Raw genomic sequence first — 72,089 nt, forward strand, 5'->3', positions numbered from 1 at the left:
AACCAACTATTCTCCTGCCCTCAGATAGGAATTCCAAGCGGTTCTCCCCTACTTGGAATCAGCCCCTCCCTAACGACTTCAAGACTTTTACTATACATTCAAAATCCATAGCGTCTAGACACTAAGCTTTCCAGCTTGATCACCATCCATATCAATGAACACCCCAACCATAAAACCATCTGATTGAAGTTTTCCAATTTAAATAATCGAACCGATCCTACAATTTCTACATTTGGTTTGATCAGACCTTTGAATGCCATCAGAACCGAGGTCAGACTGACTCATTTCCAACCATACCGGTGCGACCCCGCCGAAAAGGGATTCCACGAAGAACCGAACTCCTTCTAGAAAACTGATCAATGTCACTCTAACACCTTATTTGTGGGTCCAAAAATGACCATTGATCTACACATGAAGTAAGATTGATCCACACATAGCACCGTCAACTGATATTACTTGATAATTTCTCAAACAATCTCATCCTCTGAACCCACACCCGTGAAAATGTGCATGCATTACCCCGTGAAGTGGATTAATAGCGATCGATTGATATTCAATCTGAGCAATACATACTCCACTTGTTAATAGTGATCGATTGATACTCAAACAAGCTCTACCCATACTAATGATAGCGATCGATTCGACAAGCCAACCCTACCTTCAATTGATATTCAATGTGAGCAATATATACTCCACTTAAATCTATTCGTTTTCCCAGGAGGGACAGCCGGCTACAACAAGATCTTGTCTAGAAGTTTCTGATGCATGGACTGCATGCACAACCCCGAGCAAAAAACCAACAACAACTCATCATGCACCAGCTTTAGATAAATCTCTCAGTCCTCTTCAGCATAAAAGATCTCAACAATCTTGAACACCAGAAATCCAACGAACTTACACCGCAACTTCCTTCAGCCCATCTCGCGGCAATCGTCAAAATCAATCTGCTTGCTAATCCTTCAAGTAGACGCTCGGTCCTCCCCCACTTAGGGTTTTCTCCCTAAGTGGTTGACGTCTTCCACGTCAAAGCCTAAAAGTGGTTAATCCAGATACTCTCTTAACTCATCTCTCGGTATTCAAAATCGCATATGATAATTTGAATAATAACCAGCAATCACAAGGAATCCCGCACCCTAGATGGAGACCCTAGAAGCTTTCCAAATAACAAAATCCAAACCCTTCGCAAACGAATCTCTTACTTTATGATTTATAGAGTATCCCGGAATCTGCATCCCTGGTCCTTTAAAAACCACCGATGCTAACATAATAACCATAGCAAGATAACTATATGAATGGCTATCTAATTGACATTACACTAAACATGTACATCTATTAAAGATAAAACCAAGGGTCAAAATTCATACTTGTGATTTCTTGCAATTCAACCTTGACCTCCCGTAGGACAATGGGTGTTTGGGTATGCACCCCCTCTACAACCCATGCAGGACAGTCGGGTTTGAGATGACCCGACTGGTGACAGTGGAAATACATCTGATCCTTCTTACAGTCATGAACGACATGCCCTTTCTCTCCATGCTTGTAACATTTGAACTTGTGACAAGCAAACATGTAGGTTCCACCATACTTCCTGCAGATATCAAAACCCCTTGACTTCCAACACCTAAGCAAGTAATCTCGAACTCTTCCTCCATCGATTAAAGAGCCCTCGTTCTCCTTACGAGTCGTGTGCCCATATCAAGATCTCCCCCAGTAGTCACCTCAACAGCCCCTCTCACAGTCTACAAGGCTGCAGTTTGCTCCTCGAACTTGGCAATTAGTATGCCAGTGATCCGATCCATAATGCCAGGTAATTCTTCCTTCAATATTTGTGAAACCTCAATGGAAATCAACTCCCGTATCTACTCATCAGTCAACCCCGACCTATCCTGGCCACTAGCTCCAAATCCTAAACCAGATCCTCTCGTGAACACCAAACTAAAAATGAACCAAAATATATCATAAAGGCTACAATTCAAACCATTTCAACCATGACAAAGAGAATAAACCCTCGGGTTGTGTGACTGCCTTGCTATGCGTACGGGTCTTGTGCGAAAGGTAGTACGGGCCCATACTACTTTCCACACCTACCCGTATTTGTCTCAATGGATCATCAAAAATACCAAAAAACTGTTGGATATAGTGTCTAAGTCCATAACTTTATTTGGTATGTACTTGACCCGACCCGGCATGGTCCATTTGGGTTGAATGGCATTGCAATACTTGGATAGACTAAATGAGAGAATAAGGCACTTATGATTATTAATATATTATAAGTTCTAATATATTAATAATAGTATTATTTAATTAGTATTGATCAAGTATTAATCTAGGATTAATTTGGTGATCAAAGTGAGACTAATTAAATATATAGGGTTGATTATGACAATCATCAATTCTTTTATGGTGGATTAATGATCCATAGTTTATGGGTTATGGATGTAACCAAATGGAGCTCCATGGATGGTCCATGGGAGTTACAAATCCATGGGTCATGGGAAATCAAGAGTCATGACAATTAAGGGCATTCATGTGTAAACCCTAATTGTGACAACACTATAAAAGGAACCCTATAGCTAGCAAAAAGTGGAGCTAGTGGACATAGTGTTACTAGAGAGGGCATAACCAATTTTGAGTGCTAGAAGTATTCTCTCAAGTTATTCCAAGTCTTGTGGTGTTGTGTGAAGCATTTGAGGCACAACATTTGGGGTGCTAGGCTCACAAAGTCTTGAAGGAATCCAAGCAACAACAAGGTATGTATTTCTACTAGTTTTATGTTTTATGTAATCCCCATGCCATGCTAGTTAGGAAATAACCTTGAAAAAGTAATTTGCATGTATATAGAGAAAACATAGATTCAAGGTTATTAGGGTTGCATGTACACTTAGGAAGTGTTAGAATGCTCAAAACCCATCAGTGGTATCAGAGCCTAGGACTGTTTTCTGTATACTTGATGCAAAACTGCTTAAAAATCGAAAATTCTGCATTCTGACGACTAGACTCGCCGAGTCCATGGGGTGGACTCGCCAAGTCCATGAACAAATTCATCCTACTCGGCGAGTAGAATAATGCACTCGGCGAGTAGGAGCGTGCTGGGCAGATTTTTCGAGTTTTGTTGCTGGAAATGGATTAAGATCATTATCCCAATCTGTTTTGGACTTGTAAAATCTGTTTTTCAAAATGATAATGATTATGTTAACCCATTTTACATGGCTTTTATCAATTTTCAAGTATTGTATATAGTTATATGATTTCTTGAAATTGCTTAATATGAATTTGTGTTCTTATGAGTTTTTAGAAGATCATAGGAATTATGTGTAACCACCATGTGTGTTTAATTCATGATCTTAATGGCTATGATGGTGTCCATAACTTGTCCTCAAGTTATGGATAACCAAAAGTCACTTCTTTTAATTATGATTAAAGAACTAAAGAGGTTTCATAAAATGAAGAGTCTTCATTTTTATGAACCATTAAAACTCATAAGTTACAAATTGAAGAGACTTGGAATAGTTTCAAATCTTGCCCTCAAGTTTTGGAATTTGAAAAGTCTTATACTTTAATACTTTAATTCCAAATTAAACCTTAGATTTTTAAAAAGGTTTAAAAATCAACACTTATACTATTATTATAATTTTATTATATAGATATGTATAAGAATATGTCATTCTTACCGTTAGTAGGCCTCATTCACGAAGCCGGTCTATAAGGGGGGTATAAGGTTGTTGCCTATAAAATGGTGACTTAATGGGTGTCCACTCTCACCCACCGCTTCCTTGATCGGTGGAGGGTCGTTAGCCGAACGGGTAGGATACGACTTTAAATACTTGTTAAAAGTATAATGAATTATAAAGTAACTATACATTATAAATTCCCAATCTTAGTTACTTTAGGAAAATGTGAAATTGGTGCTAGCCCATAAAATTACACTTTGTACCTTACCAAGTCGTTAGTGGAGCGTGTGTGGTTAACCGGCACACTAACATGGACTAGTAAGAGTGGCAAAGGGTAACTTGACTTTATTATAGATCGGTGGAGCGTGTGTGGTTAACCGGCACATCGATTAGGTAATATTGTTGAGGGTACCAAGTCAGTTTGTATGGTTATTCACACCTTGTTTGTGATCCTCGGCATCCCAGTCACAAACTTGAGAGGGCACAATCGAGATTCAAACATGCCATTGAAAAGTTCAATGTATCTCAAAAGATCTAGGAGTTTCAAAACCAATAAAACCTAATAATAAAATATTTCGTTCTTATGGTGGAAATTGGTAAATCGTCATTTACCTACCTTCAAATATTTTATAGTATGGATTACGGCATCCCTCTTCCAACTATAAATAGTTTGTTGGATCCTAGCCTTAATATTTCATTTGGGTGAATTATTAAGGATTCCTAATCTAATGAAACTTGTCTTTCTTTCCTTTCAGATGTCTTCCAACAATGCTTCTGGCTCAAACCCAACAGGCTCCTTTTCCCTTATGAACTTGTGTGGTAAGGTCATCTTTGATGGATCCAATTTCAATGAGTGGATCAGAAACATCAGAATGATTACCCGCTACGAGGACAAAGAATATGTCCTCGATAGGGAGCTTAAGGTTGTGAATGAAGCCACTGCTACTCCTGAAGAGTTTGCGGAGTTTGTTGCACATGAAAAGGATGCTACTAAAGTAGCATGCATCATGATGGCCACCATGACTCCTGAACTTCAAAAATCCTATGAAGATTTCTACCCCTATGAGATGCACCTGGATCTGATGGAAAGGTACCATCAGAGCGCGCGTCAGGAGAGGTATGAAATCATCTCCTCCATGATAACCGCAAGGATGAAGGATGGTGAACCCATCACCGGTCACTTGCAGAAGATGCAAAGGTTCGTTGACCGGTTGCTGAAGCTAAATGTTGACTTTCCTGAGGAAATGGCGATTGACATCATTCTCCATTCCTTACCTCCAAGTTATGATCAGTTTCGTATGACTTATCATATGAACAAGGAGGAAGTCACACTTAGCAAACTTCAAGGACTCTTAAGGACAGCTGAAAATGGCCTTAAGGGTAAAGCGGTTGCTACTTCTACTCCTTCAACAGCCCCTGTTCTGGCTATTGGGCAGGGAAAGGGTAAGAAAAGGAAAAACCCTTCGAAGGGTACCAAGGGTAAGACTCTTGATGGTTCCTCTTCAAGTGGGACAAAGAAAGGTCCCATTACTCCTTCTTCAAACCCAAAGGAAGCACAATGCTTCTATTGCCAGGATAAGGGACACTTCAAGCGAAGCTGCCCCAAATATCTGCAAGATCTAAAGGATGGGAAGGTTAAACCCACCCATGCAGGTATTTACACAATATTGTCTAACAACTCATCTAATGCTAATTCTTGGGTGCTTGATACAGGGTGTGGTATTCACATTTGTACTGATTTGCAGGCACTAAGAAGAAGTGAGCAAGTGGAGCACAGGAAGATAAACTTAGTCATGGGCAACAGGAAAGCATCACCTGTTACCAAGATAGGAGTTTATTCTTTATTGCTTAATAATGGGTTAATGTTAGATTTGAATAAGTGTTGTTACTCGCCCGAAATGGCGAGAAATATTATTTCCTTTCATGGCTTGTACAAACAAGGTTTTACATTTTCATTTGATAATAAAAATGGTGCTATTAATGTTTATTACAATGATGTATTTTACTTTAAAGCATTACCTTGTGATGGTGTATATGAAGCCGTGAATGTTGTAGACAATCTAGGAAATAATGTGTTGTATATTGATTCTTCAGATAGCTTGGATAAAGCATCCTTGTGGCATTGTCGTCTTGGACATGTTAACAAGAAGCGCATAGGCCAACTCCAAAAGGTTGGAGTCTTGGAATCATTTGACCTCAAGTCAGATGATAGTTGCGAGTCTTGTTTACTTGGAAAAATGACAAAGTCACCCTTCACAGGTACTTGTGATAGGGGTGAAGGTTTGTTGGACCTTGTACACACGGATGTGTGTGGGCCCTTCAGAGTTGCTACAAGGGATGCTAATCGCTATTATGTGACTTTTACTGATGATTACAGTAGATATGGATATATTTACTTAATCAAGCATAAGTCAGAAACCTTTGAAAAGTTCAAAGAGTTTAAGCAGGAAGTTGAGAATCAATTGGGCAGGAACATCAAGATGCTCCGATCCGATCGAGGAGGAGAGTATCTTAGCATTGAGTTCCTTGACTATCTTAAGGAATGTGGGATTGTCTCACAATTGACACCTCCCAGAACACCACAGTTGAATGGTGTAGCTGAGAGGCGCAATCGAACCTTGTTGGATATGGTTCGTTCCATGATGAGTCGAGCTTCATTACCAATCTCTTTCTGGGGGTATGCCTTAGAGACTGCCGCCCATATCCTTAATCTAGTCCCTACTAAAAAGGTTGCCAAAACACCTCACGAGATGTGGACTGGGAAAGTTCCCAATTTGGACCACATCAAGATTTGGGGTTGTGAAGCTTTCGTGAGGCGTGAGACTCATGATAAGCTTGAACCTCGAAGTGAGAGGTGTTTTTTCATCGGCTACCCACAGAGATCCTTTGGTTACCTCTTCTACAGACCTAGTGATAATGTGGTTTTTGTAGCAAGAAGAAGAGTCTTTCGTGAGAGAGAATTCATAAGCCAAGGGGACAGTGGGAGGCAAATTGACCTTGAAGAGCTTCAAGAGTCAAGTGGTGAAGGAACCTCTAATGCTATCGACCAACCAGAGGAGGAAACTCCTGTTGATCCGATAGATGAGTCTGTACCTCCAAGACGTTCCACTAGGGTGAGGAACACACCTGATTTTTATTATGGTTATCACATCACCACTGAAGGTGATACATTTATTAGTGATAGTACACTAATAGATTTGGATGAACCTAATAATTACAGGGAAGCCATGGCAGGCCCTGAGTCTGCTAAATGGAAGGAGGCTATGGACAGCGAGATTCAGTCCATGTATGACAATCAAGTTTGGAACTTGGTTAACAATGTACCAGGTCGTAAGACAGTTGGGTGCAAATGGATCTTCAAGAAGAAGACCGACATGGATGGGAAGGTACACACTTATAAAGCGCGACTGGTTGCGAAGAGCTTTACTCAAACTCCGGGAGTTGACTATGATGAGACCTTCTCACCAGTAGCTAAAATTAAGTCTATTAGAGTATTGTTAGCCATAGCTGCATTTCATGATTATGAAATATGGCAAATGGATGTCAAAACCGCTTTCCTTAATGGAAAGTTGGCTGAGGATGTTTACATGGCTCAACCAGAGGGTTTTGTCGATACAAGATACCCTAATAGAGTGTGTAAGCTTGATAAATCCATTTATGGATTGAAACAAGCATCTCGCAGATGGAATCTTTGCTTTGATGAGAAAGTCAAAGAGTTTGGCTTTTCTAGGAGTGAGGATGAGTCTTGTGTGTATGTCAGGGCTAGTGGGAGCATAGTTAGCTTCTTGGTGTTGTATGTGGATGACATACTTCTCATAGGAAACGACGTCCCAACCTTGCAGGAGGTTAAGTCCTGGCTTGGGAAGTGTTTCGCTATGAAGGACCTTGGGGAAGCTGCCTATATCCTAGGGATAAGGATATTGAGAGATAGGAGTAAGAGACTAATTGGACTTAGTCAAAGTACTTATGTGGATAAGGTACTGAAGAGGTTCAGTATGCAAGATTCCAAGAAAGGAGAATTACCAATCCAGAGTAATGCCAAGCTGAGTAAGACTCAGAGTCCGAGTACAGAGGCTGAGATAGCTGAAATGAGTCATATACCATATGCTTCCGCTGTGGGCTCGATCATGTATGCTATGACTTGTACTCGCCCTGATGTGGCCTTTGCTTTGAGCATGGTCAGTAGATATCAAGGGAACCCTGGCAAGGCACACTGGACAGCGGTAAAGAACATTCTCAAGTATCTGCGGAGGACTAAGGATTGGGTCCTTACCCTCGGGGGCAGTGATGACTTGAGAGTGGAAGGATATAGCGATGCTAGCTTTCAGACTGATAGGGATAATTTCCGCTCTCAGTCAGGCTGGGTCTTTATCCTAAATGGAGGGGCAATTACTTGGAAAAGTTCCAAGCAGGAGACAGTAGCTGATTCTACTTGTGAATCAGAGTACATAGCAGCAAGTGAAGCAGCTAAGGAGGCGATATGGCTAAAGAACTTCATCGGAGACCTTGGAGTTGTACCAGCTATAAAAGAGCCAATGGAAATTTTCTGTGACAGCGAAAGTGCGGTTGCTTTGGCTAAGGAACCAAGAGATCACGGGAGATCTAGGCACATTAACAGAAAATACCATTTCATAAGACATCGAATAGAAGAAGGACTCCTCGTGGCTAAGAGGGTATCATCAGATGAGAACCCGGCAGATCCCCTCACGAAGGGACTGAGCAGGGTTAAGCATTTACAGCATGCGAGGCGCATTGGGCTGAAGGATGATATTAGTTTCAATAATTAGATTCCTGAAACTTGTAAAATGTAATTGACATTTGATGATAAATAAAAGTTGTTATTTATTTATGAGTAAGGTGTTACTATCTTATGTTGATTGTTTACTATGTTTCAATTTTGCATGTTTTTACTTCCAGAATAATTATGTTATTATTCAAACCATCCACACTCAGTCAAACTTTGGAAGTAAGTATTGATTTAAGACTGTCATGAATTTGGCTTGTATGATTTGTCTAAAAGTGCTTTGGACAATGCAATGGTTGCTACAACATTCATGAGTACTCATAAGGGCTGAGTATTGGATCCAACCCACGCTCACTTGCATCACTTCATGGAATTTATCTCGAGTGATCGTGAGACGGTAATATCATATAAATCTTCAAACCTAGAGATATGAGTTGTTGACTATGAGTTGGTTATTCATTGATTGCACGAAAACGCATTGGTAACTCGATGTCATAAAACGTGCCTTTGTGAGTAATTCAACAAGTAGTTAGTACAAGCATATCAGTCGAAGTTTATCTGTTCCTTCTAGAAATAGAAGCGATATCTGGGCCCCTCGATGATTTGGTTTTGACCTATGTACCGGGCCCGGTCAGAACCTAATTGATGTGTTCAATTTAGTTCTATGTCGAAACAAATCAGAGATCGAGAAACAAATGCTGGACAATAAGTAAGACCATGTTCCATGTGTTTGTCCGGCTGATATCATGAGAACAGAGGATTATATGATCACTTATCTTAAATGGCGTATCATCATCATCTCAGTTCCGAGAGACTTTGAAAGAGCTACGATTGCTAGTCGGATTTTGAAGTCATATTCGCAAATATAGTTATTAGACTTATCCAAGTGGGAGACTGTTGGATATAGTGTCTAAGTCCATAACTTTATTTGGTATGTACTTGACCCGACCCGGCATGGTCCATTTGGGTTGCATGGCATTGCAATACTTGGATAGACTAAATGAGAGAATAAGGCACTTATGATTATTAATATATTATAAGTTCTAATATATTAATAATAGTATTATTTAATTAGTATTGATCAAGTATTAATCTAGGATTAATTTGGTGATCAAAGTGAGACTAATTAAATATATAGGGTTGATTATGACAATCATCAATTCTTTTATGGTGGATTAATGATCCATAGTTTATGGGTTATGGATGTAACCAAATGGAGCTCCATGGATGGTCCATGGGAGTTACAAATCCATGGGTCATGGGAAATCAAGAGTCATGACAATTAAGGGCATTCATGTGTAAACCCTAATTGTGACAACACTATAAAAGGAACCCTATAGCTAGCAAAAAGTGGAGCTAGTGGACATAGTGTTACTAGAGAGGGCATAACTAATTTTGAGTGCTAGAAGTATTCTCTCAAGTTATTCCAAGTCTTGTGGTGTTGTGTGAAGCATTTGAGGCACAACATTTGGGGTGCTAGGCTCACAAAGTCTTGAAGGAATCCAAGCAACAACAAGGTATGTATTTCTACTAGTTTTATGTTTTATGTAATCCCCATGCCATGCTAGTTAGGAAATAACCTTGAAAAAGTAATTTGCATGTATATAGAGAAAACATAGATTCAAGGTTATTAGGGTTGCATGTACACTTAGGAAGTGTTAGAATGCTCAAAACCCATCAAAAACAATCCCAACAACTAGGATACGCATACATCTTATCCTCACTCTTTTGAGAGCGGTTAACATTCCTTAGCTGGCCTACTACACACATTCACCCATAATGATACTCCCAACACCTGCTACATAGAGCACCGAGAGTATTATTCACTCCCTAGGCTATCCTAGGATCCTCACCTTACCTTGCCATCAGCTGCCGAAAGACCCCCGTTGGTGCCAGTTAACTACTTCATGAATACAATCAAATGCAACATAACTTAAATAATATCATATTAAAAGATTCAACCCTACAACGATTGGACTCGGACAAGAGCTGCTCAATAGGACCAAATCCTTCACTTTAAGATTATTTAACCCATGCAATATGTGACTTAACGTATTCAATTAGTAGCTAATTCACACCCGAAAGTGTCCTACAAGCAACAAGCAAGCATCATTCGAGCAGAAAATGTCCATATGAATAAGGTATCATAATTCAGGCAATTCTATCATGCAATTCCTGAAGATCCCTACCCTACAACTAGCATGCGATTTTATATTAAGTAAATAACATTGCGGGTATCTTGGGTATACTCTCTTACTCCGGCTGATCGTACACATCTCACCCTTCCTTTATTACCTTTGAATAAAATTTTGAAAACAATCTTGAGAACTCTTACAAATCCTTAGTTTGAGTTTGGATTTGCACGAATGATCATCCAATTCTCTCAAAACAAGGCTCTGATACAAACTTGTAACATCCTAAACATCAGGGTAATATTTTTATTTTAAAAATCCAACCAAAGACCATAATTGTTTACAAAACATTGTGATCAAAAGTAATAATCACAAATCAGAGTATCCCAAAATGCAAAATCATAAAAATCAGAAGGATGTGCATGATCACGCCTTTTCTTTCCCTCGATCATCTGAAGTACCTGAAACATAAAACTAAAAACTGTAAGCCAAAGCTAAGAGAGTTCTCCCAAAGTACCACATAATCAGAACATATACAATCATGCATGTTAGGTCCAATCAGTCATCGGACTGGAATACCTTCGGCCCCACATCAATTGGGTTGGATTACCTCCGACACAATCAGTCATCAGGATGGAATACCTTTGGGCCCACAGCCATCGGGCTGGATTACCCCAACGCAATAATCAGTCATTGGACTGGAATACCTTCGGGCCCACAACCATCGGTCTGGATTACCCCCGACCTAATCAGTCATCAGACTGGAATGCCACAATACAACGAGTCCAATCAGTAATTGGACTGGTATACCCTCAGGTCCACAACCATAGGGCTAGATTATCCCTAGTCTTTCGGCTCACACACATAGCAGTAAAGCCTCAACCCCAAACTATACTATGTCAAAATATGCAACAGATAAACATATAAACAATTAACAGGAAACAGGCAGATCTACAAATCACTACTACATAGCACATCCTATATACCAGGATACAGATCTAACAGATTGCTACAACATAACGACATCCTATATACCAGGATACAGATCTAACAAATCACTACAACATAGAAACATCCTATATACCAGGATACATAAGCGAATGGGCCGGTATTGGTGCCTTCGAGCCACGAGTACAGTCTGAAAAGATAACTAAACAAGACACTGCTCCAAAACTCAGCTCTACCAGTCACCTATACATCGAATAGTGACCAAACTCAACCATAACTCAAAATATCCAAAATACCCCTAGTTCAAACTTAGTTAAAATCTGGTCAATGTCAAAGGTCAAAAGTCAACCAAGTTGACTCAGGCAGAGTACGCTTAGCATACTCAACATGTACGTTTAGCGTACTCAAGGTCCAAATCAAGCTCCCAAGGGAGTACGCCTAACGTACTCAAAATTACGCCTAATGTACTCGACCAAATGTTAGTTTCCCATTAAGTGCTTATTTCATTATGTCCTTTCATCCAAATATAGATCTGGCGCCCAAATATCATTCCAAAACATAAAGTTTCCATCTTTATGAGTTTGCATGACTAGAAAATGCCCAACACCAAAACCCTAAGTTGTCTTAATCTCTTAAGCTCTCTAGCATTTGCATTGAAGGGAATAATGGACCAAGGTTACATTTTAATGACTCTAGACACTGCAAAATGTCTAAATTGACAACCCATTTGGTCTAGAGCATTTATATTCAAGAACACCATATCTTGGGGACAAAAAGCACATAATAGCATAATACAATCTAGATCTAAAAAATAAGCATCAAGGAAGAAAATTTATACCTTCGAGAGACGAAGATGGGTGCAAAACTTCCAAATCTAAGCTTGCTTCAAGCTTCCAAGATGTTCTCCTTTCCTTCTCCTTCCTCTAAGAACACCAAAACACACACTAATGGCTCAAGGATGCTCACAAAATGGATTAGGGTTTTCTAGGTACGAAAATGAGGATGGAGGCTATTGAATGAAGAAGGTCTTGAGAGTTAAGGATGCTTAAATATGGTCCAAACCCTAAAAATTACGGATTGGCCTTAACCCACGTACGCCCAGCATATGCCATCATCCCACGCGTTTTATGATAATGCCACATGGGACCATTTTTGCAAAAAAATCTCATAATAAGGGTCAAAAGTCTATTTACCTTGGAAATCAAGATGTTACACAACCGGTGTGTATGTCTGGTCATCTGTCGGAGTAAGACGACGACCACTGACTAAACTATTTTGTGGAACGCTAGCAGGCTCAAATTTTATAGGTGCTAATGAATTATACTTATATATGGAAAAAGATTGTGTTTTCATTTATGTACTTTATCCCCCCATGGTTGCCTTTATTGACTTATCCCTGCTACCAAGGAATCCCCAAAGCAGTATAGTCAAGTTGTTGCATACAGTGATCCATCAGGACAGATCTTATAAGATATATATATTCCATATGATATATATATTCCATATTATATATATCTATGATATATATCTATGCTATTTATTATGGTTAGTTTTGCATTATTATTTTCTGATTTATTATCAATAAAATACTATGGGATTGAAAACCCTATGTGTCTCGCCGGGTTCCAAACCTGACCCACTCAAATTATATGCGTTACAGGTAGCGGTTCTAAGGCTTCTAGAACTTAATTAGGATGACGAGTGAATAAAGACACAACCTGCTGGAAAATAGGGGATGTCACAGAAAGTGATTAACAATGATGTGGTTTAGTGTTGTACAAAATTTCCAGAGAAAAACCCTTAAATTTTGATGTTTAAAAGTGCCAAACAACCCCACAAAACTTCCTACAATAGCTGCGACAAAAAAAATTATGAATCTGCCCTTGCAGGAGTCAAGTGGCTGCATGACTTTTTGCCTTGGACCTCACACGACCGTGTGAGGTCCGTTGACCAGATGGTGACTTTCATGCATTTCAACATTTGTCCATTTCAAGCTTGATCTTCCTTGGCTCTTTCTCCCAGCTTTTAATTATTTTAGGTCTGAATATATAAGTCCAAAATGCCTCTAAATAATTGATTATTAGCCCAAGCTCATCTTCACTAAGTTTCTAAAGCACAAATCATCCACATCTTTAATAATCACATAAGCCCAAGATTCCTCCATCTAACTCTATAGCCCATCTCATCTCATTCTCTCCATTCATAATAAGCTCCAATATCCTCTAGTCTTTCATCCAAGTATCTTAGATGGACCGAACAATATCGATTAGATCCGCACCGCTTTTGCTTGTCCTCCAAATCTTCCCCGCTTTGCGCTAGCCTTCTAAATATTTGCAATAAGACATAACTTGATAGTACCTCAAATAAATATAAAATAAAATAAAAAGTAAAGTATGCATGAAGGTTAGCTAAAAATAAAATAAAATATGTTAATATAAACTATAAAAAGAAGTAAATAAGATGCACATATCAAATCACACCAAGCTTGAACCTTTCCTTGTCCTTAAAGAAAACAAGGAATATCACAAGTCAAGATGATTAAAACAAATAAAAGAAAAAGAATGAACATCTTTTGGTAGCAATTCAAAACAACACTGTATAGATAAAACAAACAACCCGCATTTAAGAAATAAGAATCACTTTAAGGGACAAACTTAAGCTTTTAGCAAATGGACACATTTAAAAGAGATACAAAACAATCTACGCATACTTTACTAATATGGTACACATGACATGATTTATGGTATGATCTAGCCATCTCATCACAAGAGGTCCCCCCCCTTTGCACAACACTCACTAGTCATAATTCTCTTCCAATTTGAGGAACAAAATAAAACAACTCGAATCAAAATGAAAAATGAGAAACGTGCTATAAACACAGGTTGGAAAAGTTACAATGATCTAAATGTACTAATGTTCCTATCAAAATGAGATCTGTGTAGGGAGGATACTTGAGCAAAAGATGAAAATCGGAAAGCGTCATAATGTTAGGGTTTTTTTTTGGCGATGGTATTTTGTCGTAAAATTAACTCTAAGAATCACCACAACATTTATCAACGATATTCACAACACAAAATGTTGAAATCTCATAATACTCATAAAATGACCAAAATACCCCTATGGTCAAAATACTCTTCTAACATAAATACTAGAGTTTAAAAAGGGTATTACAATTTCCGGCAATAGTATATTTGTAAAAAACCGTCAGAATATTAGGTTTTTTCGACGTTGGTAATTTTTCGGAAAATGGTCGCATTTCCTATGATTTTTTCTCAAAAAATTCATTGAGAAATTAGGCTCGTTTCTAGCAAGCATAGTTAAATAAATAAATTATATGTAATGCGTTATTTAAAATCTTATTAGATGATGACAAGGTTTATAGATTCATTTTAGGCATGTTTGGCAAAACTAGTTGGTAGAAGGTAACAACTAGCAGGTAGCAGGTAGCTGGTAACTTGTAACTGGTAGCGTTTTGTTAAACGGTAGGTGAGGTAGCTTTTAGATTTGGAGTGTTTCGTTGAAACTAAACGCTATACTCTTGTAGTTCCAAACAAGGCATGGCCTCTTTTTACCTGTTTTAACTCTCTTAATTTAGAATTTTGGTCAATAGGTCTATACTATTAGGCTATAATGGATGGTTTACTACATTCTTACTCAAAAAGTATGTCACCTTACTGCCATCTCAGTTCCACTACAACCTTACTCTTCTTAAGATATATCCACCACTTCACATCACCACTTTTCTACAAATAAAAGAAATGAAATTTAAGAGAGAGAGAGAGAGAGAGAGTGAGTGAGTGAGTGAGTGAGTGAGTGAGTGAGTGAGAGAGAGTGAGTGAGTGAGAGAGAGAGAGAGAGAGATTGTGGAGCGTTGTAGCTCCACTCACTAGAATTCACCACCACAAGGTTCTTACTCTTATGGAGAAATGATGTTCATTATGAGGTGGCATTGCCACACAAGTCAGAAGCTTATTACTTCACAACCACTCCTAAGGATGTACAAAGTGGTTTGTGTTTGAAGATGTGCCACCTCATCTAAATATCAACTTACAAACCATTAGAGATGATATTCCCTTGTAAGTTGCTAGTAACTTGGGAAAAGGACAAAGAAATAAGAGAGAGAGAGAGAGAGAGAGAGATGGAGAGAGAGAGAGAGAGATAAAGGAAAAAGGAGATGAGAAGAAGAAAAAGAAAGAGACAGCTTCATTGTGAAGCTCCTGAGGACTCCTACGTTAGTACATAATCACAACATACTTACCAACCATGAGAAATGGTATGGGGAAATGACACAAATGCCCTATGAACTTTCTAAGGTTGACCCGTTGAGTCCTTAAACTATTTTCGTAGCTTTATGAGGAAACCAACTCGTGGGCAACCTGTTATTTTAGTCCCCTTTACTTGTTGTAGCAGGTTTGAGCGACACATAGACATAAGTTAGGCTCATCTCTCTCTTACTCTCTCTAACATCGAAATAGTTTTCCCAATATCGGACATCTCATACCTCCACTTTTGTTCAATCGAATTTTCGAGCAAATAAAACCAAAGATGAGGCCGATATAGATGAAAGGGCACGAGAGGCCACTCACTTTTGTCAAGTATAACAGGGATGGTGACCTTCTCTTCTCTTGCGCCAAGGATCACACTCCTACTATGTGGTTTGCCGACAATGACGAGCAATTAGGCACATATCATGGCCATAATGATGTCATATGGTGTTGCAATGTTTCAAGTAAGTTTCTTCCACCGTCTCCCTCTTTAAGTCAAATTAGCAAATGGCTTGTGTTTTGAACTAACTAGTAATTGGATTTTTTGGTCAAATCCAGAGCTTATCGATTCGGTTTTGCTTAAATTTTTTTTGTTAATTAACAAGGTAATTTTCTTTCTGAATTAGTTGTGTAATAAGATGACAATTAGTTCTGTAGGAGATTCAACGCGATTGATTACTGGGAGTGTCGATCAATCAACCATACATTGGAATGTTCAAAGCGGAGCACTGGGCCTCAAGGAAGGATTAATAGATCTGTTTAGGGACTTCTGAACAAGACAATTGTTAGTGATGGTGAAGATGTTGTCGTTCGAATTTGGGATACAGATGTTCACTTTCTATACCTAATACAGTTAACTTTTAGTAGATAGAGTAACACTTGTAGAATTTTATAAAATCACACAATATACTACTATCTTAGGATTTATGTGTATGTGGAGTGTTTGTTTATAAGCTTTAATGTGGACAGGGGAAGAAGACAATGGCCTGGAAATGGGTTTTAAAGCTTATTTGGTGTGTGCTTGTGTGTGTGTGTGTGTGTGTGTGAGAGAGAGAGAGAGAGAGATGGGCCCCAAGCTTTATCTATGTGTCATAGAGGAATATGATGAACAGGAGAGAGATGGGCCCAACTTATGTCTATGTGTCACTCAAACCTGCTACAACAAGTAAAAGAGATTAAAACGATAGGTTGCCCACGAGTTGTTTCTCTCATAAAGCCACGAAATTAGTTTAGAGACTCAACGGGTCAACCCTAAAAAAGTTCGTAGGGCATCTGTGTCATGTGGCAATTCCACATCATCCACGCGTAAGAAACCATCCTCCCATTCCGTTTAGCCTGCGAAATTCTATATGTAGGAGGTCTGGTGTTTTTGAACTCTAATACTGCGACGCACGAGCATTGTGTGGGTTTTGGGTCTCTGATGGTCCGCTACGGTTTAAATAAAATCACAGACAACAACTATTTCTAACATATAATTAAAAGTTTATGTATTAAAGACGAACATATTTGACTGCCACTAGATGCTTTAATTAATATAGAGAACAACCATTACTTGTCCTGACACTCTAGATCTTTTGTTATATATATATATATATATATATATATATATATATATATATATATATATATATATATATATATATATATATATATATATATATAGGAAGGATCATTTGAGAACTCATATATTCCCGAGAACTTGAGAACTAAAAGTGGACCACTAGATCAAAAATTTTAAGGGGTCTGATTTTTTATGGCAATCTCGTAATTAACAAAAGCTTGAATGGTGTATACGGGTTTTTAATAAAAATCGTGAGGGTAAACTGGGAATGAGATTTTCACATCCCTAAAACTCATTCTCTCTCTCTCTCTCTCTCATGTACATCATCCACTCGTCCTCACCGTCTCCCTCCTCTCTCCGGCCACGACGTTTGCTCCATCTTTGCCTCTGTTAGTGGCGATAGTATCCTCGCTGAATCTAGAGGATTGTACATCAACCAGCGACCACTACCTGCATCGGCATATCACTTTCTCCATCGTCTCCTTCTCGGCTTCAGACAAGGATCCACAATCGATCCATATTTCATAGTCATTATAACCGATTGATGTTGAATCTGAAATCCTCCAATGATTTAGGCTTCATTCTCGTCGATCATGAACAATTTATGTAAGTATTTATTTTATTTTCATTTTGAATCTGAAATCGTTCGTAAATCTCTCTCTTAACTACGTCCTCCTCACTTCCTCACCTCTCCAATGAAGTTAGGGTTTCTTCATCTGTGATTTTCTGGTGATTGAAATTGGACTTACGAATCTGTTTTACCATGTCGTCGTTCCCCAAAATCCTACTGAAATAGGTGTGGGTTTGACCATGAATAACTCTTCTGATCACCACTACATCATATTAGTTCTGTTCATATACAAAATCGTAACCCTAAAATCGTCTGGATATATGATCCGCCATTGATGAAATGAAGAAGGTAGTAAAAGTACCTTTCCAGATCCAAATTAAATCAATGAAGTGTATGATGTGCATCTCTGTACTAGCCATTCACGAATTACTAAAAAAATCAATGATCAAATGCTCGTTATCAGATCAAAAGTGGCAATATCGTCGATTTCCATAAAAATCATTGTATCTGCTTCTTCCTGATGGAAAATGTAATGACGTCTCAGTTAATCGCATTCCGGAAGGTTAGACCACTTTACCTTTTTCTATTTCACTTGTTTTTTACAAGTTTCTTAACTTCTCTCTTTCATTCTTACCTCGCCTCAAGATTGGATTCTCTCCCGTGGTGTTTTTGATGTTGTCTCTTCCATCTGTACCGTAACCGCCTCCGAAGATGTCGACGCTGGTGTTGACGCCACCGTCACAGTCACTGTGACAATCAAGTTGATGATGCTTCATCGCTTATGAGTTCTCTTTTGTAATTATATCATGGTGTTGTTTCTTTTATTCTAACTGCTTCTTGGATTTGATCATATGTCAGATTGTTTTGTTGTTTAATCGGCAAAATTGTGAAAATTGTATATGCTTTTGATTGAAATTGGTATTGGAACTTTGGTAGGTTTGCGAGTTTATACTAGTTGAATGCGAAAATGTGCAGTTTTAGGTCGTATACACATTTATTGCTCTTCTGTTAATTCAATTTTGGATTCTCGCTGATCTTTGTACTTTGTTTTAGTGTAATTGACAACTTAGGGCTAATCATGGTATGCTCAATTGTAGTAATCCCAGTGTAATTTCTTTTTACTTGAATTCTTCTTTTCTCTTTGTTTATATGAATTATGTTGTAGCTTTGAATTTGTTTTTCAAATTACAATTTCTCAAATAAATCTTTCATTATAAGAAAAAAAAATTATGGAGCTACTTACTACTGTTCCATTAAATGATGAGTTGCAACAAGCAAGAGCTTCAGTAGCCAAAGTTGAGGCTGGTGTTCTTTTAGGAATAACACAAAAGGTAACTACTGAATCAACTCCTTAATTGTGTTGTCTTCTCTTACTTATTGTGTTTCTCATAATGTTTGTTATTCCTGCACACAAAGATGCAAACAGATCTTGATGACATAGAGAACTTGTTGGATACTATAATCCAACTAGATGTGGTGAGTATCCTAATCCAATCCATCTCTGATTGACTTTCTTTCAGGTATATACTTTACATCCCTATTCCTCCTATTCACATAATCCGTACAATAATTTTGGTTCCTAAAACAAATGCTTGCAGATTAATTCTAGGGCAACGTATAGTATTTCATTTGGTGGGACATATCTAGATCTGTTAACTGCTATTTTTTTTAATTCACATGTTATTGTGTCTTTGCATTGGAATATTGAGGTATAAGTTTTCTGTTTCCAATGACAGCTCCTTTCTAATTATCGAAATTTATTATAATATTATTTATAATTAATAAGATGCGTTCACCAAGTGAAAATAAACTCTATATAAAACTATTTGGAAACTATATTATATTACATTCTTTTTGGAATATAAATTTGGACAAAACTGGAATATGTTATTTTTGATTTTCATAGATAAATAAGTTGGAAATATTATTGTTAAATTATATTTTGAGAAAACGATCTACAAGACTATTGGCATTATAAATATGCAATATATGTTGTTCATTGGAGTCCTTTTACTTTTAGGCCTTAGCTACACCTTTTTCATTTTTCATTGTTGATTGGTTAACCAAAACATATCCAAACCAATACTAATAAAAAAAGTATAAACTAAAATGGTTGCAATAATCAGCGTGCATATGTGGGATTAATAAATGAATATTTCTTTATATCATGTTTTAAGTTAGCCCTTCTAATCTTAATAAAACCAACACACACACACACACATACACACACACACACACACACACATATATATATATATATATATATATATATTCACAAATAAATAACTGGATATGGTATTGTTTTAATGAAACAGGTGGATAGTCATTTGGTATCAGGCATGAAGACATCAGTGCTTTGGAATCTTCTGTACGCAACCATGCTAGTTTCTTTGATCAAGTAGTGTCTGGCAATGGCAAAATATTTTCAGACTTTTCAAAGGTCAGTTCATTTGATTAATTAGCCAATGGCAATAATCAATTATAAATCACATATAATTTATGTAAACTAGCATAATATTTTAGTAATTTACTGGAAGAAAGACTATACCTATCTAGTGATTCACATATTAATTACAAGTGAATCACATATAAATTAGTAGACGAGCATGTTTATTTATATATTGTTGTGATTTTTTTCTTTTTTGTTGCTTTCTTGTCATGACAGGTACCAATTACCTGATGAGCATGTTTAAAGGTGGATCAATATTATCTACATGTGTCATGATAATGATGATGATGACGGAGAGGTAAGGTAACTAAACTATATACTAGTGATATTAACTCTCTTGTTTCTGGCATGACAGGTACCAATTTTTTTTAACCATATAGTTTATTTTAATTGCTTTTAGATTCAGCTTCATGAATCACTTATGATTTACACGTGAATCACTTGTGATTTACATGTGAATCACTTGTGATTCACATGTGAATCACCTGTGACACATGTGAATCATTTGTGATTTACATGTGAGTCACATGTAATTCACATGTAAATCATCTTAATTATTTATTTTTTCTAACCATATAGTTTATTTTAATTTGTTTCATTTTAGCAATATATCACAAGTGAATCACATATAAATTATATGTGATTCACATGTAAATCATAAGTGAATCACATGTAATTCACAAGTAAATCACAAGTGATTCACATATGAATTACATGTAATTCACAATGAATCGCCTATGAGTTACATGTGATTCATATGCAATTTACATATAATCACATGTAATTCACAAGTAAATCATAAGTGATTCACATATGAATTACATGTGATTCACATGTAATTCGCATGTAAACAACAAGTGAATCACATATGAATTACATATGAATCACATGTAATTCACAAGTAACTTTCATATGAATTATATGTGATTTACATATAAATCACAAGTGAATCACATATGAATTACGTCTATATGCACACATGTATTTTTGTGAGTTTTCTTGCATTAATTTTTTTTCTTGTAGATTTGGAAGAATTTGTGGAAAATGTTGAGGATGTGAAAAATGATAAATTAAAGAAAATATGGAAATCTTGTCATTCATTACAACGAACACGACACTCACTTGCCCGCAGAGACCGGTGATGATGACGACACTGGATATGAGGAGTGTATCGTTCCCAACGACTTCAGCCTAATTAACGATATGATACTTGCTTCGATAAATGTTCTTGTGGTTGATTAGAATTTGATCTTTGTTTTAGTGAATTAGATTTCAAAATGAATGGATTTAGGAATTTGTATTAGTGATCTCAAAATGAATGGATTTAGGAGTTTGTATCTCACTGCATCAAAACCTTTAAGAATGGTTCAGAATATCGAAACAATATCAGATTTCTCAAGATTTGGCTCATATATGTAATCTCGTTTCCCTCTTTATCTCTGTCTATATGGATGCACTGCATTAGCTCCAAATGAAGTGATATATTTTGTTGCTTGAGGTCAAGGCATCACTTTGACATACAAAATTTAAGCAGTGTATATGAACAAATTAACCCTGGATTTATGATTTATCTATCTGCATTGCCCTTTATAAAGCTTAGTGTAGTTTTTAACTTAGAATAATTTGTGGGTAATACATTCATTTATCATCACAGAAAAATTTCTCTGTAATAAAACAAAAAAACGCTTTTGTGTTTGCAGATGGATTTTAGTCCAAACTATGAGGCTCTTTTTAGGGAAATTGAACAGCTTAAAATATGTTTGGATAAAACTTTGTTATATGGGTCATATGCATTGTTCTTGGAAGCAAAGGGAATGATGAATGAGGCTCATTTAGTGTATCAGTCAGGCATTTCAAGGTCCTTACAATCTTCTCTCCTCTTTATATCATATCTATGTCTAATCTTATGACCAAGGGGTTATAATTTAAAATTAAATTGTTATTCTCTTAATGGTTTTCATTGCTAATAGGTATAGTGTCAAGTTTTGTTATAGGAATGCTGAACCAATAGATAAGTTGAAGAAGGCACACACCTATTTTCTTGAAAGAATGCAAGCAATAATAGATGCTTGTTCACATAAGAAGGTATTTATGATATGATGCTTGAAACTGTTTTTCTTTTTTTTTATTATGAGTTTGCTCTTCAAATATGGTTATAATATTTAACAATGTCAATTATGGTTATTTGAAGGTGGATGGAGGATCCCCTCTTAACAGTGGTTCAAATTGTATGAATCCATGGTCAATCTGTACTCTCAACAATCTATTGCAAAAGATGAATGCTTAAATATCAAAATACACAGTAAGAAACTTTGGTCATTCATTGTTGGATGTTATAACATGTAATTCACAGTTGAGGTTTTTTTCATTGACTAAAAAAAGATAAATCAGGGTTTCAATCATGTGATTCATATGATTTACATGTAATTCACATGTAAATTACATATGAATTACATGTGATTCACATGTAAATCACATGTAATTCACATATGAATTACATGTGCTTCACATGTAAATCACATATGAATTACATGTGCTTCATATGTAAATCGCATGTAATTCACATATGAATTACATGTGCTTCACATGTAAATCGCATGTAATTCACATATGAATTACATGTAAATCGCATTTACTTCATATATGAATTACATGTGATTCACATGTAAATCGCATATAATTCACATATGCATCACATGTAATTCATATGTGAATCGTCTGTGATTCATATGTTAATCACATGTAAATCACATGTATTTCGGTAAGTGTTTTTGCATCAATCATTTTTTTTTCTTGTAGATTTGGATGAAATTGTGATGAATATTGAAGAGGTGAAGATGATAAATTGAAGAAAATATGGAAATATTGACACGAAGACATGAACACGCTTTGGAATTTTATAGCATTTTTTTGTTTTTTATATTTTATTTTGTATCGACTAAAATACTTATTCTATTGTAGATGAGGACTATAAACGTTACCTTGCGATGAATTTGCATCAAAAAATCTTCAAAACCTAAATAAAAATGAGTTTTTTTATGATTTACTTACGAATACTATAGCATAAAAAATATGAATATATGCATTTGAAAAAATATGCATATATGCACCTAAAATTTTATTTTTTTTTAAAAAATACAGTTTTTTTTTTGAAAAAAAATGTAACTTTCTTTAAAAAACTTGCAGTTTTTTTATTAAAAAATGCTGTTTTTTTTTAAAATGCTGTTTTTTAAAAATATATTTTTTTCAATTTTTTTTCAAAAATACATGTTTTCTATGAAAAGTTAAAAAATCTGCATTTAAAAAAAACGAAAAATATTATTTTTAAAAAAATCTGAAAATTTGATTTATGATGTAAATTTTTAGATATTTATATTAATATATTAAATAACACAAAAAAATTAAATATTAAATGAGATTGGTAAGATGACGATCATGTCCTTAACGAATTACTTTTGATCAAACGCTCCACTTTTAGTTCTCGGGTTTTCGGAAAACTTTGAGTTCTCAAACGATCTCAACCCTATATATATATATATATATATATATATATATATATATATATATATATATATATATATATATATATATATATATATATATATATATATATAGAGAGAGAGAGAGAGAGAGGAGGGTTCAATTGAGAAAAAAAAGGTTGAGAATGAGGAAATCATTCTCAGCCACACATTTATTTTGCCGCAAAAAACTTAGGTGTACCGTCAGAAATGGATAACCGATAAACATGTGTTTTCCAACCAAACATGTTTCCTTAAACTATGCTAATCATTACCTTAATATACACAAAAAACATACTTTTTTTTTGTTTTTTTATTTTTGGAAAACCATTTTTATCGAAAAGTTATTTTAAATATATCAAAATTCATAATTTTTTATTCTATATAAATAGACATCCATATTGATATAGTTTTAAGATAAAATAAAAAAATTATTTTTTTTTAAAGTTTCAGCTTTCGTTATTCATAAGTGAATAAAAATCTATCAGATTTTTATTACAATACATTAGTTATTCACTTATGAATAAAACGTATACTTAACTTTTTTTTTATAGTTTAAGTATCGTTCATATATAAATATGACACGTAATAAAGTTTTCTTACTTAAAATATATTTTTTACATCATCTTTCGTCATATATTATACTTATATATGAATAAAACGTGTATTAGTTGTCGTCATATTTTATATTCATATATGAATAAAACATTTATCAGATTTTTGTTACAGTTAATTTGTTATTCATATATGAATAAGTGGTATAAATGACACTTAAACTATAAAAAAAAAATTAATTATATATTTTTATTCATAAGTGAATAACGAATGTACTGTAGCAAAAATCTGATGCATTTTTATTCATTTATGAATAACGATAGCTGAAAATATAAAAAAAAAATTTATTTTATCTTAAAAGTATATCAATATGAATGTCTATTTGTAGAGAATAAAAAATCATGAATTTTGATATATTTAAAATTATTTTTCGATAAAAATAGCTTCATAAAAATTAAAAAAACGCAAAAAAAAAAAAAAAAAAAAAAAAAAAAAACTATGTTTTTGTATATATTAAGGTAATGATTAACATAGTTTAAGGAAACATATTTTCTTGGAAACACATGTGTATTTCTTATCCATTTCCGCTGGTACAACGGAGGCTTTTGCGGCAAAAATAAATAAGTGGCTGAGAATGATTCCCCATTCTCAACCTTTTTTATTTTCTCAATTTAACTTATATATATATATATATATATATATATATATATATATATATATATATATATATATATATATATATATATATATATATATATATATATATATATATATATATATCCCACGATACTCCTCCTCACTTCCACACTACTCAAGACTTGGCTCTCTCTCCCGTAATATCTTTGTAAATCTCTATTTTTTGATCGTTGATTCTGCATGGGCAGTTTGATACACAACAATGGAATATGTCCAGAACCAGAACCAGAAACAGGAGGATGGGGCATCCAGATTGTTGAGTCTGAGTTCCCAGTGATGAAAAAAACGCAGAGTGGAGCCTACTTAACGTGGGAGGATATTGGGGTATCTGTTTCAAGCTCTAAGAGGAGTGTAGGCAACGAACAAATACTCACTGGTGTTACTGGATATGCTAAACCAGGAGAGATTGTTGCCATTATGGGCCCTTCCGGCTGTGGCAAGTCCACTCTCCTTGATTCTTTGGCTGGTATGTAATAGTACATTAATTAATTAAAGGTTGTTTCCAAATGCATGCTAAAGATAATTTCCATTAAGTAGATATTACGTCTTTTCCCTAGAACAGTGTTAAGACAAATATACAATATTATATATATATATATATATATATATATATATATATATATATATATATATATATATATATATATATATATATATATATATATATATATATAGCAATCTTACCAGATCAACATTGTGCACATGCAGGGCGCTTAGCTTCAAACATAAGGCACAGTAGTGGACGAATTCTAATCAATGGTCGTAAACAAAGACTTACATATGGTACAATGGTAATGGCAAAATCCTCTAATGAACTACTTTTGCGTTAATTCAGATGCAACATACATAATAAAGAAATAAACCAAATAACAAAAGGTTGTAAATTTAGAGGGTATCGCTTCTTGATTTTTATTTTAGAGGGCATCGCTTCTTGATTTTTGGATGCTCTCACATGCAGATTCTCATTCATGCATGCTTACAGTTGCTTTTAAAATATTGCAGTCGTATATGGCTCAAGAACAAGTTCTAACATGGACTCTAACGGTTAAGGAAACAGTATACTACTCAGCTGAACTTCAGCTGCCTAAGTTGATGGCAAAATCAGAAAAAAGGCAGAGAGCTGATAGAATTATAAGGGAGATGGGACTTCAAGATTCTATCAACACTAGAATCGGAGGCTGGGGAATCAAAGGACTTAGTGGTGGTCAAAAGCGGCGTCTAAGCATCTGTTTAGAACTCTTGACACACCCCAAGATTCTGTTGCTTGATGAGCCTACAAGTGGTCTTGACAGCGCATCATCATACTATGTCATGAACCAGATTGTGAAGCTCACTCACGAATACCAGATGACGGTTTTAACAGCCATTCATCAACCTAGTAGTCAAGTTTTCGGGCTTTTCAACAATCTCTGTCTTCTCTCTTTGGGGAAAGCAGTGTACTTTGGTCCTACTTTTGCAGCAAACCAGGTTACCTTCATATTAATTATGATCATTTGAAACATTATAACAAATAGATATATCAGAAACAAATGAATAATATACTACTTTTGTTGTTTTTATCCAGTTTTTTGCAGTAAATGGTTTTCCTTGTCCAGATCTACAAAATCCTGCAGATCATTACCTCATGACTATAAATACGGATTTTAATGAGGTACCATAACTTTTCGGTGTATTATGAATGTAATAAATTTCGCAGAATTTATTGTTATGCTGGGTCATATGTCGACGAATAAATCAGCATCATTGTACAATTCTACATAATTAAGTCTATTGTGGTTTTTTTTTTTTTTTTTTTTTTTTTTTTTTTTTTTTGAACCAGCAAAATTTTATTAAAAAACCCAAGTCAGCAGCAAGATGCAACACCAGAGAGAGAAAAAAAATAATAATAAGAAAACACTAAGAACCCACAATAACTTAATTATGTATAATTGTACGTAGATTTATACCCATGTAATGTCAACATGACATCCCATAGTTGAAGACTTTAATTCATTTGAATATCACCTTATTCAACTATCTCATTAAGGGCATTACACATTAGAGACAAGTCTAGCATCCTCATGTCCTTAACATCGAGCCTTCGTGTCAAATTATAGGACGTGTTAGAGTCCTAAATAGGGTAAGACCTGGTCCCATTAATTTGCTTATATATGTGTTGGAATCATCAAAAGAATTTTGCATATATCTAACATAACCATTGTATCCTTGTTTTATATGGAACTTTTCTTCCACCCAAGGCCAGGGGACAAACTGGACAGTTATACAGGGCTCAATTCTTTAGCGCCAAAAATTTTAATATTTTTTATATATTATATTCGGGCCCAATCATAAGCGATAGTCCAGACTCTAGATCTGTTAATTGACCAATCCACCACACATGCACGCACCACCAGGAGTGATACACGATCAATCGTTATATGGTCTAAGAGCCTTTCTTTCCGGTTCGTCCTGGGCATTTGAATCCTGATGATGAATCCTAATTATCAGCCCTGCTTGCACCACAAAGTTCTTGTTATATGTTGATAAAAAATTTCGTCTTTTTTTTTTGTCCATTATTAGGATACAGTTGGTGGAAAGATTCCTGTTGAGAAAGTAATCGAAGTACTAGCAGAATCCTACAAGTCATCTAATATATATAAGAAAGTCCGTTGTGATATAGCTACACTATGTGGAGTGGTATAGTACACTATGCTTTCTTTATTCTTTCATAAAACTAAAGTTTACATTTAGTGAATTTACGGATAATGAAAAATGTATTTTTTGAAGGAAGGAGACGTCATTGAGAAAAAAGGAAGCCTGCAAGCCAATTTCATTACACAATGTTTAGTGCTAACGGAAAGGTCGTTCATAAACATGTATCGTGATCTAGGATATTACTGGTTGCGACTTGGTATATATATTGGTTTGGGTGTGGCATTAGGAACACTCTTTTACCAAATTGGTTTGGGATTCGACTCAGTAAATGTAAGTTTTATGTTGTAAATGTAACAACTCTAATACAGTAGATTGTTTGCATAATTTTTATTTTTTATTAAAAACCCTCTTTTCTGAAAAAAAAAAAAAAAAAAATCTTTTATAGGAGTTGAATTGAAGAACAAACGGTCACACACATGGGTGTGTTGATTTCCCAGTTTTTATTAAATAGCAGATTTTTCTGAGTTGTTGAATGTTATTGAAAACATGGATCTTTAATTAAGGAAAGTTAATAGAAAATTTCAAGCTTGATTCATTAAAAAAAATACCCAATTAGTTTTTTTTTTTTTTTTTTTTTTGGTATTATGTTTCCGTTCATCTATTATTAAGTACTAATTAAGATTGTTTATTTTGGTTCTTAATAACATAGGCTAGGATTTCAATGCTCATGTTTGTTTCTACATTCCTGACCCTTTTAGCCATTGGTGGGTTCCCGTCTTTCGTGGAGGAAATGAAGGTTCGTTGACATATCTTAGGTGTTTTTAGATAAACAAAATGCATGTACAGCTTGAACTTATAATTACTTTTTAATCGATACTTCATGTATCATGTATTTAGGTTTTTCATTTGGAAAGATTAAATGGGCACTACGGGGTTGGATCATTTGTTGTCAGCCATACCATCTCCTCAACGCCATACCTACTTGTCATCTCTTTAATCCCAGGAGCTATAGCTTACTTCCTCGTTGGGCTTCAACGAGAACCCAGGCTATTCATCTATTTCTCATTAGTTGTCTTTGTGTCAATGTTGTTGGTTGAAGGTCTTATGATGCTCGTAGCTTCTGTTGTTCCAAATTTGCTCATGGGCATCATTTCTGGTGCTGGGATCGTAGGTTTGATGATACTGGGTGCAGGGTTCTTTCGTTTGCCAAACGATCTACCATATTTCTTCTGGAAATACCCTTTGTACTATATTTCACTCCACAGGTACGGATTACAAGGATTATACAAAAATGAGTTTAAAGGGCTAATGTTTCCTCAGTATGTGGGAGGTCCTCCTACAGTTGATGGTGAGATGATATTGAACAGTGCATTGCACATCGCGACCGGAGTTTCTAAGTGGATTGATCTTGGCATCTTGTTTGGTATGGCTGTCGCATACAGGATAATACTCTTTTGTTCTATTAAAGCAACAGAGAGAGTAAGGCCCATTATTAAAGCTTTCATGTCGAAATCTACTCATGGGAACTAGAAATGCTTCCAAAGAATCCCATTTGTCATTTGTTTTATATATATTTTATTGTCTACATGAACCCGAAAGTCCAAGTGTACTCAGGACCTCGAATGTATGCCTTTCAATTCTTCGTCTATCGTTTTCTGTTTCCCTGTACTTGATCGATGATGTACCATAGTTAAATGAAAAAGTTAATTTATTGGAGCATTTTATAAGTTACCATCCTCATTCATCAAAGTTATGTTTTTGTCTCATCGTCCCATAACGTGTCACACTAATTCCACGTGGACAAAACAACTTTAAGAAATTATTTTTCGTTTTCATGTATCTTGTAGGCATAAAAACAAAATATAACATAATTGAACCCACTACACTTAGACCATATAGTTGCATTGAGTTTATATGAGTTCAATGGATTGCATTCCAATCATTATATAATTTTATCTATTAAATTTTACATTTAATTTAAATTTACATAATTCAATGGATTGCTATATCATATATTATTTTTTTATTTATTATTATTTTGTAAAAAAATAATTACCTTAAATCGTGTAGGGTTGGGGTGAGGAGGTTGAAGAAGACGCAGGAAAGGATTTATCGAATGACAGCCGCCTAAGGCGGTAGAGAATAGTGGCGGTGGGAAAGAAAGGTTTGAGAAGTATTGAGAGGAGATCCAGTAGGTGGAAGTAACCCTGGTGGAGAAACCTGATGAACAGTACCATGGTTAGGTATTGTTCACAAGGGTATCTCAAAATTAATATATATATATATATATATATATATATATATATATATATATAATTCAATGGATTGTTATATCATATATTAGTTTTTTATTTATTATTATTTTGTAAAAGAATAATTAGCATGAAATTAAGATTTCAAAACTACAATTTAAAATAACATTAATTAAAATTATTAATTACAATTTTGAACTAAAAAAATAATATTAATACCAATAATATATATGTTGGATTATATGTCTAAGCTAATAACTAAATTGGTATATATACTTGAATTATTAGCAATTCTTTTTTTATTGCCCTTAAACCTAATAATAGACTAGAATGTTTTTTAGAGAGATAAGTTTATTTATTGATCTTTTATAATATTAATAAATAATAATAAATGATTTATTAATATATTATGAGATTAATATATTAAATAGAAATAATATTATTTATTAAGAATTAATCAGAAATTAATTACAATTAATTTTAGGATTAATTTGATTAATTAAAAGTGCAAGGAGTAAATCTGTAACTGTTCACTAAGTAAACAAGAGAAGAATTCTAAAAAGATTGTAGGGTTGGCCGAAAATTGGAGACTCTCTTACGGTTTCTAGATTATTTCATATAGATAATATGGATAATTAGGAAACCAGATAATTCTGACTTTGAAATAATATTATTTTATTTCCAATTAAGGTTTGTAGGGTTTTTCTGTCAACTATAAATAGGGTCCTTATACAATCAATTTTCGGCCACTCATAATCCTAGAAGGATAGCCGAATTTTCATCCATTCTCCTCTCTCCTCAAGTTTTCTTAGTTGCTACGGTTTGGGTGTGAACCATCAGAAACACAAGATTTCTGGAGCTTACTTTCTGGAAGCTTTTGAAGAAAGGATTTGATTGATTATTTTCAATAATAATCAAAGATATGTAAACCCTAACTCTTTTATTAATTTCGATAATACTAGGATTTTATAGGGTTCTTTGATGTCCAATAGATTATAGCATTCAATAGTGAAAACATAGATCCAATTAGGTTGCATGCGAACTTAAGAGTTAAGTTATGCCACATGAATTTTTTGTAACCTATAAAATCTATCAATGGTATCAGAGCTCATTGTTTTCAATTGAATATGCATAATAGTTGAGTAGATCAAATTAGGGTTTATAGAAATTAAACCCTAAGGCTTTGAATTTTCAACTTGGGCTAGGGTTCTTGAAACACTAGCCTCCTCCCTTGATTTCGAAAATCATTAGGGTTCGTTAGGGTTTCCTTATTTGATCATTTTTGTTTTAATTGGTTAAAATAGAATATTTAAAATTGGATAACACCAATACCCTAATTTTTCAAAAGTTATTAGGGTATGGATTAAGATTAATTTCAAATTTTAATTAATAGTTTAATACTAAACAATTATTTAATCCTCATGTGATTTAACTTAATTTAATTATCTTTTAATTAAAAGATAAAGATTTAATCATAATTGGTTTAATTTTAAATTAAATTACTTTTTATTAATTTCAAAATTTTAATATTAAACCCAGTGTTTTAGAAAAGTTTTAAAATACACCTTATATACTATACTATTAAAAGTTTAATATATTATATGTATAAGACAAGTCAATCAAATCACTAGTACGCCTCATTCACGAAGCCATACTATAAGGGGTATAAGGAAGCAGCCTGTAAAATGACCATTATTGGGTGTCCACTCTCACCCACCACTCCCTTGTATGGTGGAGGTTCGTTAGCCGAATGGATTTGATAGGACATAATCTCATTAATAAGTATAATGATATAAAGTAACAAAGTTATTTTGAATATTTCACTCTACTTATTTTAGGAAAAATGTGAAAAGTATGCTAATCCATGAAATTGCATATTATGCTTTATATGTAGTCAGTGGAGTGTGTGTGGTTAACCAAAACACTAATAGTGACTATAAAGAGTAGTAATGGGCATCTCGGAAACTATTATTGTTGATGGAGTGTGTGTGGTTAACCAACACATCAATTAGAGATGATAAATGGCATCGAGGTTGCCAAGCATATTTGCATGGTTATTCACATCTTGTTTGTGATCATCGGTGTCTCAGCCACAAATAGAAGAGCATAATTTGAGATTAAACATGCCATTTATACATTTAATGAATCTCAAAAGATCTAGGAGTTTTATTTTGATTGAAATTGGTAAATTGCCTTTACCTACCTCTATAAAATTTACAATTAGATTACGGCACCCCTCTTCTAGATTGTGCATTGCACAGTTGGGTCCTAGCCTTAAATATTAATTATGGGTTAAAATATTTAGGATTATTTTCATCTAACTAAAACTACTTTTTCTCTATAGATGTCTACTCCTAGTGATGCTTCTGCTCCTCAAACCTCCACCCATAACTCGAACTTCTCGCTACTTTTGATCGTATCCAAGGTGATGTTGGTTGGTACCAACTACAATGATTGGATGTGTAACATCAAGATGGCTCTTTGACTCGAGGGTAAAGAGTATGTCCTTGAAAAACAACTTATTGAGACCGATGAGTCCACTGCTACTCCTGAAAAGATCATCTCCTATAAGAAACATTATCACGATGCAAGAAAGGTTGCTTGCATCATGGTTGCCATCATGATTCCTGAGTTGCAAAGGTTCTATGAGGACTACTGCCCATACGAGATGAACTTGGATCTTGTGGAAAGTTTCACAAGAGAGATCGTCAATAAACGTATAAGGTCGTCAAAGCAATAATGGCTTGCAAGTTGAAGGAAGGAGAGTCGGTCTGCAATCACGTGCAAAGAATGCAGAGATACGTGGAGCGCCTTGAAAGGCTAAATGTGAATTTCAATGAGGAGTTGGCCATTAACATGATCCTCAACTCCTTGCCACCTTGTTATGATCAGTTCGTTTTGGCTTATCATTTGAACGATACTGAAACTGTAACACCTCAAATTTTAGACCAAAATTTTCATTTTTAAAACATCTAAAAACATAGTTTCACAACCAAATAGCAAGTACAAGTCATCCTAAAACCACAAGTGTCATAGTTATCAGAGTACATAAAAGATCATGTCCCAGTAGTAAATTCCCAGTGCATGTGTACAATCAGACCTTCGCCTTCCCACGGTCCTGCGAAGTACCTACCACATATAAATCAACAACTGTAAGCACAAAGCTTAGTGAGTTCCCCAATATACCACATATAACTCTGCATAAATAAACATCTTTGGGTTATCTGCAACCCTGGGACTATCAACAGTCCCGGTGAGCTAACAGCATGCTCGGGAGGTTATCTGCAACCCCCGGTTGGCTAACAGCAGCCCCAACTAAACAAATATCATATTAACACATAACATAGCATAGCATAACATAACATAACAGCTAGACCTAGCTGGTCATAATATTACAGTTATCCTACGTAAGTGAGGAGAGTCACCTGATACTAATGACACGAAAACCTAGCACCTAAACTATCGGATCTAGACTCTCCCTATTCAACCAAATAAATTACCCTTAATTAATAATTAAGGCCCATTACTACCACACGAGTCCAAGTCCACAGCTAAGCCCACTAAGGGAAAAAAGGACCATTTGGCCCTTCCCTAGGTCCAAACCCTAAATTTTGACCTAAAAGTCAAAATAAGCAAAAGTCAACCCAAAGTCAACACCTAACGAGTACGTTGGGCGTACAACTCCTTACGTTGGGCGTACAACTCCCTTCGATGCACGTACCGCTGGCTATGCATGTGACGGGGGATCTCATACCTACGATGTGCGTAGTTGGGAGTACGCACGACATACTCCTCAGACTCCCATTTCTTACTTCTTTTGGTCTTAATCCAATAAGACAAACACTCCAACTATAGATCTGAGCAAATCAAGGTATCTTAATCCATAAAGTCGTGGGCTTTATGAAACTTCCCAAAAATACAGTCTAAAAATTTCGTTTTAAATCATTAATAAAACCATAATTATCATTCAACATGTAAAAATCATAAATCGTGTATCTCAAGAATATCATAACATATGTCAATATATCAGAGTATAAACATCCCAGGCTGAACAAATGGTGTGTGCACTGCAATCATCCCGAGCTCCTCTTTTGAAAACCGAAGTACCTGAAACCAAAACTAAAAACTGTAAGCACGAAGCTTAGTGAGTCTCCCCAAACTACCACATACCATACACATAACATGCAACTAGGAGATACGGGCCCCGCCCACTCTCATGGAGATTCGAGCCCCGCCCATACTCCACTCTCTAAGAGATTCGGGCCCCGCCCACACTCCGCTGTCTAGGAGATTCGGGCCCCACCCACACTCTGCTGTCTAGGAGATTCGGGCCCCGCCCACACTCCGCTGTCTAGGAGATTCGGGCCCCGCCCACACTCCGCTCTCTAGGAGATTCGGGCCCCGCCCACACTCTGCTGTCTAGGAGATTTGGGCCCCGCCAACACTCCACTGTCTAGGAGATTCGGGCCCCGCCCACACTCTGCTGTTTAGGAGATTCGGACCCCGCCCACACTCTGCTACTATCATGCATACAAGTATCACACATACAACAAGTATATCTAATTCTATCAAGCAGTCACATATCCATACTCAAATAATACTACGAGATTCGGGCCCCGCCCACACTCGGCTGCTATGAGATTCGGGCCCCGCCCAGACTCGAATAATAATGAGATACGGGCCCCGCCCATACTCACATACATAAACAACCACATACATGTATCACACAGACAACAAGTATAGGAATCCAACAATCTGTCTAATATCTATACTCTGGTAATAATGAGATACGAGCCCCGCCCACACTCCGTGTTCCTATCAAGAACATATAAACTACACGGGTAGGCATTGGTGTCTTAGACCCGTTCCTACTGGAAGAGGACTCACCTCACACTGCTGGAGTCTCGCGAATAAATCTCTGGCTGCTATCTGACAGATCCCTAGATTGTCAACATCAAAATAAAACCCAATTAACCATTTGGGTTTCCAATGCATAACTCTAAAATACACACTTGGGGTAAAAGGACCATTTACCCCTAACATAGCTTGGTCCAAGATGAAGGCCCAACTCATACTCTGAAGGCCTAAAATACCAATAGTCAACCAAGGCCTAACTATGGCCCAATTTTCCAAATTGGGCCCAAACCCCTCACATGTTCAAACCTTAAGGCCCAACCATTTATTCTGGTCCAAATACTTGGCAACCCAATGGTCCAATATCTCATAATCATCAAGGTCCAGTTATGGCCCATATATGACCCAATTTTCCCAATTGGGCCCAAGCCTGTCTAATGGGCCTTATCCTAAAGGCCAATCCAAATATTCTAGTCCATATACTTGTTCTTGGATGGCCCATCAATAGTCCAAACATCTAGGCCCAACAAGAAAGGCCCAACTCAAACCCAACACAATTAGGGTTTTCACATGAAATGACGATTAGGGTTAAGTGTTTCTTACTTAACCCATTAAGGACTTAATCCATTAAGTCTATCTCTCTACTAGATAAGTCATACGGTGTGATCGGGTGTAATTCCTACTTCAACAAACCAAAAATTAGGGTCTTCTAAACCTTAATTAGGGTTTCTAGTTAGCTAGTTAGCTAAAGATAACTAGAATTCCTAAAGCACAAAGCAAGTAGCATTCAAGCATTGAGTAACCATACCAAGCATATCCTATTCAGGCCATCATATTACTGACTAATCAGTTCTAGCATGTAACTCAATAAGCACATATAGCAGGCACATAAGGCATCTTCCTAGATCCTTGGCCCTAATCTAGCATGCAGTTCTCATAATCATATCATATCATATCATAACATAACATGTATGGGTATCTTGGGGAAAACTTACTTGAGCTCGGCCGGTTGCACGCAACACACACCTTGTTCTTCCTCAAAACTCCTTAATTTCAATTTTAGAAAAAACTATTTTCTTGTAAAAATCTTTCAAACCCTCGATTTGAGTCCAGAAACCCCCGAAGGTGTGTCCGAATCCCTCAAACAAGGGCTCTGATACCAACTTGTAACATCCCAAAAATCATGACCAAAAATTTCATTTTGTTAATTAAGCAATTTGTAAAACAGTTTACTGAAAACATCATCAATATCATATCAAACCCATAAGCCAAATGTCATAAAACATGTCATGGAATAATAATGTCAGAGTACAATCCCAAGAACATCATAGTGCGGAAGATAGTGGTGTGATGCGCTGCTACCGTGCCGGCTCCTTTCCCTTCGTAGAAGAAGGATCTGAAACAAAAACTGTAAACCGTAAGCACAAATCTTAGTGAGTTCCCCCATCATACCTCATACTATATAACAAACATATTGTCATGCAATTCTGGGGTGCCTGACCTACCCATGCCAAGCCATTCTGGGGTGCTCGACCTACCCTGCCAGGCAATTCTGGGGTGTCCGACCTACCCTCCGGTGTATCTGAACCGGCTACGGGGATTATTTCACCCCCTACTACTACCATATAATAACATAGCATAAACCTACTACCCAACAATTTTGGGGTGCCTGACCTACCCATCGGTCCTCACGACCGTAACACGGGGACTATTCCCCTACTACTACTATCACATATCATCATATCATGCTAGCACATAAAACATATCAGGTAGCAGCAAACCTAGATAATTATCACAAATACAATCATCTAACAACAACTCCTACTAGTGGGCCGGCATTGTGGCCGTAGACCCACTTCTACTGGAAGGTAACTCACCTCAATATCATGCAGTAACTGAACTGTCCTCGGTGTTGGGATCAACTCTCCTCAACCTCCTACACATATCAGTCTCTTTTAGTTACTCTTTCATATTCATAACCCCGTTAAGGGTCAATCTTGGATAATAGCCAAGTCAAGGTCAAAGTCAATGCTCTGGTCAAAGTCAACATCCTGGTTGAATCAATTCGCCGAGTTGGTCCATCAACTCGTCGAGTTCCATAATTCAGAGAATCTCGAATTCGCAATCTGACTCGTCGAGTTACCTTTTAACTCGCCGAGTTTCTCCTTATGACAGAATCGGGACTTTTTATTTGAACTCGTCGAGTCCTTCCTTGGACTCGTCGAGTTCTCCTTAATACAGTTGGGACATTTTATCACTGACTCGGTGAGTTCATCCTTGGACTCGTCGAGTTATTGACCTTTAAGTTCAAAACACGTCTAACTGAATGAGTCATCTTCTAGACTCAACAAGTTGCTAAGTAAAAAAAGGATGGGGAACCAAGACCCGACTCGCCGAGTCCTAAGGACGACTCGTCGAGTCCCCCATGATCCCAAAACTATACAGTCGATTTCAGTCAGGATTAACACATCCAAAACATAGATCTGGCCTCCTAGGGTCGATATCACACGTAAAGTTACAAACTTTACGTTCATGCATGGGTTGTCTATCTCAAAAGGCCTTAAAATGAGGTTCACAAGGTGCATGGGACTCCCATGGCCATAAGTTGGCACCTTGATGCCATGGAGTCCCTCAAAGGTTCCAGATCTGAAGTCTTAACCCCAAACATGCTTGCATCCATGAATGGTTCCAAAAATGGTTCCTTCAAGCCCTAAACTACTCCATGAAGGGATCTAGCAAATGAATAGTCAAGGTATAGACTTTATACCTCAAAAGAGCTGGAAATGGAACACAACCTCTGGATCTACTTGCTTCCTCTTGAACTCCCAAGCTTCTTATTCCTTCTCAAGCTTCAAACCACCAAAAATACACAAAAATGACTCAAGAACACTCAAAATGGGTTAGGGTTTCGATTTAGGGTTTTCTGGACTAAGGGAGGCAATGAGGGAGGCCATAGTGGGGGTGTTAAGGTGTTTAAATAGGGTGCAAACCCTAAAAATTAGGGTTTCACTCTGGCAGGCCTACTTGTCTAGTCGAGGCTCCTCGACTCGTCGAGTAGACATTAAGTTCCGCGTCCAACACATCAAATTCCTACTCGACGAGTTTGGGGCCTCCAACTCGTCGAGTCCCTTAGCAAAAGTGAATAATTTCTTATTTAAATACGTACAAGGAACTGGGCGTTACACCTTACCACCTTTTGACGTCCAGAAGCAAACCCTAATCGATCTAACCCCTATTTTGAGTGTGTATGAGGCTAAAAGTGTGTTTTTCGTGCATTTGTTGAAGAAACTTGAAGGTTGAGAAGCTTAGAACGATAAGGAGCTTGTAGATCCAACATCTACATCGTTCTAGTGTAAAATGGAGTCACTTTCGGATTTGAGCTTATCACAAGGGCATGGCTTCAGATCTGGACTCCTCTAGGCCCTTATGGACATAAAGCCTCAAGCTTTATGAAGCTTTGGCCCTCCTCCATGTCCAAAACCTCCTTCTAAGGCTAGTTTTAGTGTTTTACTTCCTTTGAGGCCTTGCATGAACGTAAAGTTAGAAACTTTACGTGGTATCTCAGTTTCATGAAGCTAGATCTGTAGTTTAGGGTAGGGATGAAAGTGGGTCCGAACCCGGACCGGATGGACCCGGACCCGAAAAACCCGAAACCGGTTAACAGGATTTTGTAGAACCGGAAACCGGACCGGTATATAGGAACCGGTTCCGGTTCGGTTCCGGGTACGGTATCGGGTAAAGTGGGTCTAGAACTAGAAAACCCGGAAACATCAAAGTGGTCAGCTGGAACCGGATAAAGTGGTTTTAGAACCGGAAAACCCGGAAAAACCGGAATTTTTTGGTAATTACTTACTACCTAGTGGGTTGAACTTTGAAAATTTTCATATTGATATCCCTACTTTGGGGGAATGTAAATCATTGAAAATGAAACCAAAATTGACAAAATTATAGTCTAAAATCATGTACAAACTCTAAACTACACTCTGGAAAAACCCTCATGTCAATCCGACTTTAAACTAATGAGATATGCATGTGTTAACATTTTCACAGAATACGAAGTACAAAAACAAATAGCTGAAAAGTTGAAAATTTTCAGTTTTATCCCTACTTCGGGGGACTGTAAATACTTGAATATTAAACCAAAAATGAAAAAATTATAGTCTAAACTCATGTACAAACTATAAACTACAAGTTATAAAAAACCACATGTCAATCCGACTTCAAACGAATTAGATATGCATGTTTTAAAACTTTCACAAAATACAAAAAAACTAAAAAACTAAAAACTTTCAGCTTTGATATCTCGACTTTGGGGGACTGTAAGTCAATGAATATAAAACTAAAAATGGCAAATTTATAGTCTAAAATTATTTACAAACTCTAAACTACATGTTGGAAAAAACTGCATGTCAATCGGAGTTGAAACGAATGAGATATGCATATGTTAAACGTTTCACAAAAACTGGTTCCGACCCTGAAAGTGGTTCCGGTTCCTAACACTTGTTCCGCTTTTTAGACTCGGTTTACCCGGACCCGATGGACCCAAACCCGGATTACCTGGAACCCGGATAAAGCCAATTTTTAAACCCGGAACCGGAACCGGTTCTATATATTCCGTTCTAACGGTTCTGGTTCCGGTCCGATTCCGGTTCCGGTCCGGTTTTCCAGTTCTAAATGTCATCCTTAGTTTGGGGCCTTGAAATCGATTGGAAAGAGCTGAACACATTAAGACAGGAAGAATTCGACGAGTTGCATAGTCAACTCGACGAGTTTGATGAGGGTTTCCCGCTTTCTGGATTATGCATTAACTTGGTGAGTTAGTGAGATAACTCAACGAGTTGGTTAGGGTTTTCCCGACATTCTGGACACTGCATGGACTCGAAGAGTTGTCTGGAAACTCGGCGAGTCGACTGGTGTTTTCATGATTTCTTGAGTTCTGAAGGAACTCGACGAGTCAGTAAGCTACACTTGATGAGTTGGGTCAACATGGATTGTTGACCTTGACCGTTGACTTTAACTTTGACCAAGGGTTGACCAAGTTTGACTTTTGAGGGTATTTTGGTAATTTGGGAATTTATGGAATCGGATAAATGGTGGTTGTAGGTGCTGGTGTTCGGAGCCGTGTTTCGGGAGTTTGATCTTTTGCAGTACAATTCGACACTCTGAGATGAGTTCTTCTCACTATATCAACAGGGTCTAAGGCACCAAGGCCGGCCTTTTATGGTTTGTATCCTGGTTAGAGGCTTATGCTATGTTAGTGATCTGTTAGATCTGTATCCTGGTTATAGGATGATGTTATGTTGATGATCTGTTAGATATGTATCCTGGTTATAGGATGATGCTATGTTAGTGATCTGTTATATCTGTATCCAGGTTATGGGATGATGTTATGTTAGTGATCTGTTAGATTGGTATCCAGGTATATAGGATGATGTTATGATTAGTAATCTGTTAGATATGTATGACTATCTGTACATGCTAGCTAGCGTATGATATTTATGTGTTGATTGTGGATTGGGGGTTGGGTTGAGGCGGTCCTGCTTTGTGCTCTATGCCAACATACTCAGGGCGGCACGGATAGACTGGAGACCAGGTAAGGCGTACTAGTTAGGCCGAAGGCCCGGCGAGCGATCCGGATAGGCTGTAGGCCCGCGAGGCGGTCCAGACGTGCCGATGGCTCGGAGAGCGGTCCAGATAGGCTGATGGCCCTGCGAGGCGGTCCAGTCAGACTGATGACTCATTATGCATGTTGTTTGTATGATATTTTTATGGTTTGTATGGCGTTGTTATATGGGGGAACTCACTAAGTTTCTGTCTTACAATTGTTGATTTTGTTTCAGGTACTTCAAATGATCGCGGGAAGGCGAATGCGTGATCGTGCACCTCCTCATATTTTTATGATTTGATTTCTGGGATACTCTGCCATGGAACTATTTTGAAAACAATTTGTAATAACTATTGTTTTTGAATGTTTTAAAAAGTTTTAAATTGGCATGATTTTTATGGATGTTACTGAATATGCGTAATTGTCTTATATCTTGTCACTGCCTAAGTGTCGTATTGTTACTGGTTGTTTCTCTAACCGACTCTCTAGTTTGCCAACCTATATAAATGGATGTTAGTTAGAAAGTAGAGAATGCTATTTGACAAATTCTTACTTTCAACATTGTAGTTGAGCTTGCATTCTTGAATCGAAATCAAAATCTTATTTACTCTTGTGTGTTCAATCTTTACTTTGATTCAAACATGATTTCATTCTTTTAGAATCTATTCGATCCTACACAAAATTGTATTTTACCATGTCATAGGTACTAATTAGTGAATTGTAATAATTTATGTCATTAAACTAATTTAAGAATTTTAAAATTAAAAATAAGGTATGTCTTAATGAAATTGATATTCATTTATTATGACATGTATTAGAATTATTACATAATATTATCTGAAATTTAATAAAATGGAAAAAAAAACATAGAATGTAACAAAGTAATGTGTAACAAAAAAATAATTTAAAATAAGATCTTATTATTTATTAGAGTAGATTGACCATTTGACTATTATTGATTACTCACATTATTACAATATAATCTTACACAAACAAATGATGAGCTTCATGGACGCATTTCTAGTTTTAGAAAGAAGAAATCACCATGGAATCCTTGAGAATAGGCCTCGCTCTCTCTATTATCTTAATAGTACAGAAGAGTGTTATTCTATATGCAACAACCATACCAAACAAGATTCCAAGATCAATCCACTTAGAGTATCGCATCTCAATGTGCAATACACTCTTCAAAATCATCCCACCATCAATTGTAGGAGGACCTCCTGAGTACTCTGGGAATTTTAATCCTTCGAACTCATTCTTGTACAATCCTTGTAATGCATACCTGTGGAATGAAATATAGTAGATAGGATACTTCCAGAACACATGAGGTAGTTCGTTTGGCAATCGAAAAAATCCTGCACCTAGTATCATCACGCCTTGGATTCCTGCACCAGTTATGATGCCCATGAGAAAATTTGGAACAATGGTAGCTACGATCATCATAAGACTTTCAACCAACAACATCGACACAAAGAGGACTAATGCAAAATAGATGAATAGTTTAGGTTCTCTTTGGAGTCCCATGATCGAGTAAGCAATTGTTCCCGGGATTAAGGAGATGACAAGTAGGTATGGTATTGAAGAGATAGCATTGCTAATAACAAATGATCCAACCCCGTAGTGCCCATTTAATCTTTCCCATTGAAAAACCTATATAAATGTAGTTATGGTACATATAGTTAGTTATTAAAAAAGGAAATTAATTCAAGTACATTTTGTTTATCCAAGAACATGTAACTTATATCAACTAACCTTCATTTCCTCCACGAATGAGGGGAACCCGCCAATGGCTAAAATGGCTAGGAATGAAGAAACAAACATGATCATTGAAACCCTAGCCTGTGCATTAGGAACCATAAGAAAATATTCTCAGTACTTACAAAATATACGATTGGAAATTAACACCACCAAAAATAATTTGTTGGCTAATAATTTGGTATTCTTTATCTATTTTTTTATATTTTTTGTTTTGGACTTAGCTCCTACAAATTATTTGGTGTAACGAATTAAAATAAAAAGAAACTTACATCTATGGACCCAAATCCTGAACCAATTTGGAAGAAGAGTGTTCCTAGTGCAAAACCTAACCCAATATATATAACAAGTCGTAACCAGTAGTATCCAAGATCGCGGTGCATGTGTATGAATGATCTTTGCGATAACACCAAGCATTGTGTAATGAAATTGACTTGTAGGCTTCCTTCTCTCTGAATTATGTCTCCTTTCTACCAAAATCACATTTTCTGGTTAAATTATAATGTAATGTAACTAATTTTGATCTAAGAAAGAACATCACCTCTCCACATATAGTAGCTATTTCACTTTGGACTTCCGTATATATCTCGGATGACTTGTAAGATTCAGCAAGTGCATTGATTACTTGCTCAGCAGGAATCTCTTCGCTAACAATGTCCTAATAGTGGGAAAATACGAACAACTGAATGAACCTCGATTTATCAAGAGCTTTGTGGTGTATTATGACGAATTCGTATCATATATATATATATATATATATATATATATATATATATATATATATATATATATATATATATATATATATATATATATTAGTTGTGAGACCCATGTATTACATGGATTAATTTTAAAAAAAAAGTTAAATATAAAGGTCAAAATATTTGAGAATTTTGAATTTATAAGAAAATAAGAAAAATAATGAATTATTATAATGGAAATGTTTTTTATCTTTTAAATTTAAACAAATAATTTAAATAAATAAAAGAAACTAATGAGCTTTAATTTTGGAAAATTTGAAATTAAAAGATAAATTCATTCATGAAATTGATATTCATTTATTACTACATTTATTACAATTATTACATTAAACTATTATATGGAATTTAATCAAATAGAAAAACTCATAAAATGACATGTGGAAAAAAATTAATTCAAAATAACCACAAAATGACATTTGGCAAATTGAATGAGAGTGTGACAGATGGTAAAAAAAATTTCATTTATACACACGAGTAGAAGAATACAGAGATAACAACCTTTATACACAATTACTATGACTTTTATATATATATATATATATATATATATATATATATATATATATATATATATATATATATATATATATATATATATATATATATATATATACGAGTAGAAGAATACATAGATAACAACCTTTATATACAATTACTGTGACTTCTTAATTTCTTATCACAATTTTTGAAAATTTTCAATCGTCCATGGAAAAGATTGAACAATGAATTTATAACCTACCTCATCAAAATCTATGTTGATGGTTATGAGGTAGTGATCTGCAGGATTTTGTAGATCTGGGCAAGGAAAACCATTTGCTGCAAAAAACTGAAGATAACAAGAAAAAAAGTTACATTGATGTTCTTATGAAATGTATTTTTATAATATGTATCCGTGATTAATTATAAGATAAAGGTAACCTGATTTGCTGCAAAAGTAGTACCAAAGTATATTGCTTTCCCCAACGAAAGAAGACAAAGATTGTTGAAGAGTCCAAAAACTTGACTACTAGGTTGATGAATTGCTACTAAAACAGTCATATGGTATTGTCGAGTGAGCTTGGCAATCTGGTTCATAACATAGTATGACGCTGCGCTGTCAAGCCCACTTGTAGGCTCATCAAGCAACATAAGTTTCGGGTGCGTCAAGAGTTCTAAGCAAATGCTTACACGCCGCTTTTGGCCACCACTAAGTCCTTTGAAACCCCAGCCTCCTATTCTTGTGTTCACACAATCTTGAAGCCCCATCTCCTTTATGGTTCTATCTGCTCTCTCCCTCTTCTCGGATCGTGGCATCAACTTGGGTAGTTGGAGTTCAGCTGAGTAATAAACCGCTTCTTTTACAGTTAGCGTCCATGTTAGAACTCGTTCTTGAGTCATATATGCCTACATTAAATAAGAAAGAATATAAGTCGGATGATGTGTTATTAATTTGTACGCGACCCTATTCAAAAATTGATAAATCATAAGAGGATCCACAATGCATAGTTCAATGAAAGAGTTGAATGGATTGATATATGCCTAATTGTTATTCCATTGTGATGATATTGGCGTTCAATAGCTACCCTTCGATGGGAAAACGAAAGCTTTTAATTATTAAATATGTCAACAAGTTAGATTTTAAAATATATTTTATTGAAATTTTTTTGGTGGAGTTGTAGGGAGAGTAGAGTACTATATAACAATCCATTAAAGTCTCCTGTAAGTTTAATGCATTAGCAATCCATTAAACTCTCTTATAAGTTCAATGCATTCTACATGTCCTAACTAATAGACTAATGGGTTCAAATGTGGAAGAAAAATGATGCAACAATTTGTGTTTTATTTTTCTCACGAGCATATATGTGTACGCCCATTTAAAAAAGAAAGTGATCGATTCACTCGTAGTATGCTTCCATACCAAGGCGCCATAGGTAAGCCTCTGTTTACGTCCATTAATTAGAACTCGTCCAGTGTGCCTTGTGTTCGAAGCCAACCGCCCTGCCATTGTACACAAAATTAAAAAACAACGCATTTATATGTAAACAAGCGAATTAGAACTAGAAGGTCGTTAAACATACAAATATTATAATATGGAGAATTACATACCAGCCAATGAATCAAGGAGAGTAGACTTGCCACAACCAGAAGGCCCCATAAAGGCAACAATCTCTCCTGGTTTAGCATAACCAGAGACACCAGTAAGTAAGCATTTACGTTCATTTTTCCTTGCACTCCACTCTGAGCTTGACACAGCTACTCCAAGCTCCTCCCATGTCAAGTAGGCTAAACTTCCCGTTTTCTTGGCAACATGGGACTCACACTCCCCAATTTCGATGCCCCATTCTCTTTCATCTGGTTCTGGACAAATTCCATTGCTATTCACCAGACTGTCCATGCAAGATCAAAGCAAAAAATTATGAACTTAGGGAGGGTTGAGTTAGTAGTATGAAAATTATAAGCGGAGTGGCGCTACATTTATAATACGAGCACAGGAAGTGTCAAGGCAAGCAACGGCAGTTCTGTGGATGTTAGAATTTTCATTTAATATTTTATTTTGGAGTAAATATCCATAATACGCATGCAGCCGAAATCCAAAAAAATGAGAAATGCCAAAATAAACTTCAAACTAACGTTTTTTTTATTAATTCTTTTCTCTTGGACCACAATCTATTTGTGCATGCAGTGCGCCCCATTTGAATCATAATTCTGCCAATGTGACCTTGCACAAAATTGCAAACAAAAATACTCGTCTGACGTGTTGGCACGGAACTTAATTTTAGGAGTTTTTGGCTTTTAGATTTTAGGAAAAAGCTCGGCAAATGGAATTTCTAGATTTTAGCTAAAACAAAAAGCTTTAAAGTCAAAAGCTATTTTAAATAGCGTTTAACAAAAAAACTTTTTTATAATTTTGCAAATTGACTTAATTACATTTTTTAAATCAATGATGTATTTCATAAGTCCTTTAATTTATTTAATTTTACATGTTTTAAAAGCTTCCGACTATTATTTTTATTAGAACACTCATATACAAATAAAAATTATAGCTTACAGCTATCAACTTCTAGTTTTCAGCTACCAGCTATCAACTTCTAGCTTTCAACATACCAGTTACCAACTTCCAGTTAGTTTTGTCTAACACACCTTATATATAAAGGTTGTAATACTTAATTTGATACGAAATTATAAAAGTTCAAATTTTTTTCGATATTTTTTCTATTTACCATTTAGAAACTAAGCAAAATCCATCTTTTTTGTAATCCAAAAAATCTAACGAACAAATAAACCCAAAATTTTCAGGATCAATCCATGCAATAGTAAATCTAGAAAGTTTTTAATAAAAAGTTATAGAAAAATAAAACTACCAGGACGAGTTGGATGGGTTATAGAAAACTAAAACTACTAGGGTGTCGCTTTGTATTAATTTCTTCAAAAGTTTATTTATTTTGTGTTCAAGGGCTTCAGTCTCTTCATGTTCCTTTCTCGTTGCATCCTCTCCTCCTGTAGTTGGGTAGCAAGTCACTTACCTACATAAATGTTAAATAAAAAACATAATTGACAAAGAATATAAAGACATAAAGAGCATACCTATTCATTTTACTCAACAAATGATAAAACACACTTAATTAGAGATTATATATAATAGGGGAAATGACATAAATGTCCTACAATGTTTCTAGGGTTGGTCGATTCAGTCCTTATAGTTATTTTGTTGCTTTATATGGAGATAAGGTTGCAAGCAACCTATCTTTTTAGTTATCAAGACCTGTTTTAGCAGGTTTCAGTGTCACATCTGCAATATTTGCCCCATCATCCACAACATGTGGGTTCTCTGGGTAGGACCAATTCCAACGTATTCGTTTCTTCATTGTTTAAAATAGTAAGAGCATGAGTGGACTCTGCTAATCCTTCTGATCACGGCTTCTGGGTTTGGTGAACAGTCTTACCACAGTACATCACCTTCGTCATCTACCCTCTGTTTCCTCCCGGTTATCGAAACTAAAAGTTGTAATCCTCGGCGAGCCTCTAGCCTCTGATAATGAACTTATCTTACCCAGTCAGGATTTCTCCCAAAATACCCATGTTTCATCTTTCGAACTGGTAATTTCCATTTATTTTTTTATAAAAAAATCTCACGATTAATTTTTATGGATACCGTTTTAGTACCTAGAGATTTAAAAGATATTAATCAAAGATCCAACTAGCTTTTGGTCAGACATAGCTTCTGAATTCTACTGGAAGAAGAAATGGGGTCAGCAAGTTTACTCTAAGAATCTTGACATCATAAAAGGGAACATCATCATAGAGATAATCAGATCTCCATTACTTCTGCAGTTTCATTTCCATCATATTTGTAGCAAGTTTGTTTTCCTATTGCTATTTGTGATTCCATTCAGTGGTTCAAGGGTGGAATCACCAATATCTATTACAACTGTTTGGATAAAACATAGAATTTAGAAACGGTGACAAAATTTCAATTCACTGGGAAGGAAATGAACCTGGTCTAGATGATTCTTTGACTTACAACCAGTTCCTAGATAGAGTTTTCCAAGTGATTCAGTTCTTACCTTTTCTTACAACCACTAGACTGCTGAACTTTTCATTGTCGCCTCCAGCATCGTCGCTAGTCTCGATTGTCGGTATCTTAGTGGGTTAAAGGATGAACGGAAGGATTCCGCCAGGATACTGGCGGCAGCAGGGCTAAAGGAGGAAGTGGGAACGATGAGAAGTGAGATTGACAAGTAGGTGGGAAAATCTTGGCACTGAAACCTGCTAAAATAGGTCGCGGTGACTGAAAAGACAGGTTGCTTTCGGCCTTATGCCCTTATAAAGCAACAAAATAACTTTAGGGACTGTATCGACCAACCCTAGAAAAATTGTATGACATTTATGTCATTTCTCATATATAATAACACCATACTTACACTTTTTATCCATAATTGCAACATACTGTATTTTCTATATCGGTAATAGAACCAAAGTTTATTAAACAATATATAGAGTAACACCAACTTAAATTCTTATGGACAACTGAAGCTGTTAGAGGAATAAAAACCCAAAATAAAATAACCTATTCCATGTATTGTGGTTACGACAAGGTTGAGATTTCAGATTTTAATGAAGCACCGCCAAATCATCAAAAACTTTACTTTGTGTGGAGTCTAAAATCAATATCTTCATGAAGAACATTGTGCATTACAATTCCATGTTCTTATTTACGTTAATGGACCTGGACTTGTAGGCTTGCCCTTCACCCTTCTTAAACCTGCAGGAGGAAGATTTTCGATTTTCACAGAGGGACTAATGGAAAGAAAATCCTCAACATCAAAAGAGAAAAATGTTGAACCTAAACGGGTAAGTCTGAACCTAAAGAAGAGAGATATGTCAGAAATATGTCAAGAAGCATGTAAAGAACAAAGTTAATTTCTCATACCAGTAGACATATTGATGGGCTTTGTATCGCTTACAACCAAAGATGTGTTTAGATCCTTCATGAAGAACACTCCAAAATGATATTGAAACTTCGCTTCTCCATAGTAAGTGCTAGAAAGCTTCTAACCTTCTCCCCAATGTCTTCCTTATGAGGATACAACTGCTCAAACTTCAGGATTGTTCAAGATAAACCAAAAAATAATACTCATTTTTTAAAGAAAAATAATGCTAAAAATAATAGAAATAAGAATCCTACCTTTAGTAAACCAATCTCTTAATAAGAAATCCCCTTGATCAAGAAACTGTTTGTTAAAGAAAAAAAATACTTTCTCTTCCATCCAACATCATGACAAGAAGTCTTAAGAATCAAATGGGTTTTTCTAGGTTATATCTTGAAGATAATACGATAAGAACCAAAAGTACGGAGATCGTAGACACTAGAAATATTAGGTAAACCAAGATCCAGGTTTTCAGATTCATTAAGGTAAATCACCCAAAATAAAATATGCCAAGCCATGGACATGATTTGGGCGTAAGTAAGCTGGGTAACCTTAAAAACTTTGAAATCAGGGGAGGAAAAGGAAATTCAAGTTCAATAGAAAAAAGAAACTCATAGAAACAAACCCACGTAAGAGATACATAATTAGGCTTCAATCGAATGTAAAAAGCCCTAAAAACATTGACAAAGGGAAACTTTCCCTCTGATCGATGTAATTGGATATCAAAGTTAGAAAAGGCACAACTTTTACTTTCAACTTGGCGCAATATACCCAAATTAATGAAATCAGCGGAAGCATACAATACATAAAGAAATAACTCATGAACCCAATGGTGGATTCATGTTCAAATCAAATCTAGAGAAACACAATAAAGAAAAATTAATCAAAAATACATACCTTTGAAGCCTTTGATTAATCACTTGCTAGTTCTTGAAGGAGAGAGGATTGGAAAGAGTCCAAACCAGAACTCCTCTTTTAGATCGTACCCAAGAAACAGATTGGTATCCTTGACACCTCCAGGTCCATCAAACACCTTGAACGTCGAAGATGTTTCCAGAATTCATCGCAGACACAGTGCGTGAAAAGGAGGACATGTCACATCCTTCGATAAGTGTGAGGGTTTCGAGAGTGGTGAGAGGGTACTTAATTTTAGGGTTTGGATTAGTGAAAATCTCATCATGAAATTTATACGAAGCACTTCTATTTATAAGGAAGATTTAATTACCCTTATGGGATAATTACTTGGTTACTAAGTAATTATCCATAAGTTTTGTAACATCCCAAAAATCATGACCAAAAATTTCATTTTTAATATAACGATTCCTAAAGCATTTTATAGAAAACATCACCAACTTATTTCATTTCATCAAATCCATAGATCATAATTCTCAAAAGCATGTCATAATCAAATAACAATTTCAGAGTACAATCCCAAGAACATCATAGTGCGGAAGATAGTGGTGTGATGCGTTGCTACCGTGCCGGCTCCTTTCCCTTCGAAGAAGATGGACCTGAAACAAAAACTATAAACCGTAAGCACAAAGCTTAGTGAGTTCCCCCATCATACCTCATACCATATAACAAACATACTGCCAGGCAATTCCGGGGTGCCCGACCTACCCTGCCAGGCAATTCTAGGGTGCCCGACCTAACCTTCGGTTTATCTCAACCGGCTACGGGGACTATTTCACCCCTTACTACTACCATATAATAGCATAACATAAACATACTGCCAGGCAATTCTAGGGTGCCCGACCTACCCTTCGGTCCTTACGACTATAACACGGGGACTATTCCCCCTACTTCCATTATCACATAACATCATATCATGCTAGCACATATAACATATCAGGTAGCAGCAAACCTAGATAATTATCACAAAGACAATCATCTAACAACAACTCCTACTAGTGGGTCGGCATTGTGGCCGTAGACCCACTTATACTGGAAGATAACTCACCTTAATGTTGTGCAGTAACTGAACTGTCCTCGGTGCTGGGATCAACTCTCCTTAAACTCCTACAAATATCAGTCTCCTTTAGTTACTCCTTCATATTCATATCCCCTTTAAGTGTCAATCTTGGGTAATGGTCAAAGTCAAAGTCAACGTTCTGGTCAAAGTCAATATCCTGGTTGACTCAACTCGCCGATTTGGCCCATCAACTCGTCGAGTTCCATAATTCAGAGAATCTCGAATTCGCGCTCTGACTCGTCGAGTTACCCTCTAACTCGTCGAGTTTCTCCTTATGACAGAATCGGGACTTTCCATTTGAACTCGTCGAGTCCTTCCTTGGACTCGTCGAGTTCTTGACCTTTAAGTCCAAAACACGTCTAACTGGCTGAGTCATCTTCTAAACTCGACAAGTTGCTAAGTAACAAAGAAGTTTGGGGGAACCACGACCCAACTCGCCGAGTCATAAGGACGACTCGTCGAGTCCCCCACGATCCAAAACTATACAGTCGATTTCAGTCGGGCTTAACACATCCAAAACATAGATCTGGCCTCCTAGGGTCGATATAACACGTAAAGTTTTCTAACTTTTCTTGCATGCATGGGCTATTTATCGCAAAAAGCCCTAAAAAGTGGTTCCTAGGATGCATGGGACTCCCATGGCCATAAAGTTGGCACCTTTATGCCATGGAGTCCCTCAAAGGCTCTGGATCTGAAGTCAAAACCCCAAAACATGCTTGCATCCATGAATGGTTCCCAAAATGGCTCCTTAAAGCCCTAAACTACTCTAAAAAGAGATCTAATAGATGAATGGACAAGGTATAAACTTAATACCTCAAATGAGCTGGAAATGGAACACAACCTCTGGATCTACTTACTTCCTCTTGAACTCCCAAGCTTCTTCTTCCTTCTCAAGCTTCAAAACCACCAAAATCACACAAAAATGGCTCAAGAACACTCAAAATGGGTTAGGGTTTTGAATTAGGGTTTTCTGGACTAAGGGAGGCGATGAGGGAGGCCACAATGGGGGTGTTAAGGTGTTTAAACAGGGTGCAAACCCTGAAAATTAGGGTTTCACTCTGGCAGACCTACTCGTCGAGTCGAGGCTCCTCGACTCGTCGAGTAGACTTCAAGTCCCGCGTCCAACATATCCAATTCCTACTCGAAGATTTTGGGGCCTCCAACTCGTCGATTCCCTTAGCAAATATGAATAATTCTTATTTAAATACGTACCGGGAACCAGGCGTTACAAGTTTGGTAATTATCCTAAATATCTGACTTTCAGATCTTTACACTTACACCCCTTAAGCCTACAAGTTTCTTATTAAATAACTAAATCCTTAACTAATTAACAAACTAGACCTTAATAAAACTCTCATGTCATTTACTACTAAATAATGTCCTTGTCTATAACCCAGAAGGGCCTTACTACTAATAGTAATTTTACCAAATGTTGTGACTGTGGGCACTATACCAACAATATCTCACTTGCACAAGTCACCAACACTATATGGCCCAATATTTACTGGTAATCAGTAGAGAGTGTTCCATCCAATGTAGCTACTATACTCACAACTCCAAGTGTGGTACACCCCTTAGATAAGTGATCAAATTTTTATTTTCTCTTCAAGATATCTATATGAATGTGAGACATAAAAATATTTCATTTTTAAAATGTTCACAATTATGTGTCCCGCTAGAGACTTGTGTCGACCACATCATACAACATAATTGATTTGTTATCACTTCAGTCTGAGCATGGCCATGTATTTTGATGTCAAAACCAAAGCATCGAGGGCCCCAAAGATATTAACTTACCCTATTAAGGGAAAAGGCCCAAATAAACTTTGACTACATAGACTTTGCATATTCCTCATGTCATATCTATTCAATCCCAGTATGCTGCAGTTACGAACAACGTTGGGGGAAAACCAAGACATAACAAATTATATGACAAAACCTCATGCATCTTGGTTTGAAGAATATATGATATTATCATCTGAGAGTTACTTGTGACATAATCCATGAAGTATTCTCAAAGTGCGGGTTACTTTAATACCTTAAAATCTCCATTTAAAGTACTCATGAGTATTGGTCGCAATCTTATGTTATGTCCATCTTAATAGGCAATCTGCCAATGCTCCATGACAATCTTAAATCGCTACTTATACTGCTTAAGTTCCCAAATTAAAACAAACTAAATTAAATGTGCTCAAGCCAATTCATTTCCAAATCTATTGCATTCTGACTTAGTTTGATAATCATACATAGTTAATGGCATTGGCGTAGGGAATTGATCGACAAGATTCTCTTCCGATATGACTATGCTGACTATGATGTCCTCGCATTTGATAAACTATCAAACGTGATGTGTAACACCCGGAATCTAGAAGGTTAATTGTTGAAAATAAACCAAATTCAAGTTGAACTCGACGAGTTGGAGGAGCCAACTCGGCGTGTTGAAGATGGAAGAATCGCGGGGATTTAATGGGTCAACTAGACGAGTTGAGGAGCCTCAACTCAACGAGTAGAAGTTGTTTTGGTCGTGAAGTTTAATGATACAACTTGACGATTTAAGGAGCCTCAACTCGACGAGTTGGAAGCTGCGAAAGAAACCCTAATTTTAGGGTTCAAGCAATATAAATATGTTATTATGTCCCATGCCCCAGCCTCCTTATCAGCCTCCTTAGCTCAGAAACCCTAAAACCTAACCCTTATCATCCTTGTGTGTTCTTGACCTTGTGAATATCATTTTTGGTAGCTTGGAGCCTTGGAAAGAAGAAGAGGAAGTTGGTGAAGGAGAGTTAGTGAAGCTTGAGCTTGAAGATCTGAAACATCATCATCATTTAGCACTCATTTGAGGTAAAAAGTTCAGAACTTGCCTTTTATTTGCTTAGATCTTTTCTAGGGTTAGATTGTATGTTTTTAGCCATGTTTGGGTGGTTAATGGGGGTGTAGGACGTCCCAAGTGTTTATTCTTTCAGATCTGAATCTTCATGAGCCCTTTTGGCATAATGTCACACCCCCAAACCAGAACGGCGGAAACGTTCGAGGGCGGAGGACGTCATGTAAGTATCACAACACATGCAATATAGTAATCAAAGTAAAAACAACCATTGCATTAATAAGTATAAGTTTTACATAAGTGTTTAGACATTACATATTCAAACATCAAAGTAGATACACTAGAAGACAAGAGTCGCAGTACGGTACTAGGTAGTCTTCTCAAAAGCTTCGGGAGTGTACCTGTCTACTGGATTCCTGAGAATACAAATTATTTTGAAAGAGTAGATCAGCATTTAAGCTGGTGAGTTCATAAGTATTTTAGTTATATAAAGTATACTCTAAGTTCTTGGAAAAGTTCGCTGGTTCCTCCAGAAAATCCTATATTTCCAGATGTGATAAAATGATAACCTCAATAGTTCCCTCTGCAATTACTTAGTTTATACTAGTTATATATAACCTAATATCGAATGGACAGTTAAATGGGTGGATATGCCCTAAGCCCACAACCAAACAAGGAACAGGAAGTAAGGCGGAAATCACACATTTCACTGTCAATCGGATATTACTTATATATAACTCTGATGTATAAACTAAGGAATTATAGAATTAGCCACTAAAGGTCCTTTATGTTATATCATTTATGTTATACTAGTTTAAAGAGAGTGAATGACTAAGTTCCATCTAATAAGTAGTTTAAATCCCCATAAAACCGTTCTGAATAGTAGTTTTAAATCCCCATAAAACCGTTTCTGAATAGTAGTTTTAAATCCCCAAAAAACCGTTTTATTTATGGAAGGAGATTAATACAGTAGTATTTCTTAAAAATAAACTACCGATGAATAACTACCCTAATATTAACCTGGTTAATTAGGGTTTAAAAATGTGATAAAGTTGTAACCATGCTGGACTAAAATGTACACGACAACCTACTGGTGTCGAAACTGAATATGTGACATTAGTCACCCCATGGCTGGTCTGCCGGACTGTAGCTAGCAGTCGGGATGTGGGATTGTCGATCCCGTATAGATCCATACACACAATGCCCGCTCTCCCTCCAGGAGATTCTGGTTACAAGGATATAACATAGCAAGTATTGCTATGTCCTGAACACGTACCATCACATTTTAGTTTGAGTAAAGATCAAATTATATCCTTTTCTTGATAAAGTAGTTTAGACCTCGTATACTTATTTAGAAAAATATATTTCTCATTTGTTTCTAATTTAGTTTATATTATTACCCCGTGATTGCTAACCCTGGCACGTTGTATTTGTACCCCTGTTAATGCAAACCCGGTATGATGTATTATTACCCCGTGATTGCTAACCCTGGTACGTTGTATTTGTACCCCTATTAATGCAAACCCGGTATGATGTATTATTACCCCGTGATTGCTAACCCTGGTACGTTGTATTTGTACCCCTGTTAATGCAAACCCGGTATGATGTATTAAAAGAGTTTTAGCAATATTTCAAAAAGAGTTTACATGACTTTAAAGATTTAGCATGACTTTAAGTCATTTTGGAAGTATTTGGTAATCCTTAAAAGCATAAGGAAATCCTTTGTGTGATTGATATCACATACAATTATTAACATAATTTAGATTGTGTTCAACTTGTATTCCCCCCCCCCCCCCTTAAAAATCATTTAAAACCATTAAAAAGGTAGATTATAGGGGTATGAACTCACCTGATAAGTGGTGATTTGGGCAGCGTTTCGTTTCTATAAATGATCTTTCTCGAAGAAACCGCGAGTTTTTGATTAAAACTGGGCTTTACGCGGGCAGCACTTCGACTGGAAAGAGGTTAGCTTCTCGAGAATTCTGGGGCTTCGGGGCTTGCTTCGGGTTTTAGATATGATATCGGGGCTTCGGGGGGTTGTAAGGAAGTTTAAAGGGTGAAAAATGTGAAAAAGGGTGAAATTTGGGGTGAAAATGAGTTAAGAACCGGAGAGTCTCGCACCCTATATATAGTCCACAGCCTCGGATCCGAAGCAAGGAGGGTGCGACGCGTGTTCGGACAGGTGGAGGCAGGTGGCAGCTTCGCATGCGAGGGGGAGGCCAGGTGTCAGAAGCTTCGCAGGCGAGACGTGGCTCGCTTCTGATGCTCCACGGATGTGAGGCGCGTCGTTCGTCATTGGATCGTGCCTTCGGTCGAATCAGCAGCGAACATGTGGCGACACGGGAGGTCTCGCATGCGAGGTGACGTGGCCGAATGGTGACCATGTGAAATTTCCCGGTTTTCAAGATTTTTCGATTTTTGTGCCCAAAACTTGCGAAATTCATAACTTTCACATACGAGCTCTGTTTTCGACATTCTTTATATGCACGCGTATGTAAATTTATACTCTACGACTTTCGTTTAGACTCTGTTGGCTAATTTTGACTTTATTTTTAATATTATTATTTTTAACAGACCGGGAGAGGAAATCCGTTAAAAATTCATAACTTCTTTATTCGAAGTCCGTTTTCGTCTGTCTTTTTACCGTTGTACTACTATTTACGAGACCTTCGATTATCGTTTAGGTTGTATCGGCTAAAAATCATTTGATCTTTATTTCGAGTTTTTAGCTGTATACTGCTATACTGAACTTTAGCAAAATCATAACTTCCTCATATGAAGTCAGATTTTGGCGTTATTTTTATGAAAGTTCTCGGTTTAACATATTCTACAACTTTCATTTAGATTGTTAAGGATAAAAATCCTTTTATTGAGAACTCACTTTTTACACTGAACAGTGTTTTGCCGGTTTTGTCGCGGATCTTCGATTGGTCATAACTTCTTCGTTATAACTCAGATTTCAGTGTTCTTTATATTTTTGGAAACCTTGTTACAATCTCTACCACTTTGTTCTTCCCAATTAAGATTATTGAACAATTTATTTTTGACCTAAATTTGACTGGTGTTACACATAAAAGTGCCAACTTTATGGAGTTAGGGGCTTCATGCATTCATTAATACCCTTATTAAGCCCTTCTTGAGCATTTGAGTTTCTCCTAAGCATGTATGGATGTAAAGTTGGCAACTTTACGTGGTCTTCTAGTCGTATGGGGTCAGATATACATTTTGGGGTTTTGTCTTTATTAATTAAGTGCTTAATGGTTAAGCCCTCACTCTTTCAAGTCTAGGGTTTGGGTTTGGACCCATTTGGGTGGTTCCTAGGGGGTAAAGTTGTAAACTTTACCCTTCTTAATCTCATTTTGGTCGAGATATGAGCTTTGGAGCTCTTGGATTCGATAGAGACAGCTTAATGCATTAAGTTGTTGGTTCTTGGGCGAACTCGGCGAGTTGGCTCGGGTTTTCCCGACTTTGCATATTTATGAAGAAACTGTTGAAGGACAACTCGGCGAGTTGGGTCTACTTGGACCGTTGACTTTGACTTCAGATTTATGTCTTTGAGCAAGTTTTTCCCAAGGGTACTTGAGGTAATCTGAATTGTAATTAAGGGAATTATGGGCTTAGGATAAGGCACATATGGGTTGGGCCCAATTTGGAAAATTGGGCCGTTAGTGGGCTTTTATGGATCCAGTAGTTTTTGGTATTTTGGGCTCGAGTTGTTAATGGGCCATCGAGATGCAAAGTATTTGGGCTAGAATGAATGGTTGGGCCTTAAGGCAAGGCCATGTATGGGGTTTGGGCCCAATTTGGAAAATTAGGCCATTGGTTGATTAGTGGCCTTTAGGCCTTTCAGATTGTAGTCTGGGTCATAGATTTGGACAACGCTAGGTCAGGGGTAAAATGGTCTTTTTACCCCAGGTATGAAGTTGTGATTTTGGTTTGGAACCCAATTCCTAATTGGGTGTTTTTTGATATGTTAGTTCAGAAGTGTCTTCAGGGCAGCAACTAGGGAATTCTTTCAGTGAGCTTCTGCATTCAAGGTGAGTCTCCTCACTGTTGTATGGGTCGAAGGCACCAATGCCGGCTCATTTTGTTTATGTATTGTAGGAAGACCTGGGGGTTAGGCCTGGGCATTATGTATGAAAGACCAGGAGGCGGCTCCTGGCAACCTATATGCAAGACCAGAGTCTGAACTCTGTCAACTATTAGTTATGTATCAGTAGATTGTATGCTACTTGTCTTTATGATGCTTGTATGGAAGACCAGGAGGTGGCTCCTGGCACTTGTCTGTAAGACATAAGGTTTTGGCCCCCGGCCTGGCAAGAAAGACCATGAGGCGGCTCGTGGTATAATGGGAAGACTATGGATTGCACATAGCACCTGTACTGATTATGGTATATGAATGATATGTATGGCTCGCGGTTATGTATGATATGTATGGTATGTGGTATTTAGGGAACTCACTAAGCTTTGTGCTTACGGTTTTCAGTTTATGTTTCAGGTACTTCCGTTTTCAAATGACAGAGCTCGGGACGATCGCAGTGCATACACACGTGTTTTCCGTAACATGTGATCTTTGGGAATGAACTCTAATAATTTTTTTAATTGAAATACTTTTTAATGTTTGGATAAGTTTCATTAGTGTTTTGATTATAATAAAAATCAAATTTTTTTACCCTGGATTTTTGGGATGTTTCATGATGAATCTTACTAAGTATATGCAATGTGTGCTTATGCGACTTGGGATTCTTAGTCAATATGACTGAACCCTAATAGTCACAAGAGACTTCAACAAATATCATCAATGAATGAAAAATAACAATGAGACAACTGATGAACCTCTTTCAGCCATATGGTTTTCCTTTGCACTCTTAATAGCTTTAGTATACTCTAATCTTGTTGTTAAGTTCATTATGGTGTATTGCTTGGTACTCACCAAGTTACAATTTCATCATTCAGTAAGAGCATGAATTCTGACTACGAATGAAATCGTCTCTATATGGAACCTAGAATCAGTGTAACTTTTATATTGCTCTCTTCCATACTTAAAAGAACATATATTTTGTCCTCCTATGACACTTAATAATGTTCTTGATTTTGATCAACAATTCTTGCTAGTATTGATCTGATTCCAACTTGTTATGCACAAGGCATACAAGTCAGCAAATCTAGTACATATCATGACATACATGATCGATCCCATATTAAAAACATGTGGAACACGAATCACTTCCTCTAACTCATCAGTAGAACTAAGATATTAGCATCTTTCAATGTCATGCCATTCTTTATAGGCACAGACTCTTTTGGAGTTCTGCATCTTGAGTTTCCTCAAGTTTTGTGTACTTTGGCTTAATCCAATGAATCGCTCAGATATATTCCCATATTTCCTTACATTCAATACGTATGCTGCTTCTTCCACGTGTTTCATAACAAATTAATCCCCAAGCCAAGCTTTTACACTTCGGAAAGTTAGGACATCATTTTCCTATGAATCGTACATTATCTGTATACAGTATAAGGGTGACGATAGTGCTCCTACTAACTTTGACATACACATATGGCTCTTCTTCATTTCTTAGAATTCAAAGTCTTCGAGTTTTCACATTGAAACAAATATTCCATTTGCAAGATTCTTGTTTTAGTTCAGAAATGAACATCTCAGGCTTATATTGAAAGATCTTATATGCCCAAGAGTCGTTATAGAATGATATTGTTAATAACATATGATCCTATATGGTCACACCTTTAAGCAAATTACTACTAATTGATTATTTATTAGAGTGATTTTGATTATTAATAAATATCAACACTTGTATTTAACTGGAAAAACATTATTTTATGACAATAATATTTTCCAACATATTATGAATTATTGTTTCTAGAAAATAATAATAAAAGAGAACAAAAACTAGCTTAATATCATATAGTATGAATATAATGTTGTGTACAATATTTTGGTCACTTTAAGTAACCATTAAAGTTTCCGTCCAACTAGCAAGTTATGAATAAAGTAATGGACACTTCAACGTTTGTCCCTTTGACCATAAAAGTGTGGGTTACCTCATGATGGTGCTAGGGTTGCTTTTTGCTTTGTTTAATGGTTCACCCCGTACTTGTAAGAAATCCTCATTCTTTCCCTTATTATATGTATTACTTTTATAAATAAAAGATATATAAAATAAAGGGATGGGATGGAAAAATATGGATTCCTTCTACTCTCTTTCTCCTCAAATATGGCTTCTTTCTACTCACTTTCTTCTCAAATATGGCTTATTTCTACTATCTTTCTCCTCTCCCTTTGGCTGCCAAAAAACTGAGAACACAAGGGTGTTCTTCCCTTTATTGTCTTGCAAATGTTGTGCAAATTTAAGCCTCTTAGTTTCTTCTCCTTTGATGTATATTTTGTATATACTTATAAGGATTAAGAACAACTAATTCAAAAGTGAATACTAGCATCTTTGGTATTTTTTTCTTGCCCTTGGTGGATACATTATAGAGGACTTCCTCTTTGGAGTTTAATGACATCTTCATCAACTTCCTAATTGCCAAAAGCAACCAAAGTCTTCAAAGGTTGTTAACTTTATCTTTCCTTTGGTTATGTTTTAATCTTTCTACACTTTTCAAAATTATCCTTGGTGGGTAAAATGGGTTTAGTTTATTAGAATCCAAAAATGATTCTGTTGCTAATTACGTTGAATTTGTCACTATAATTAGACTATCTTTGAATAAAAACCCAACAATTGGTATCAAAGCCATTTTTGCAAGCTTTGTTAGATTATTTGATAAGTTGATAATCTCTTTGTTTTTTGAAAACATTGATGGTTTTTTGTTAGAAAATTCATACATATTTTCTATGACAACTTTATAACTATTATTTTTTCGTGACAAACGTTTACATTCATTTTTGTCACCAAAAGTTGTCTTAGAAAAAGAAAGTGTTGTTTTATATAATTTTGAGTATATATATATATACACACACACTCAAAGTTATATAAAACAACATTTTATTTTTTTAAGACAACTTTTGGTAACCAAAATGCATCTAAACGTTTGCCACAAAAAAAAATAATAGGTATAAAGTTGTCATAAAAAATATGTATAGATTTTCTAACAAAAGAACCATCCATATTTTCCAAAAACAAAGAGATTATCAACTTATATATATATATATATATATATATATATATATATATATATATATATATATATATATATATATATATATATGATGCGCATAAACTAGCCATGGACCCCTTATTTTGTTGCATGTGTTGATTTGTTTAAAATTGTTGTAATAATTTATTTATTCATATGGTATGTAATAATTAAATAGATAGTTTTCATTTTGTTTATTTTTGTTAGTAAAATATTAGTTTTAGAAGTAGTTTATTTTTTTATAAAAATATAACAAGATGAAGATGAAGACCATTTTAGAAGATAAAATGTCAACCCATGATTTTATAAAAGTTTTCTTAACTTTTATAAAATTATGTAGTTTTAGAGCTTGGAGTTGCCAAAGCAAGTGGGATAAAATATTGCAACAAGTTGAAGATTTAAAGGTCGATTTTTATCCATTAGGAAGGACTTGGCATTTTGTGATGACTCATAAAAATGTCACTAGACTTGGTTGGTTTCTGCACATATGTTATAACATGCTTGTGTTGTTTACTATTTATGTTGATATTTTGTTTTGATTGTTAAAATTCGTTTTCACAAGTGAATAATATTTTGAACATAAATAAACATCACAAGAAGTATAGTTTTAATGTGACTTTCCTGTTACATAAGCTGATAAAATAGTTTTAAAAATAAAACAAGCGTTATTATTTAAAACTAGCTAAGAGTATCAAACGGTAAATTTCGGGATTAAAATTATATAAGTTTAAAAATTGAGATTTTAGAAACTTATCAAACTACAAACTTTATTTTATAAAAGGAATTTTTATTAAAAGGTTTATAAATGTTCTTTAGCGCTCAAACAGTAAAACTTAATACTAGTTATTAAATTTAAAATTTGATCACGTCAATTATATAAACCGGAATTTATAAAAGAACATTGTTAAAATGTGATTAAATAAAAAGTATTAAAATATGATTTTAAATAAAAAGATATAATGTGGCTTATTGAATGCATGCAATAATCATGATATAATATATGTCTTTTAAAACTAGAATTATAAAACCTAAAAGACCCCTTAATAAACTCAAATCTATGCAATCTATTTTGAAAGCACACGCACATCTCTTGATACGCTAGTGGGACAAAGGTCACATAACTGTTTAGTGTTATCTTTTGATGGTTGAGATGTATTTGAGATTTTCTATAACCAAGTTATAGGCCGTTTACACAAGTTTTTCAAATTGGATGATTTGATCGGAAATCTATTGTGATAAAAGATACCTAAGAAAGAGAGTTATGAGGCATAAATGGGATCAAACATGTCTATTAAATTTTTTTATTAACGATCCCATAAGTCTATAAATTATATACTAGTATATAAATGATAATCGATATCTACATAGTTGGATTCAAATGAAAGGGATTAAGGACACTTAACCATTTATTTGTTTTACAACTTGGATCCTAGACTTTGATAATTAATGTTTTTAGAAACTAAAAGGGTATTAATTATTAAAGATTTAAATATCAAAAATGCTAAATGAATTTTGTTAAAATTTTGTAGATGTATAATCCATTCTCATTACCATGAATCATCAGTTTCTTAATAATCTGAAAAACAATAACATTTGATAGATACAATTTCAATGAATTGGTTCATGTCTTGAAAAACCAAAAAGTGTACACTCTTAAAGGACCTATTCCCGAACCACTTGCCATGAGTAGTAGACCTGAACATGATATCTGGTAAAGGCATCACTGTGATGTTGAAGATGCTTTTAACATCATAATAGGAACAGCTATTCCTAACTTCCGGGAAGTCTTGGATAATTTAGACGTATATCTAATGATCTAACAGGTTAAACAAATATTCCAACAATATAGTGATATTTATTTTGAGTCAGTTCAAACAATGGAATAATGCAAGGCTAAAAAGAGTCACCATGTGTGATCTAAGAGGCTCATAGTTTATGGAATGGACACATTTAAGCGCAAGAAATCTAATAAGGCCCACATAAATGGATCATGTTTCTTTTTTGGAAAACATGACACTAGAAGAGTAACTGACCCTCTTATCTGAGAAGAAAGTCTGCAGAGAGTAGTAATTATGGTATCTACTAAATAGAACATAAACTTTTCCTTTAACACTCAAGTACTTTATACTTAAATGTTAATAAAATATTTGTAAATGGCTTGCAGATATTTACAGAAGAGTAACCAGTTGAGCACAAGCAAGTTGGAAGTGCACTCTCATAGTTTAGTTATTAATTATGCTTAGAACATAATGTACTTGTATTGTAAAACAGTGTTTGTTTTGGAACAATGAATGTTTTAATTTAGCTTGTCTAAATATATATGTCTCGGTTAATTTATTAAATGATTTATTATTTACTTAAATCGTTTTTCATAACGATCACTTCATATTCTGTAATAATTAAATTATGTTTATGAGACTAGATCTCTTAATAAGAGTTATAAAGTAAATATCATTGTGTTCTAAATAATAATTTCTACATGCAAACACATTTGACTCAAACTTGATTTGAATCACACTACTACAAAAAGGGGCTTTGGTCACTCGACGCCTGAAATGAACAGTCACTCATACGATATTTTAAGTAGCTGAAGGTCTCCATCGTGTAATTATTCGAAACCGTATTGCCACACCTTCTAATAAATAAGTAGCTGAAGTGAACTGGAAGATTTTGGTGGAACGTTCTAATTGGGAGGCGTGACTATAGAAGATTGAGTTCGACGCATTAGTTACTCTATACATAAAAAAAAGTGACAAATATACTGGAGTAAAACAAAAGTGACAAAAAAAGTATCCAAATGTCATAAATCGTCACATGAAGTAAATGTTTCGTCACATGAAGTAAATGTTTATGTCGCTAACTCATAAACTAGAGTTTTTCTTAGATGATTTCAGTGTAAAAAAAATTCGGTACATATGATCTCATCACTATAAGTGTGACTGAAGTTGAACGTGTGTCATAGCTTGCCTACCGTTTATGTGTATAGTCACTTGTTATTTCAAAGTGGTTGTATGGATTTCGAATAGCCACACCATATGAGAAATTTGTATCAAATGATTTTTATTAGTCACATGGCGAAATATTCATGTAGCTATTATTTAGAGCAAAAATGATGAAAAAGTGTTTTAAGTTTGATATCAGTCACATTGAGTGTTATTGTTTTTAAATCAAGTGAAAATATATTTATAATTTTTTTTTATGTGCATAGTCACATGTTATTTCAAAGAGATTGTATTGATTTCAAATAGCCACACCATATCACAAATGTGTGTCCATCGCTAGTAATTAAAACTTGAAAAGGAAAAAGAGTTGGGGGTGGGAAATCCTTTGTTGACCGGATGAAAAAATCAAAACTATCCCGCTTCCTCAAAAACATCCTGCTTAATTAATTAGGTTTAGAATCCCTCTTTTTTTCTCAAGTCTCTGCCACTCCTCTTCCTCATCTCTCATGTCGCTCCCTTTCTTCTCCTTCTCCCTGTAACTCCCGGTTCCTGGTATGTATTTAAATAAGAATTATTCATATTTGCTAAGGGACTCGACAAGTTGGAGGTCCCAAACTCGTCGAGTAGGAAATTGGATATGTTGGACGCGAGACTTGAAGTCTACTCGACGAGTCGAGGAGCCTCGACTCGACGAGTAGGTCTGCCAGAGTGAAACCCGAATTTTCAGGGATTGCACCCTATTTAAACATCTTAACACCCCCATTGTGGCCTCCCTCATCGCCTCCCTTAGTCCAGAAAACCCTAATTCGAAACCCTAACACATTTTGAGTGTTCTTGAGCCATTTTTATGTGTTTTTGGTGGGTTTGATGCTTGAGAAGGAAGAAGAAGCTTGGGAGTTCAAGAGGAAGCAAGTAGATCCAGAGGTTGTGTTTCATTTCTAGCTCATTTGAGGTATAAAGTTTATACCTTGTCCATTCATCTAGTAGATCTCTTTTTGGAGTAGTTTAGGGCTTCAAGGAGCCATTTTTGGAACCATTCATGGATGCAAGCATGTTTTGTGGTTTTGACTTCAGATCCACGGTCCTTGAGGGACTCCATGGCATAAAGGTGCCAACTTTATGGCCATCGGAGTCTCATGCATCCTATGAACCACTTTTTTAGGGCTTTTTGAGCTAAATAACCCATGCATGCACGTAAAGTTAAAAATTTTACGTGTTATATCGACCCTAGGAGGCCAGATCTATGTTTTGGATGCGTTAAGCCCGACTAAAATAGACTGTATAGTTTTGGATCAAGGGGGACTCGATGAGTCGTTCTTAGGACTCGGCGAGTCGGGTCGTGGTTCCCCCAACCTTCTCTGTTACTTAGCAACTTGTCGAGTCTAGAAGATGACTCAGCCAGTTAGACGTGTTTTGGACTTAAAGGTCAAGAACTCGACGAGTCCAAGGAAGGAATCGACGAGTTCAAATGGAAAGTCCCGATTCTTTCATAAGGAGAAACTCGGCGAGTTAGAGCGTAAAGGGGATATCCAAGGAAGAAAATCGGCGAGTTAGAGCGTAAAGTCCCGATTCTTTCATAAGGAGAAACTCAACGAGTCCAAGGAAGAAAATCCCGAATTCAAGATTCTCTGAATTATGGAACTCGACGAGTTGATGGGCCAAATCGGCGAGTTGAGTCAACCAGGATGTTGACTTTGACCAGAACGTTGACTTTGACCATTACCCAAGATTGACCTTAAAGGGGATAAGAATATGAAGGAGTAACTAAAGGATACTGATATGTGTAGGAGTTTGAGGAGAGTTGATCCCAGCACCGAGGACAGTTCAGTTACTGCACTACATTGAGGTCAGTTACCTTCCAGTAGAAGTGGGTCTATGGCCACAATGTCGGCCCACTAATAGGAGTTGTTGTTAGATGATTGTCTTTGTGATAATTATCTAGGTTTGCTGCTACCCGATATGTTATATGTGATAGCATGATATGATGTTATGTGATAGTGGTAGTAGGGGGAATAGTCCCGGTGTCACGGTCGTAAGGACCGAAGGGTAGGTCGGGCACCCTAGAATTTTCTGGCAGTATGTTTATGCTATGTTAGTATATGGTATTGTAGGGGGTGAAATAGTCCTCATAGCCGGTTGAGATAAACCGAAGGGTAGGTCGGGTACCCCCAGAATTGCCTGGCAGGGTACGTCGGGCACCCCAGAATGGCCTGGCAGGGTTGGTCGGGCACCCCAGAATTGTCCGGCAGTATGTTTGTTATATGTATTGAGGTATGATGGGGGAGCTCACTAAACTTTGTGTTTATGGTTTATAGTTTTTATTTCAGGTCCTTCTTCTTCGAAGGGAAAGGAGCCGGCACGGTAGCAGCGCATCACACCACTATCTTCCGCACTATGATGTTCTTGGATTATGACATGCTTTTGAGAATTATGATCTTGGATTATGACATGCTTTTGAGAATTATGATCTATGGACTTGATGAAATGAAATAACTTGGTGATGTTTTCTCTAAAATGTTTTATGAATCGTTATATTAAAAAAAAATTGGTCATGATTTTTGGGATGTTACAAGTTGGTATCAGAGCCTTGGTTTGAGGGATTCGGACACACCTTCGGGGGTGTCTGGACTCAAATTGAGGGTTTGAAAGATTTTTACAAGAAAATAGTTTTTTAAAAATTTAAAATAAGGAGTTTTTGAGAAAGAACGAGGTGTGTGATGTGTGCAACCGGCCGAGCTTAAGTAAGTTTTCCCTAAGATACCCATACATGTTTGTTATGATATATGATATGATTATGAGAACTGCATGCTAGATTAGGGCTAAGGATCTAGGAAGATGCCTTATGTGCCTGCTATATGTGCTTATGCTAAAACTGATTAGTCAGTCATATGATAGCCTGGATAGGACATACTTGGTTTGATTACTCAAAGCCCGAATGCTGCTTGATTTGTGCTTTTAGGAGCTCTAGTTATCTTTAGCTAACTAGTAAACGAATACGTTAAGTTACATATTGCAAGGACTAAATAATTTCAGAAGGTTAGGTCTCGCCCTATTGCGCAACTCTTGTTTGAGTCCAACCGTTGTAGGGTAGGATCTCTCATTCGAAGAATTATCTGGTCTTAGTGATATGTGATGGTATTCGCAAGCTAGTTAGGTAAAGGTAGCAGGGATTCCTTATGCAGCTGATGGCGGAGAGTAGGTCGGAGGGTTACCCTAGGGTAAGCCTAGGATGAGATTAGTGAACCGAGCAGTAGTAGTAGAAGGGACTTGGCGAAGTCAAGGAAATCCTTGAGGAAAGTACAGATAGATGTGGAAGGTAGTATGGGCTCGTACTACTGAAAGCAGAGGATCCGTACTCGAGTCAAGGAGGGCTAAGGTAGAGCCAGGGAACTTGTAGTGTGTGAGACCTCTGGAAGTTATGTATGACCCTGAAAATTATGTGTTTTGTTTCAGAATGATGGTGATTACGCATCACGGAGCAGGAGGTTCAGGGTCTGGGTCAGGATCAGGCTCGGGTTCGGGTTCCGAGGGAGCCGATAAGGGACTACGTGAGTTCATTGCTTTGGAGATCACGAGAGGCATCCTTGAGTCGACCCCGATGATTTTCGGGTCGATCAAGGAAGGGATTATCGAGCTGATGAAGGATCGCCTCAGGGCATTTCGGAGTGACATGGCGGCCACTCAGTCCAGGACACGCACACTCTCCTTCAAGGACTTCAGGGTATGTGGTGCGCCAGAATTCCACGAGGTGAAGGACCCCATTGTTTCCAGGAGGTGCATTGGAGACATGGAGTCTGCTCAGTTGACGAGCTTTTGCCCTGAGGGGTCGAAGGTCCGGTATACTGCAGGTTGTTTGAGAGACCGAGCTCGAGATTGGTGGGAGGCGGTCAGTGATTCTTTGGCAGCCCCAGCCATTGAGGCTATGACCTGGTCTGACTTTGTGACCAGGTTTAGGACTGAGTTTGCACCGGCTGTGGAGCTTCAGCAGCTGGCCAGGGAGTTTATGGATATGAGGCAGACGACTGATTCGGTGGCGGAGATTACCGCCAAGTTCAGGGAGAGGGCCTTATTGGTGCATCAGTATGCAGGGGATGAGGAGATGCGAAAGACCCGCTACCATGACATGTTGAGAGATGACATTCAGAAACATGTTAGCTACTCGGCCTGTCCGACATTAGATGACATGATTGCGAGGGCGACAGAGAGGGAGATTGACATATAGCACATCAGGAAGAGGAAGGCGGAGACTGAGCAGGGTACTGGGGTTTCAGGGAAGAATCCCAAGGGAGTCGACTCGAAGTCGAAGGGCCAGCCGAACCGGAGCCGCTGTAGGAAATGCGGCAGGCCACATGAGGGGGTTTGTAGACTACGGCCATCGGGCTGCTACAACTACGGAAAGACTGGGCACTTGGGCAGGGATTGTACTGCCCTTACCCCCACCTTCCATAAATCAGACCTGATTTGCTTTCATTGCAATCAGAAGGGCCATAAAAAGGCCAACTGCCCTAGATGGACAGTAGCAGCGCCAGTGGCGGTGCCAGCTCCAGCGACCCTGCAGATCACAGATAGCCGACAGGGCAAGACAGATGCTCCAGTGGTGAGGAGCCGAGCATTCCAGCCGACCGCCGAGGAGGCGCGTTCCGCACCTGATGTGGTGACGGGTATGTTTTCTTCTCCCTAACTCTTATTACATGTCGGTTATGATATTTATGTACTATGTTTATGTGTTATATTTAGGATCGTTCCATGTGAACGACATCCCAGTTCAGGTGTTATTTGACTCGGGGGCTACCCGATCATTTGTCTCTCTTGCTCTTAGCAAGAGGTTTTCTAAGTCTTCAGGCATGTTAGACTATCCTTTAGAGGTTGAGATTGTTGACGACCGATCTGTCCGAGCATCAGAGGTTTTCAGAGACTGCGTGTTGAGGTTATATGACGAGCGTTACCTCATGGATTTAGTTCCTATCCCGTTACGTGGGAACAAGGTTATCATAAGCATGGACTGGTTGAGACCTAATGGGGCGGTGGTCGACTGTACGCAACAGCTGGTGCGTATCATGACCCCAAGTGGGGGAGAGATGGTGATTCAGGGCGAGAGGCCGCAGCAAGGACGAGCTTTGTGCTCAGCGGCGAGGGTTAGGCGCTACCTTCAGCATGGTTGCGCAGGGTACGTCGCCTACGTTATGGATAACCGGGAAGCGGGTAAGGCGACCGTGAGCGATGTGCCAGTGGTGCGAGAGTACCCGGACGTATTTCCAGAGGAGCTGCATGGGATACCTCCGGAGAGTCAAGTGGAGTTTTGGATCGACCTAATCCCCAGTGCGGCACCGATAGCCAAGGCAACATTTCGGTTGGCTCCTCCCGAGATGCAGGAGTTGTCTACACAACTACAAGAGCTGTTAGACAAAGGATTTATCAGACCGAGCAGTTCGCCTTGGGGAGGCCCGATCCTGTTTGTAAAGAAGAAGGACATGTCTTATCGGATGTGTATAGACTATCGGCAGGTGAACAAGGTAACAGTGAAGAACCGTCACCTACTCCCGTGGATTGATGATCTCTTCGACCAGCTTCAGGGGGCATGTTGGTTTTCCAAGATATATTTGCGTTCAGGCTACCACCATATGCGAGTCAGAGACGAGGATGTACAGAAGACTGCTTTTCGGACTCGCTATGGCCACTACGAGTTCATGGTGATGCCCTTCGGGCTCACCAATGCTCCTGCCGCGTTCATGGACCTCATGAACCGTGTGTGCAGACCGGTGTTGGATCGGTGAAACATCCCAAAAATACAGTCTTAAAATTTCGTTTTAAATCAGTAATAAAACCATAGTCATCATACGTCATAGAAAAATCATAACAATGTATCTCAGAATAATATTGTAACATCCGGATTCCCAGGTATCTTATTTTAAGTAATTATCTTGAAGTTTAGGGAGGGACTCGGCGAGTAGGCGCTCAAACTCGCCGAGTAGGATCGCGAATTCTTGTCTGGATTAATGATCAGACTCGACGAGTCGATGCGTGGACTTGGCGAGTCCGCGCTGTAAAGTGAAACCCTAAATCTTAGAGCCTGAGCCCTATTTAAAGGCCCTTATGGTCGTCATTTGCGGCCACTACTCCCCTATGAAAACCCTAGAGAGAAAAGAGAGCTTAGAGAGCATTTTGGAGGCTAATTCTTCATCCTTGGTGTGATCTTGCAAGAAGGAGTGAGAAAATCCAAGCTAGATCGGTTGTGGAGCTTGGATATGTGTTGTTCACACTGAGATTCATGTTTTGAAGTACAAGTTCCTTCCCATTTCGTGTATTTGATAGATTCCTTGAATCTAGGGTTTCCTTTGCACAATTTTGAGTTAGATTGTGAAGCATATGAGGTCCCTTTGGGTATAGATGATAGATTTGGACCTTGAGAGGTCCAAAAGGTCCCAAGCTTCCAGCTTTATGAGGGTTTATGTGAGCCTTGAGAGTAAAACCCCATTTTAAAGGTTATTTCTCCATTTTTGGTCTTATAAGCATTGCATGAACGTAAAGTTTGAACCTTTACATGACTTTCGAGTGTTAGAAGGTTGGATCTACTGGTTGGTGAAGCAGATCTGACCTCAAAAGATCGTTTGAGTGTTTTCATGGGAGGAACTCACCGAGCCCATAAGGGACTCGACGAGTCGAGTCGGGTTGCCCCGCGATTCGCGACTTGTGATAACCCGTTGAGTGTAGGGTTGACTCAGCGAGTCGAGTGAGGACCAGGGGCGAAGAGGACATGCATGTACTCGCCGAGTCACACGAGTGCACTCGACGAGTCTGGTCAAAGTTTGACCATTGACCTTTGTTGACTTTTAGGGTTTGGTCAATGTTAGGGTCTTTGAGCCATGAGAGGGGTAAAATGGTCTTTTACCCTTCTGAGAGTACTAAGAGAGGGATTAGTCTAGCCTTGAGGGTTGTATTGATTAGAGTGCTTATTCCATGTGATTAGGCGGGGGCTAGGCCAGATTTTACCGAGCTCGAGATTTACCGAGTTATCCAAGGTGAGTCTTCTCACTATACTTTACCTAGAGTGGTAATTAGAGTTATGTGACAGAGTATCTTGTATGATATTTATGTGATTGTGATACACTGCATTATTTCTATGTGATTCATGCCGTGTATGTTCCAGAGTTTACAGAGTTAGAACTGGAAGGTTCACAGAGTTAGGACCAGAGGGTCCACAGAGTTAGGACCGGAGGGTCCACAGAGTTACAGCCTCGAGTGGCTAATATGTGTTATATGTGGTATTTTGGGGAACTCACTAAGCATTTATGCTTACAGTGTTGTGTTATGTGTTTCAGGTACCAGTGAGGATCGCGGGAAGGCGCCGGCATGATCAGTACACACATGAGGAGTTTTATACATTATGATCTTGGGGTTGTGTTTCTATGGATTGATATGTGATACAATGACATTTTTATAATATTTATGAATGAAATTATGTTTTTGAAAATGTGAAAAATTGTTTAAAATTTCGGTGTTACAAATATAACAATTGTCATGTATATCAGAGTATAAAACATCCCAGGCTGAACAAATGGTGTGTGCACTGCAATTTTCCCGAGCTCTTCTTTTGAAAACTGAATACCTGAAACCAAAACTGAAAACTGTAAGCACGAAGCTTAGTGAGCCTCCCCCAATCTACTACATACCATACACATAGCATTTAACAAATAACATAACTCTGGGACTACTACCAACTGCATCGGGACGAATCCCGGCATCGGACTCCTGCCCGGCATCGGGCTCACCCCGGCATCCGACCGCATCGGGCATCGGGCTTGCCCCGGCATCGAGCTTACCCCGGCACATACACAGCATAACATATATCATAAAAACATAACATAATCACATAATCTGCATCGGGCTTGCCGCGGCATCGGACCGAAGCCCGGAACAATTAACATATAACACATAAACTAGCATACATCGGGCTTGCCCCGAAATACATAATACATGGCATAATGACTAACATACATCGGGCTTGCCCCGACATCGGGCTTACCCCGGAACACTTAACACATAATATATAACATAATCACATATACTGCATCGGACTTGCCCGACATCGGACCGGAGTCCGGGACACATAACACATAACACATATACATGCATGAATCACAAAGACATCAAGCATACTTAACTACTTCTCCGGACCGTCCCGGCATCGGACCGAAGTCCGGAAATATATAAACTGCATCGGGCTAACTCCGGCACAGGGCTCACCCTGACATACTCTACTACTCATCTCGCACTACTGAAGTCCCGCGAATAAATCCCGGGCTGTTGGCTGACAAATCATCAAGTTGTTAACATCCAAATAAACCCAATTAATAATTGGATCCCAAATACATATCCATAAGTCCTTGCTTGGGTAAAAGACTACTTTACCCTTAACATAGCTTGATTCAAGCCCAATGCCCAATGTAAAGGCCCAATAGTCTGATAATCAACTAAATCCCAACTATGGAAAATTGGGCCCAAACTCCTCACATGGTATTACCTTAAGACACAACCATTTATCCTTGGTCCAATACTTGGCATATGATGGTCCAATATCTCATAATCATCAAGGCCCAAATATGGCCCATCTATGGCCCAATTTTCTAAATTGGACCCAAACTCCTCACATGGTATTACCTTAAGACACAACCATTTATCCTTGGTCCAATACTTGGCATATGATGGTCCAATATCTCATAATCATCAAGGCCCAAATATGGCCCATCTATGGCCCAATTTTCTGAATTGGGCCCAAGCCTGCCCAATGGGCCTCATCCTGTAGCCCAGCCTACT

General features: G+C 36.9%; 2 protein-coding genes across 2 annotated transcripts; one reads left to right on the plus strand and one right to left on the minus strand.

The window, feature by feature from the left end:
- Positions 1-25,221: 25,221 nt before the first annotated feature.
- Positions 25,222-29,471, plus strand: LOC145117510 (ABC transporter G family member 1-like). The gene is made up of 8 exons (XM_079053797.1): positions 25,222-25,576; positions 25,819-25,901; positions 26,113-26,577; positions 26,675-26,761; positions 27,670-27,786; positions 27,877-28,074; positions 28,454-28,540; positions 28,642-29,471. The coding sequence occupies exons 1-8, from the start codon at positions 25,291-25,293 to the stop codon at positions 29,272-29,274; spliced, it is 1,956 nt and encodes a 651-aa protein (XP_078909923.1). The 5' UTR covers positions 25,222-25,290; the 3' UTR covers positions 29,275-29,471.
- An 11,973-nt stretch (positions 29,472-41,444) lies between these two features.
- Positions 41,445-45,381, minus strand: LOC145115772 (ABC transporter G family member 1-like). The gene is made up of 8 exons (XM_079052134.1): positions 45,060-45,381; positions 44,872-44,951; positions 43,893-44,357; positions 43,714-43,800; positions 42,755-42,871; positions 42,486-42,683; positions 42,211-42,297; positions 41,445-42,108 (listed from the first exon to the last, which is right to left on the minus strand). Exons 1-8 carry the CDS (start codon positions 45,346-45,348, stop codon positions 41,482-41,484), a joined length of 1,950 nt encoding a protein of 649 aa, XP_078908260.1. The 5' UTR covers positions 45,349-45,381; the 3' UTR covers positions 41,445-41,481.
- Between the last annotated feature and the right edge of the window lie 26,708 nt (positions 45,382-72,089).

The sequence above is a fragment of the Lactuca virosa genome, chromosome 5 (genome assembly GCF_052849685.1).
Source record: "Lactuca virosa cultivar CGN04683 chromosome 5, Lactuca_virosa_CGN04683_v6, whole genome shotgun sequence".
Classification (NCBI taxonomy): Eukaryota; Viridiplantae; Streptophyta; class Magnoliopsida; order Asterales; family Asteraceae; genus Lactuca; species Lactuca virosa.

Coding starts and splice junctions, on each gene's coding strand:
- LOC145117510 (XM_079053797.1), top strand. CDS start 25,291: ATGGGCAGTTTGATACACAACAATGGAATATGTCCAGAACCAGAACCA. Junction 27,787..27,876: donor TAGCTACACTATGTGGAGTG/GTATAGTACACT, acceptor TATTTTTTGAAG/GAAGGAGACGTCATTGAGAA. Junction 28,075..28,453: donor TGGGATTCGACTCAGTAAAT/GTAAGTTTTATG, acceptor TTAATAACATAG/GCTAGGATTTCAATGCTCAT.
- LOC145115772 (XM_079052134.1), bottom strand. CDS start 45,348: ATGGACAGTCTGGTGAATAGCAATGGAATTTGTCCAGAACCAGATGAA. Junction 44,952..45,059: donor TCTCCTTGATTCATTGGCTG/GTATGTAATTCT, acceptor GTACAATGGCAG/GGCGGTTGGCTTCGAACACA. Junction 44,358..44,871: donor GGCTTACCTATGGCGCCTTG/GTATGGAAGCAT, acceptor TATTTAATGTAG/GCATATATGACTCAAGAACG.